General features: G+C 44.5%; 2 protein-coding genes across 2 annotated transcripts; both read left to right on the forward strand.

The window, feature by feature from the left end:
- Positions 1 to 31395: 31395 nt before the first annotated feature.
- Positions 31396 to 33071, forward strand: LOC124653743 (flavone O-methyltransferase 1-like). The gene is made up of 2 exons (XM_047192804.1): positions 31396 to 31810; positions 32293 to 33071. The coding sequence occupies exons 1-2, from the start codon at positions 31401 to 31403 to the stop codon at positions 32963 to 32965; spliced, it is 1083 nt and encodes a 360-aa protein (XP_047048760.1). The 5' UTR covers positions 31396 to 31400; the 3' UTR covers positions 32966 to 33071.
- A 790-nt stretch (positions 33072 to 33861) lies between these two features.
- Positions 33862 to 49579, forward strand: LOC124655785 (receptor kinase-like protein Xa21). The gene is made up of 3 exons (XM_047194630.1): positions 33862 to 33867; positions 48525 to 49110; positions 49215 to 49579. The coding sequence occupies exons 1-3, from the start codon at positions 33862 to 33864 to the stop codon at positions 49577 to 49579; spliced, it is 957 nt and encodes a 318-aa protein (XP_047050586.1).
- The last annotated feature ends 22510 nt before the right edge of the window (positions 49580 to 72089 follow it).

The following is a 72089-nucleotide window of genomic DNA, read 5'->3' on the forward strand; positions in this document are numbered from 1 at the left end:
TTCTCTTTCTTCTGTCGTAGCCGGTCCTTGAGTCTTACTCAAGAACTTGCCTGGTAACATAGGTAAGAACCCTTTCTTACTTGCATCCATTCTAAACTTCGTTAGAATCTTGTCCAGATATGTACTCTGTGATAGCCCTATTAGGCGTCTTGATCTATCTCTATAAATCTTGATGCCTAATATATACGATGCTTCACCAAGGTCTTTCATTGAAAAACTATTATTCAAATAACCTTTTACACTCGCTTAATAGTTCTATATCATTCTCGATCAATAATATGTCATCTACATATAATATCGGGAATGCTACAGAGCTCCCACTCACTTTCTTGTAAATACAGGCCTCTCCATGACACTGTATAAACCCGAAGTCTTTGATCACTTTATCAAAGCGTCGGTTCCAACTTCTTGATGCTTGCTTCAGTCCATAGATTGAACGCTGAAGTTTGCATACTTTGTCAGCATTTTTAGGATCGACAAAACCTTTGGGTTGTACCATATACAACTCTTCCTCAATGTCTCCATTAAGGAACGCCGTTTTGACATCCATCCGCCAAATCTCATAATCGAAAAATGCAGCTATTGCTAACAAAATCCTCACAGATTTTAGCTTCGCTACAGGTGAGAAAGTCTCATCGTAGTCAACTCCTTGAATTTGTCGGAAACCCTTTGCGACAAGTCGAGCTTTATAGACAGTAATATTACCATCAGCATCTGTTTTTCTCTTGAAAATCCATTTATTCTCGACAGCCTTTCGGCTATCAGGTAAGTCTACCAAAGTCCATACTTTGTTATCATACATGGATCCCATTTCGGATTTCATGGCTTCTTGCCATTTGTTGGAATCTGGGCTCATCATCGCTTCTTCATACGTCGCAGGGTCCTCATCATTGTTATCCACAATCATGACATTTAGACAAGGATCATACCAATCGGGAGTGGCACGCTCCCTTGTCGATCTGCGAGGTTCGATAGTTTCCTCGTTCGAAGTTTCATGATCATTATCATTAGCTTCCTCTGTTGCCGGTGTAGGCGGTACAGGTACAACTTCCGGTACTCGCGCTACTCGATCAACGAGTATAGATTCATCAATCTCATCGAGTTCTACTTTTCTTCCGAGTCACTTCTTTAGTGAGAAATTCTTTCTCAAGAAAGGTTCCGTTCTTAGCAACAAAGATTTTGCCTTCGGATATGTGATAGAAAGTGTACCCTATAGTTTCCTTAGGGTATCCTATGAAGACGCATTTCTCCACTTTGGGTTCTAGCTTGTCCGGTTGTAACTTCTTTACATAGGCTTCGCAACCCCAAACTTTCAGGAACGACAGCTTAAACCATAATTCATACGGTGTCGTTTCTACGGATTTTGATGGTGCTATATTTAAAGTGAATGCGGCTGTCTCTAATGCATAACTCCAAAATGATAACGGCAAATCAGTAAGAGACATCATAGAACAAACCATATCTAAGAGAGTTCGATTACGACGTTCGGACACACCGTTTCGTTGAGGTGTTCCCGGCGGTGTCAATTGTGAAAGTATTCCGCATTTCTTTAAATGTATGCCAAACTCATAACTCAGATATTCACCTCCATGATCAGATCGTAGAAATTTAATCTTCTTGTTACGTTGATTTTCTACTTCACTTTGGAATTCCTTAAACTTCTCGAAAGTTTCGGATTTATTTTTCATGAAATAGATATACCCATATCTACTCAGATCATCTGTGAAGGTTAGAACGTAACGATAACCACCGCGCGATGCTACGCTCATTGGTCCGCATACATCGGTATGTATGATTTCCAATAAGTCAGTTGCTCGCTCCATGATACCAGAAAATGGAGTCTTAGTCATTTTACCCATTAGACATGCTTCGCATCTATCAAGTGACTCAAAGTCAAGTGATTCAAGTAATCCATCGGTATGGAGTTTCTTCATGCGTTTCACTCCAATATGACCAAGACGACAGTGCCACATATAAGTAGAATTATCATTCAATTTAATTCGCTTAGCATCAATGTTATGTATATGCGTATCACTACTATCGAGATCTAACAGAAATAAGCCATTCTTTTAAGGTGCTCGACCATAAAAGATATTATTCATAAAAATAGAACAACCATTATTCTCGGACTTGAATGAATAACCGTCTTGCATTAAACAAGATCCAGATATAATGTTCATGCTCAACGCGGGTACAAAATAACAATTATTTAGGCTTCAAACTAATCCCGAAGGTAGATGTAGAGGAAGTGTGCCGACAGCCGATCACATCGACTTTGGATCCGTTTCCAACGCGCATCGTCACTTCATCTTTCAGTAGTCTTCGTTTATTCTTTAGTTCCTGTTTCGAGTTACAAATATGAGCAACCGAACCAGTATCAAATACCCAGGTACTAGAACGAGAACCAGTGAGATAAACATCTATAACATGTATATCGGATATACCTTCTTTCTTCTTCTTGACAAGGCCGCTCTTCGGATCAGCCGGATACTTGGAGCAATTACGCTTCCGAGTGTCCCTTCTCCTTGGAGTAATAGCACTCAGCATCAGGCTTAGGGCCGTTCTTAGGTTTCATAGGAGGCGTGGCAGCTTTCTTGCCACCCTTCTTGAATTTTCCCTTAGACTTGCCCTGTTTCTTGAAACTGGTGGTCTTGTTGACCATCAACACTTGATGCTCTTTCTTGATCTCAATCTCAGCAGCTTTTAGCATGCCAAAGAGTTCAGGTAACTCCTTGTTCATGTTCTGCATATTGTAGTTCATCACAAAGTTCTTGTAACTTGGTGGCAGTGATTGAAGGACACGATTAATCCCCAATCTGTTAGGAATCACTATTCCCAAGTCACTGAGTTTCTTCGCATGCCCGGTCATGGCGAGCATGTGCTCACTAACGGAGCTGCCTTCTTCCATCATACAGCTGAAGAAATATTTCGATGCTTCATAGCACTCCACGGCCGCACGAGTCTCAAAAATAGCTTTCAGCTCTTTCATCAACTCATGAGGATCGTGGTGCTCAAAACGTTTTTGAAGATCGGATTCCAGACTGCACAGGATGGCACACTGAACTTGAGAGTACCGAGTTTTCCGAGTCTCGTAAACAACTTTTACTTCATCGGTTTCAGTTTCTGCAGGAGGGTCACCTAGCGGTGCATCAAGCACATATTGCAGATTTCCGCCGGAGAGGAAGATCCTCACATGACGGAACCGATCGGTGAAGTTGCTACCGTTGCTCTTAAGTTTTTCTTTCTCTAGGAACTGGTTAAAATTGATTGGGGACGCCATCTCTACAACATATATTTGCAAAAGTTTAGACTAAGTTTATGACAAATTGAGTTCAAATTTTAATTCAACATAATTAACAATCTAGGTGAACTCCCACTCAAAACAATATCCCTCGCATCGTCTTAGTGATCACACGAACCAAATCCACCGCACCTAAGTCCGATCATCACGAGACAAGGTGTGATTTCAATGGCGAACACTCAAAGTGTTCATCATATCAACCATATGATGCATGCTCTACCTTTCGGTATCACGTGTTCCGAGACCATGTCTGTACATGCTAGGCTCGTCAAGGCCACCTTAGTATCCGCATGTGCAAAACTGTCTTGCACCCATTGTATGCACTTGTTGATTCTATCACACCCGATCATCACGAGATGCTTCGAAACGACAAGTCTTGGCAACGGTGCTACTAAGGATGAACACTTTATTATCTTGAGATTTTAGTGAGGGCTCATCTTATAATGCTACCGTCGCGATCTAAGCAAAATAAGATGCATAAAAGGATTAACATCACATGCAGTTCATATGTGATATGATATGGCCCTTTTGTCTTTGCGCCTTTGATCTTCATCTCCAAAGCACGGACATGATCTCCATCATCGTCGGCGTAGCGTCAAGGTCAATGGCGCCGTCTTCATGATTGTCCTCCATGTAGCAACTATTACAACTACTTTGAAATACTACTCAACATGAAATTTAAAGACAACCATAAGGCTCCTGCCGGTTGCCACAATACAATAATGATCATCTCATACATATTCATCATCACATTATGGCCATATCACATCACCAAACCCTGCAAAAACAAGTTAGACGTCTCTAATTTGGTTTGCATATTTTAAGTGGTTTAGGGTTTTCGAGAGAGATCTAATCTACCTACGAACATGAACCACAACGTTGATACTAATGTTTTCAATAGAAGAGTAAATTGAATCTTCACTATAGTAGGAGAGACGAGACACCCGCAAAGCCTCTTATGCAATACAAGTTGCATGTCGAACGAGGAGCAAGTCTCATGAACGCGGTCATGTAAAGTTAGTCCGAGCCGCTTCATCCCACTATGCCACAAAGATGCAAAGTACTCAAACTAAAGATAACAAGAGCATCAACGCCCACAAAACCATTGTGTTCTACTCGTGCAACCATCTATGCATAGACACGGCTCTGATACCACTGTAGGATAAAGTTGCATAGAATACAAAAAAATTCCTACCGCGAACACGCAATCCAAGCCAAGATGCAATCTAGAAGACGGTAGCAACGAGGGGTTTATCGAGTCTCACCCTTGAAGAGATTCCAAAGCCTACAAGATGAGGCTCTTGTTGCTGCGGTAGACGTTCACTTGCCGCTTGCAAAAGCGCGTAGAAGATCTTGATCACCGGCGCCACGAACGGGCAACACCTCCGTACTCGGTCACACGTTCGGTTGTTGATGAAGACGACGTCCACCTCCCGTTCCAGCGGGCAGCAGAAGTAGTAGCTCCTCTTGAATCCGACAGCACGACGGAGTGGTGTCGGTGGCGGTGGAGAACTCCGGCGGAGCTTCGCTAAGCGTGCGGGAGCTTATGGAGGAGAGGGGGGCTGCTAGGGTTTGGGAGGGGGTGGCCGGCCACTCAAGGGGGGCGGCCAGGTTGTGGTCTTGGGGTGGCCGGCCCCCTCCCCTTGGCCCCTCATTATATAGGTGGAAGCCCCAAGTGTTGGACTACAAGTCTCCGAATAAGACCCGAACCCAAAACCTTCCATGTGATAGGGAAACCTACCCAAGGTGGGAATCCCACTTTGGGTGGGATTCCCCCCTTCCATGTGGGAGGGTGGCCGGCCCCCATAGGGGGAGTCCACTTGGGACTCCTCCCCCTCTAGGGTTGGCCGGCCATGGAGGTGGAGTCCCTCCGAGACTCCACCTTCATTGGTGGTTTCTTCCGGACTTTTCTAGAACCTTCTAGAACCTTCCATAGAACCTTCCGGATCATTTTAAATCACATAAAATGACATCCTATATATGAATCTTATTCTCCGGACCATTCCAGAACTCCTCGTGATGTCCGGGATCTCATCCGGGGCTCCGAACAAATATTCGAACTCCATTCCATATTCAAGTTCTACCATTTCAACATCCAACTTTAAGTGTGTCACCCTACGGTTCGTGAACTATGCGGACATGGTTGAGTACTCACTCCGACCAATAACCAATAGCGGGATCTGGAGATCCATAATGGCTCCCACATATTCAATGATGACTTTAGTGATCGAATGAACCATTCACATACGATACCAATTCCCTTTGTCACGCGATATTTTACTTGTCCGAGGTTTGATCTTCGGTATCACTCTATACCTTGTTCAACCTCGTCTCCTGACAAGTACTCTTTACTCGTACTGTGGTATGTGGTCTCTTATGAACTTATTCATATGCTTGCAAGACATTAGACGACATTCCACCGAGAGGGCCCAGAGTATATCTATCCGTCATCGGGATGGACAAATCCCACTGTTGATCCATATGCCTCAACTCATACTTTCCGGATACTTAATCCCACCTTTATAACCACCCATTTACGCAAGTGGCGTTTGGTGTAATCAAAGTACCTTTCCGGTATAAGTGATTTACATGATCTCATGGTCATAAGGACTAGGTAACTATGTATCGAAAGCTTATAGCAAATAACTTAATGACGAGATCTTATGCTACGCTTAATTGGGTGTGTCCATTACATCATTCATACAATGATATAACCTTGTTATTAATAACATCCAATGTTCATGATTATGAAACTAATCATCCATTAATCAACAAGCTAGTTTAAGAGGCATACTAGGGACTCTTTGTTTGTCTACATATCACACATGTACTAATGTTTCGGTTAATACAATTATAGCATGATATATAAACATTTATCATAAACATAAAGATATAAATAATAACCACTTTATTATTGCCTCTAGGGCATATCTCCTCCAGAAAACTCAAGACAACGCTGCATGGGTAGAGAGGCAGGACGATGTTGATAGGCAAAGCAAGCAGGCCTTTGTGGTGCATTGGTGCAACGTTTCAAATGAATTTGGAGAGAGAGAGAGAGAGACTGGTTCGGGGACACAAGGGTTTCAATTTTTTATTAAGTTATTGGGTTCGACATCTCAACTAGCTTGGGCTTGGTCTAGTTCAAAAACAATTTGGTTGGTTGATTATTTCTTCTTTCCATGTCAGCGATTATATCAATCGAACCAAAAAAGGATGAAAAGTGAACTATTCAGAGAGTTCAAGGTCCATTCTAAACTAAAAATAAATTTTAGGATGAAAAGTGAAATTCCTCAAAAGTTCAAGGACGAGAAGTGAACCACGTTGCACAATGCAGAGGTCTAAAATAGAGGCACCACGTTAATCTACATCATAGGAATTATTTGGAAAATAAAACCCTAAACTCCTTGGGCCTCTCTTCCCCGGCCAGGCCTTGCTTTCTCTTTCTGGCCACTCCCTCCCGCGTGGGCCAGCCCACCTCTCTCCTCCCTCTTTCCCAGCCCAGCCGCAGCTCCTCCTCCTCTATCCGGCCCAGCCCAAACCAGGCCGTACCCCTTCGGCCTCTTTCCTCCTCCTATCTAGCCCGATACCGTTTCACCTTTGGACGCGGTCTTCCTTTCTTTTTCGTTCTCGTCACGCAGCAGAGCACGACAGCTACTCCCGTCCTTCCCCGTGTGGTCCTCCTCTCTCACCTGCTGGTTAAAGCCGCTCCACACGCGCCTCGCGTGAACCCTATCTTCCTCACGCCAACCACCACGCCTCGGCGCCACCACTTTCCCCCTTCCTTTTTCTTCTCCTCCAAGTTGAAGCAACACAGGGGAGAAACCCCACAGTACACCTCCTCCCCGCCATGGCGCCGCCGCTACGGGTTGCCCCTCGTCGATCTACGACCACCGGTGGCTCCGCCTTGTTCTCCTCTTCCACCTCGTCCAAGGAATCGAACGCGGACGCCCCAAATCGCCTCCGCCGTCCTCGTTTCTTCCCCAGCCCCGGCGGCCTTTTTGTTCAATTCCGACGACCTCGACCTTTCCCCGCCGCTACTGAGCACGCTGATGTCTACGCCCCCTCCTTTTCCTGTAGACAGTGTTGGGTCTCCAAGAGCAGAGGTTTGTAGAACAGCAGCTAGTTTTCCCTTAAGTGGATCACCCAAGGTTTATCGAACTCAGGGAGGAAGAGGTCAAAGATATCCCTCTCATGCAACCCTGCAACCACAAAGCAAGAAGTCTCTTGTGTCCCCAACACACCTAATAGGTGTACTAGTTCGGCGAAGAGATAGTGAAATACAGGTGGTATGAATAAGTATGAGCAATGAGCAACGGTGCCAGAAAATAGCTTGCTGGCGTGTAGTTGATGGTGGTAGTATTGCAGCAGTAGTAACACAGTAAAATAGTAAACAAGCAGCGATAGCAGTATTTAGGAACAAGGCCTAGGGATTACACTTTCACTTGTGGACACTCTCAACATTGATCGCATAATAAATAACTCTTTCTCATATGTGCTACATACACTCTTTTGTTGGATGATGAACACATTGCGTAGGATTACACGAACCCTCAATGCCGGAGTTAACAAGCTCCACAATAATGTTCATATTTAAATAACCTTAGAGCATAATAGATCATTGCAAAATAAACCAAGAACTAACATAGTGCACACACTGCCCACATTACACTATGAAGGAGGAATAGATCACATCAATACTATCATAATGATAATTAACTCCACAATCTACAAGAGATCATGATCATAGCCTACGACAAGAACCACATGGTGCACACACTAGTCACCTTTACACCATGCAGGAGGAATAGATTACTTTAATAACATCACATGAGTAGCACACAACTAGTAGCGATACAAAGCTCATCATATGGATCTCAATCATGTAAAGCAGCTCATGAGATCATTGTATTGAAGTACATAGGAGAGAGATTAACCACATAGCTACCGGTACAGCCCCGAGCCTCGATGGAGAACTACTCCCTCCTCATGGGAGCAGCAGCGGTGATGAAGATGGCGGTGGAGATGGCAGCGGTGTCGATGGAGAAGCCTTCCGGGGCACTTCCCCGTTCCGGCGGCGTGCCGGAACAGAGACTCCTGTCCCCCAGATCTTGGCTTCGCGATGGCGGCGGCTCTGGAAGGTTTCTGTGGGTTTTGTCGAACGTATCAGGGTTTTCGCGACGGAGGCTTTAAATAGGCGGAAGGGCAGCCTCGGAAGGTCGAAGGGGCGCCGACACTATAGGGCGGTGTGGCCAGGGCCTGGGCCGCGCCGCCCTATGGTCTGGGCCCCCTGTGGGTCCACTCTGGCGACTCTCGGGTGTTCTGGATGCTTCCGGGCAAAATAGGAACCTGGGCGTTGATTTCGTCCAATTCCGAGAATATTTCGTTACTAGGATTTCTGAAACCAAAAACAGTAGAAAACAGGAACTGGCACTTCGGCATCTTGTTAATAGGTTAGTTCCAGAAAATGCACGAATATGACATAAAGTGTGCATAAAACATGTAGATATCATCAATAATGAGGCATGGAACATAAGAAATTATCGATACGTTGGAGACGTATCACACGCCAAGGCGTTCACGGTGAAGTCCTCGTTCTCCTGAGCCTCTTCCCGCTCTTCCTCCCTCTCTGGAACATCGCCCCCTTGGTGACCGTCGTTGTTTCGCCGCAGGTGTCGACGCCGGTGAGCTCTCCGGCGGCCCCCGTCAACGGATCCGCCTCCTCCTGACCCGCGCCGGCAAGGCCCAACCGGCGCACACCCGCACGCCTCCGGGGAGGCCCTGCAACGCCACTTCCTTCGTCACCGAGCCGCGGTGACCATGCCTCCTCGGAACGCGCACGGCAAACCGGTGTCGAGCACCTTGCGTTCGTGCGCACGGAAGGTTTGCCACGTCATCGTCCACGTCTACACGCTGGGTCCCACCCGTCATCGACCGTGGCTGGATGTTCTCCCGGTGAGAAATCACTCTCCCAGATCCAGATCTGATCTTTTTGCGCTTTGGCCCCTGCGTCTTTTCCAGTACCAACCCGCGGTCCTTGCCGCTGTCGTTTTTTAAAAAAAACCCCTGCACCTTTTCTAAATCAACCCGGGGTCCCTCCCCTGGTCAAACTTTATTTTCGGGTCCTTCCCAATTAAAATAAAATCTGTTTATCTATTTTAAATACTAAAAACTAATCTGTTAATAACTTTTAATTGGTAACTCGAAATAAAAAGTGTTCTATATGGATTTTGATCAGAAAAATGTGAAGAACATGAATATGCCATCCATTCATCTGTTTGCATCTCGCATCATGACGCGCGTTGATAGTTGTGCATGTCCACCCCACACATATATGCGGAGTATTTTGGATTTCCAATTATGGTTTTCCCCGCTCCGTTTAACTTTGAAGTAGCGCACCCCTGCCATGTCTTGCCATGCTAATCAACACTTAAACTCGTCGGTAGAAATGCAACTCCAACCTAATTTGATTGTCCGGGGTTCCGACTTCGCCTAAATTGGATAAGTTGCATCGCATCATAATTGCCATGCCATGCATACCATCTTCATCATGCCGGTTCTTTATCCGTAGTAGTAAGACTTGCATACGTTGTTTGTTCCAGCATTTGCTTCTTCCCGCATAGGATCGCGAAGTGGTGTGGTGAGATACGACAAGTTCTTCGGATGTTCCTCGACAACCTTTAACAGGCAAGCATTTCCCCTATACTCATGCCCCTGCAGAAGTCGCTCACCTATTTTATTTTGCCTTCTCCCTCATGCTATCCTTAAGTTGCGTTCTTGTCACGTGTCCTTTCCACTTGTTATCTCAAGCAGCCCATATTGCCACCACCACCTCCTACGGCTATTGTTTGGTTATTGAGTTTGCCCTTGCGAGTCGTAGTGCATGCTAGTGCTTGTTTTATCTCGTTACCGTTATTTTTATCTTACCGGGTTATATGTTGGGAAGAATCATGGTTACTTTAGTTGTTGATAATTGTTCAGCGTGAGGCATCGGTGGGTCAGCTGATCGTTTTATGACGGCTCACTTGTGTTTCCTTAATAATTTAGGTCCCGAGTTCTTGTTATCCGTTCCGAGATCGAGCGCTCTAACCACACGTGGGTATGCTTACCGGGTCTCCCTCGACCACCTGCCGGAATCTACATCTTTGTCCAGTGGCCACAACTAGTTTGGATGTTTGTTTTGTTTCTCCCGGGCGTGCAAGCATGTTCCTTTGTGGTCAGATGATATGATGTAACTTTTGGGGAAGCCATGTTGCCTTGTAACCCCGTTGTCTCTTGCACGTCCGTAGGTGCGGCACGTATTGTTAAGAGGTCATCCTCTAGTGGGCTCTGATCCTCTTAGCCGTTCTCGCAACAGCTAGGTCCGGGTCGGAGTTTCGATCGGGCTCTGAAACGGGTTAACTTAGTTAGGTGGCTTCCTAGACATTGTTGTAGTGAAGGAGAGTGCGTGTCGTGATATCCACCTGTCGTAAGTGGGTTGATCATGCGTGTGGGCACATTTGGGCACCCCTGCAGGGTTACAATCTTATCGATAAGCCGCGTCCGCGGTTATGGACGACTTGGAGCTGTATGACTCGACCATAGACAACTTACACCTGTTGTTTCAATACTAATAACTTGCATAGTAAGTTAGCACAACCTAAATAATAACTGGTTAAAACTTGATAACCGTGTGAGTGCCTTTGTAAGTACCTCTTTGCGAAGGGGGAAAGCATCGGCTGTGTTATGTTTGCAGAGTATATAACTGTTAGCTTATGCGCTCTCTCATCTCCTCGATTAGACGACCGTTGTAGAGTGTCTCTATAGGTTTTTAGTGCTTGCGCTGCCGCTTAACTCCACCATATTGCCTATGACGTTCCTCTTGCGTCCTCTAAGTTCCCTGCGTGCCTCAAGTACAAAGGACGACCGAGTTGACGAATGCTTATACATCTTGAAGTCTTGTTAAGTACGAACCCGTACTTATTGCTGCTTCTACGGGATATAACCGGGCAGGTATGAAGATATGTTCGATGAAGACGACGTTAGCAAGGTTACCCTTCCGGCTTGGCCTGGGCAGGGTTATGGACGCCACTGGTTATCTTCAGGACTCTTAGTCCAATTTGTATCTTGTCCGTACTCAGACATATTCGATCTTCTGTATGATTTGGATCTTTGTATTGTATATTTATATCTTGACTCATTGGAGTCGTTGTTGTATAATATACGTATCTTGTGGGCTCTATTGTAATCCTATTGTAATGTTACCGCTCGTGTTAATTCCTCTGGCATCACGTGTGCTTTGTCGCGCACGTCGTGTCGGAGGGCGTGTCGGAATCGATATCGTGTGGATTTCGGCGGTTTCGCTGGGATCCTCAGGATACCGGTTCCGGGGCGTCACACCGATGTTGAACCCGTCGATCACGGAGATATCATAAGAATCAAACTCGCCGCCGAGGGTGAACTCTGCCAGCGTCAGCGGAGGCTGTCCAGACAGGGTGCAGAACAACGCGCCGGCACAGTCGGCGGTTGCGCAGCGGCCGGAGTTTCCGTTGAAGCTGCAGCCCGCACTAGTAGGAAAAGCCTCATCAGTGGCGCACCAAAAATGGATTCTGTGGCGCATGGGAGGTGCGCCACAGAAACTTCGCCACAAAATAAGGTTTACGTGGCGCACCGGCCCATGCGCCACGTAATTAACGTATCCGTGGCGCACGTGCTCTTAGGTGCGCCACAGAAAAGCGTGCGCCACGGAATTGGTTTTCGGTGCGCCACGGAATTTGCTTGTATTATACACGATTTTGTGATGCCCGCTATACACATGCAGTTTATAGACAGCAATATACGGATATACGGTGTTATATACAGCAACATTTAGATATAATATAAATATCATGTACATTGCACAGATATAACATAGATATCATCATCACATTACTTAGATCCCGATCGAGATACATATATAGTGGCAAGTGTCAAGTGTTTTGCATACAACTCTTAATTCATACAAAATTCACAATTTCGAGATACAAAGTAGTCTTCATCCTACAAAGTAGTCTTCATCCGGTTCCTCCTTTGCTCCCTCATCTCTACCCACCAGGCTCGCTTGCATTGGGGTCCTTCATCCAGCTTCCTACTATGATGAAAATGGAAGAAAGTGAGACCAACAAGTCCGATGCACAAGAGAAATGGAATAAATGCCTCATACATTGTTGGTCAACACAAATATTAACATTCAGGGACGGTGTAAGTGAGACCAAGTCCGATGCTCAAGAGATTGATATTTGTGCTATCTTACCAGGCTCACTTACGCCGCCCCCGAGTGTACGGTGACCAAACATTTTAATCATCGGCATTTTGAAAATCTCAAAGCAAATGGAATGACAAAATAGAATAAGTACCTCATACATTGTTGGTCAACACAAATATTAACATTCAGGGATGGCGTAAGTGAGACCAAGTCCGATGCACGAGAGATTGATATTTGTGCTATCTTACCAGGCTCACTTACGCCACCCCCAAGTGTACGGTGACCAAACATTTTAATCATCGGCATTTTGAAAATACCAAAGCAAATGGAATGACAAAATGGAATAAGTGCCTCATACATTGTTGGTCAACACAAATACTATGGTCAGAAACCATAGTTGCAGTATACACCGCAGTATACTTTGCAGAAGGGCCCCCTTTGCCCGGCCACCGTTCCGTGAACGGGTCCTTGATGACACAACAACGCCGATCTGCCTCTCCGGCGCAGAACCACGGCAGTCCCAGCCGCCTCCCTTGCGGCCACAAGGGAGGTGGCTTGGACTGGCGTGGTTCGGCACCGGAGAGACAGGTCGGCGTTGTTGTCTCGTCAAGGACTCGTTCACGGAACGACGGCCGGGGAAAGGGGGGCCCGTCTACAAAGTATATAGCGGCGTATAGGTGACCAAACATTCTAATCATCGGCACTAAAATGGAAGAAAGAGCCAAGTGGTATCTCAACTAGATATCATATGCCTCATACTTTGTTGGTCGAAAGAAATATTAACATACCGGGATGGGGTCAGTGAGGCTAGGTAGGATGCACAAGAGATTGATATTTGTGCCATCGCACCACGCTCACTGGCCCCACCCCAGAGTGTACAAGTGACCAAATAATTTAATCATCGGCACTAAAATGGAAGAAAGGCCAATGCAATTAAGAAGTAGCTAGTATGAACTAAATGGAATGCCTCATACTTTGTTGGTCGAAACAAATATTAACATCCAGGGATGGAGTAAGTGAGGCCAGGTAGGATGCACAAGATATTGATATTTGTGCCATCACACCAAGCCTCACTTGCTCCACCCCCGAGTGTACGAGTGATCTACCAACCATCTAATCATCGGCAAGTACAAAAACACCAACAAACCAGCAACCATGGTGACATAAGTCAAGATGCTCAAACACACATAGCATACATGGAGCAGATGCTCCAAAGGGATTATTCATCACTTGGTATATAGACCAAGTGATGCTGGCAAAAGAGAGGCTACCAAGAACCAAGTAAATCCAGTAAGTGATAGATATGCCTAAACAAGCAACAACACATAGCATATCCCAAGCTAACCGGATGAGACAAGTCTTGGTAGCCAACTCGAATCACCTAGCACCACCTAGCCTTTTAAAACCATCGAAACAGTCCTTTTTCTTCAAAGGATACCACGGTGGCATTCATTTACATGATCCCCTACTCGTGGATATCTCTATTTTCATCAAAGCCAACAAGAAATAGAATTTATCATTACTCAGCTTGAGTTCAAAACAAAGTCTGGGGTACCATAAGGGATTATTCATCACTTGGTAGTAACCAAGTGATGCTGGCAAGAGAGAGGCCAAGCCTGAGCTAGTCAATCCAGTAGAGATGGATATGCATAAGTAAGCAAGAACACATAGCCTATCCAAGTTAACCAGATAACACTACTAGGGAAAGGCCCATTGCCGGCGCACCTAAAACGCCCATTGCCGGCGCCCCACGAGCCCGCCGGTGCGAACGCGCCGGTGATAAATGGATACTGCCGGCGCACCAGGTAGTGCGCCGGCGATATGTCAGCTACTGCCGGCGCACCACCCAAGCTTCGCCGGCAAAGATATAATCCACCGGCGCACAATCAGGTGCGCCGGCAGTAGTGCTTCCAAGACTCGGCGCATGCCACGTGCGCCGGCAATGTGTCATTTAGGTGCGCCGGCAATTAATTCGAAAATTCTTTTTTCCAGCTTTTTTCCAGCATATTACAATACATATTTGACAGCAGTATATATTTACAATGCAGTTCATATTTATACAATATTACATGCAATATGAGAAGCACATAGAGAGCCAAGTTTCATTTCGGTATCAGTACACAAATACGCAAGTCTTGTTTCGGAATGTGTTGATTCATACAACACATGTGCATATGCAACACCGAACGACGAAGTTTCACAAAGTTAGAAGTCTTGGTACATAGTCGTCACAAGTATCGTCATACACCTCACAATGTAGGTCCTAACCTAAACTAGAATCACATAGAACATGACCAACATGGTCATGACCATCATCACGAAGGCCATGGTCTTCATCCGGTTCCTTCTCATGTCCCTCATCTCTCCCGCTAGATAACGGGCGTATCTTCCTTCCTCCTCCACCCTAGTGGGGTATCCCTTGTAGCTGTTGCCGCTGAAACGGTGCACCTGTCTCCGACAGTCCTCCCGGCCGTCGTAGACTCCAGGAACCCTCCCCTTGTACACGACATATGTCGTCGGCATCTCCATTCACAAGACAAGTAAAACGTTAGTACCAATGCAATGAACAAGTGCCAACTCAAATAAGAGACAAGTAGTATGAACTAAATAGCATGTGCCTCATACTTTGTTGGTCGAAATAAATAATAACATACAGGGATGGGGTCAGTGAGGCTAGGTAGGATGCACAATAGATTGATATTTGTGGCCATCACACCAAGCCTCACCGGCCCCACCCCGGAGTGTACAAGTGACCGAACATTTTAATCATCGGCCAATGCAATTAAGAAGTGCGAACTCAAATAGAAGACAAGTAGTACGAATTAAATAGCGTGCCTCATACTTTGTCGGTCGAAACAAATATTAACATCCGGGGATGGAGTCAGTGAGGCTAGGTAGGATGCACAATAGATTGATACTTGTGGCCGTCGCACCAAGGCTCACTGGCTCCACCCCCGAGTGTACGATTGTCCGAACATTCTAATCATCGGCGAACTCCAAATACGAGGCAAGTAGTGGTCGAGTAAATGCAAATAATTATTAAGCTATGTACGCCATAATCTTGAAATATATAGCAAAGTAAATGAAACTACGGACACATGTTCACATGCACATTCATACAACTAAATAAAAGCAACTAGTCGATTCTATGGGAATATATAGCAATTATTACAAGTACGGAAGTTCAAGGACATATCGTTCAAGCTTTAGCAAGTGTTCCCGTCGTAGGATCAGGTTGTACGCCTAGGGGGAATGGACGGCAGCCCTCAAGCGAGTTGAACGGCCTCTCATCACGCGACATCTCCAAGCGGAGGTCTATCTCGTCATTAGGTGGTAGACCATAGCCGTAGAAGAACTCGCCAGACCTATTGTTGACATCATGCAGGATTATCGTGCAAATGAACTGCTGGATGCGACCCCAGTTCTTTCTAATCTCTCTATCAGGGACATCCGCCATGTTTGCAAACCTGTTTCTGAGATTATCTGGCAGCAACATGTCATCTACGTACTTTATGTACTCCTGCATCTGAAGGATGGCGTACCACGCGTCCATCCTATTGTCGGGCGTCGACTGCCTGAGGCAGGGGAAGTTGGTTGTGCGGGTTAAGACGAAGCCTCCTCGGGATTTCCTCTCTACTTTGAGGGGCTCGCCTTGTTGGCGAAGCCGGTGAGAGCATCATTGAGAAGGGCCCTGATGTGGGAGTAGTCTTTCTTGCGGTCCCTACCCGAGTCGAGATAGACCGCATGCGAGTGTTGCGGGTGCACGACGATGAGGGTGCGTAACTTGTCTCTGCGGAAAACACACGGATTAACCTTTGGAAATGCAAATGGAGATATAGGATAGAATGGTGATGGGGGACTAGCGAGTGATTACTTACTCGGGGAAGTAAGGGATGAGAATGGCGCCCTTCTTAATGTTCGCCAGCATGAAATCCTCGACCTACTGGGTGGCAATCGCGCGATCCCCAGGGTTGCAGATGATGCTCTCCCGCATATAGAAGGGGTCCATGATCGCGATGGTTGGCGTCCCCTCCTTAACAATCTGGGAAGACATGCTAAGAGCAACTAGGCGAACCACACTAAAGTGGAGCGCTTGCATGCGATAGATGCTGAAGATGTCGTTGAACCGGATGAAGCACAAGTCCGCGGGGTACTTCTCGACGAAGTTCATGCCGCTTGGCACCTTCGCCACGAAGAGAGGGTAACCAGGATCTTTTGATTTGAGAAGAAGGTTCTCCACATGCAAGACAGTCTCATGCAAGCTCCTCATATCCGGGGTGAGTTTCTTCACGACATGCTCCGGCAGCATCGGCTGACCCAAGTGATGCAGAGGTCGCCAATTGTTTGGCAACTTGTCAAGGAGTGGGACCTTGTCCTTGGATTTGGCCGCCGCCTTGTCTTGGGCGTCCTTCTTATTTGCCCTCTTCCTCTTCTTGGGTTGTAGTGCTGGACCATCCATCGCCGTAGTGGCCGTAGCACGGAGTGTGTTTGGGCTCAACATATTTTTGACGGCGGCGGTGGCGACCTCCTCAGGATTTTCCTCCTCATCGACCGTTTCTTGAGAATCGAACAGCCTTCTTGGAGCACACATATTTCAAGCCCGGCGCATCCTCATGGACAACTTGTGAAGACGTAGGAATATCCCATTGGAAGTTGTCACGTTCATATTCCTCGGCCTCCGGCGCAGCTCGGCTCGTTGTGGTGGGGCGCCGACCTCCGGCGCAGCTGGCCGTTCGGTGGGGCGATGACCACGGGCGCCGCCGGGCTGTCGTGGAGGGACGCCGACATGTGGCGCCGCAAGGTGCTTGTCTTTGCTTGCCGTCGACCCCGAGTAGGTGTTGATTCGAATTAGGGTCTTCGGCCATAGCAGTACCCAACCCTTCAGTGAGGCCAGATTCAACGGGCTATCGTCATCGGCACCATGCGGTTGATTAGGAGGAAACAAATCCTCATAGCCCGGTAACGCCCGATCCACTTCAACCCGGTAAACGTCATCCGCCATATCTCGTGTGTGCCACTTCTTATCCAGGGGCCGAATGATGGACCCCTCGCGACGTCTTTGAGTTCGTCGTTTACTCTCATCAAAAAGGTGCATGGCGTCGAGAGCGCCTGCGAGAACATGTGTATGGCGTTAGAGAGAGGGCAGGGATGACGAAACTAATATATTAACTTGATGTACACATTAGTTAATTACCGTGAGGGCGTTGAGCTCGGCTAATGTCGACGGGCCAGCACATGCGGCGGCGGGCGTGCAAGTGATGGAGGGGCTGCTACCCGGCATGGACGGTGAATCCCTAGCACCAGCGACATTGCCGGCGGCCGGAGGAGTCTCCATTATAACATTGTCATTGCCGGCGGACGGCGGCACCATCGAGTTGCTGCCGTTGAAGCTAACCACTTGCATTTTCGTGGGGGCCTTGTTTGCCACCCTCATACCACGCTTGTAGAGCGTTGAAATCTGCTTGGACTCCAAGCGGCGACTTCAGCTTTGACTTCAGTGTACGAGTGTAGCTTTGAGTTGCGGTACCGGTTGCGGTACCAAACCAGCTTGGACCTGGGCTAGGATTGACTCCCTCATTTCCTCCGCCTCCCGCTGCTTCCTCTCATTACGCGCATTTTTATCGGCCGCGTACGACAAGCCATAGTGACCATGCTTGTAGCCCGTACCGGCGCCAGCCACACGGCCTCTATGCGGCCTTCTCGTCGGTGAATGCTCATTAACGATGTTTAGCGCCCGTACGAGAGGCTTGTCCCGTGCTACCCAGCCCGTCGACGCCCGGGACGAGGAGCCTTCGTCACCTTGGGAGGCTTGAGAAAGTCTTTGTCTTTCTTCTTCCTGCGGAAGAAACGCGAACCATTTAGAAATGTTGCTACTATTATATGAACGATACTTGATCTAATAAAACCGGTAAATTGCTTACCAGTTTTTTCTCCAACGCCAGGACCTTCCGGTCGTTCGTGAACCAAATTATGTCGGTTACGACCTTCGGGTCCGTGACAAGTTCCCCGGTTAGTTTCTTCTTATGGTACCGGGACCTGATGAATCTTCTTTCAAGCGGGTCCTTGTACTTGAGCCAGGGGTTCTCAATGCCGGCATTTACATACGCCTCGTCCTCCTTCGCCCAATAGGGCTCCTTTCCCTCGTACCCACGGCTCCCAAGGTTGTGGTTGCCGATGTTAAGCTCCCGCATTTCCTTCCCCCACAACTTGCGATTCTTGGTTGCTTCTAGCTCTTCATTGGCCACAAAAGCATCAAAGTCCGCCTGGGTGACATGCGGAAAGGCGGAGTGGACCTCTTCGAAACCTTTGCCCTCAGCAATCAGCTTCCGCATCATGTACTTATAGCTGCTGAGGTGTTTGGTGAACTTCAGGAGGGCTTGTGAGTTCACAATGTTGTTGGTTTGATGACCGGAGGCGTAGTCGCCTAGGAACTTGTATCGTGCGTGCAACCTCGCAATGAGCTGGGCTCGCAAAGGCGCTTTGCTCTCAGCTCGGAGGTCCGTCTCGTTGAGATTGACGACCTCTCGGAGGATACATGCCGCTTGGTTGCCGTACCCCTTGGCAACATCCTTAGGCTCCACCAAGCAAACCACCGGCGGGGTCCACCTCTGTGATCGTGTCTCCGCCGGTGCCGACCGTGTTTTGGCGCCTTGCCTTCCGCGGCCTCTTGGCTCCACTTGTCCCGGTGCCACTACTCCCGGCGGCGCCGCTAGGATCGTCGCCGCTTGTCTCGCCGCCACCCCGGCGGCGCCGGTTGCCTCATCGCCGCTAGGCTCGTAGGTACTACCCCCGGCGGCGGCGCTTGCCTCGTTGCCGCTCGGCTCGTCGGCACTACCCCCAGCGGCATCCTCCATCTCATGGTCCTCGTCGCCGCCAACACCAGCGGCCTCGGCATCCTCCTCCGTCCTAAAGAAGTGCCTATTGTAGTGCTCCTCTAACTCTTCTTGAGACGACATGGTGGCTTGCACTAATAGAAGATGAAAAAGAGTTAGAATTCACGGAAAAATTCGGCATGACCTTTGCTAAAAATTGGTCATGCCGAGTGCTAGAATTGCCGGAACGGAAATGAATCGACATTCCGGCACTCAATAGCAACTCAATCCCCGCAAATGTACGTAAATGCAAAAAGAAGACCATATACTTTAGCACCATTTCATTCTTGATCATTTAGTGTGGAGAGCAAGCACCATTGCATCAGCATGCACAGCACCATATACATCAGCATACACAAGCACCATATACATCAACATGCACTTAATCATTTCATATACATCATCATGCACTTAACATCGACAGGCACCATGCCAGTAGCATGCATTTCATTTTCAAACCAGAGAACAAATTCAGTAGCATGCATTTAACCAGAGACACAAAATCATTTTATATGCATACTGAATTCCTGACACAAAATCATTTCATAGCACTTACAGTAGCATAAAATAGCACTTGTTCTTACAGTAGCACCAGCTATGTTTAACAAGGTGTACATCGCTTGACGAAGCATCCATTTAAAACCAGAGAATGAACATAGCACTTGTTCTTTTTAAATGAACCAGAGAATGAACATATCACTTGTTCTTTTTAAATAAAGTAAACCTACTACTAGTGAATAAATGTGAGGTATGCCTAACCCTAACACTTGCTACTGGTAGCATTTGATGCTTAATTAGTTTTTATTTATTCAAAAAATAAGAAGCAAATACCAATGAATTTTCTTGCTACTGCTAGCATTCTTGGCAAGTAGGCATTTAAATGAAGAACCACTACTCGCTAGCATTCTTGGCTAACCCTAACACTTGGCTAACCCTAACCCTAGCATTCTTGGCTAACCCTAACCCTAACATTTAAATGTATGCCTAACCCTAACACTTGCTACTGCTAGCATTCTTGGCAGTAGGCATTTAAATGAAGAACCACTATCGCATATATAGCAGCAGTGAGTAACCGCCGCTATAAGTGGAATTAAAGTGGAATTAAAGTGACATTCCTTCACCTTGTACATGCACTGGCCAATTAACTAAACAAAATCAATTTTCATTTTAGCTACTGCAAGTAAAATCAATTTTGAGCCAAACCTCTATTTCATTTTCTTTTTTTGGCAGTAGGTAATGATGCATTTTCATTTTGAACCAAATTAATTTACAACCAGTGAGCATGCATGAGCATTTTGAACTAAACAATTGAGCATTTTTAACCAGTAGCAATTTATGGCAGCATTTTTGCATTTCATTCTTGTTAGGAGCATGAGCATGAGCAAGCAATTTTGCATTTCATTCATATTATTAGCATGAGCATGCAACACCTACAGTGGTAGCAATTCATTTTGTATATCAGCATTTCATTCTTGTTATTAGCATGAACCAGAGAATGCATTTCATTAGGCATTTAAATGAACCAGAGAATGCATTCTTGCTATATATGAACCCTAAAAATTTAATAAACATGAATCAAGAATGGCTAAACCAGTAGTAGCATTTGCTACTGCCAACTAGTGTTCATTTCATTTAAATGAACCATGTACTGCTAGCAAATTTTATTAACTAAACCTACTAAATTATTTTAACTAGAGAACCATCATATTATTATGAACATACCTAAGAAACATGAACCTAGCTAGCTGCATTTCATCTAACCAGAGAGGCAAAAGAAAAGAAAAACATGAAAAGAAGCACTGAAAATCCCCATTTTTTGCTACTGCATTTCATCAATTAATTTCAAACCAGAGAATGAATTCATTGTAGTGCTCTCTCAAAATTTCAAACCATAGAATGAATATGAGTGCATTTCATCATTTGCTACTGCATTTCATCATTTGCTACTGCATTTCATCATTTAATTTCAAACCAGAAAATTTCAAATTCATGATTTTAGTGCTATTGGTCAGTATGATGGTTGGTATTGGAAAAGCCTGGTTGCTGTTTGTTCATTCTGTATGAACCCTAACATTGAAAAAGCAATGGGGGCAGAGGGGGATTGGGGGCAGAGGGGGATTGGGGGCACAGGGGGTGGACCTACCTGACTACCAGCAGGGGTCGACGGCGGCGGCTAGCGGCAGGTACGGGTCTCTCCTGCTCCTGCTCCTCCTCTCTGTGGCGGCTGGCGAGCGGCGGATCCGACGGCGGCGGTGGATCCGACAGCGGCGGCGGCTCCTCCTCGACCTGATCCGACAGCGGCGGCGGCGGCTCCTCCTCGACAGCGGAGGCAGGTGGTGGGGGGCTGGTGGAGGTGGATGGTGGTGGACAGAGGCTGGTGCAGAACGGCGGGTGGCGGCGCTGGCGGGTGGTCGTCGTCGTCGGTACGGGGAAGAATGATGTGAGGAAGAGAGGAAGAGAGAGATAGCACGCGCAGCGGTTAAGTCCCAGGTATAGCTGGGCTCACCTTATTGCCGGCGCACCACATGTTTGGTTCGCCGGGGACAACTATACCCCCGGCGAACCAAACACGTGGTGCGCCGGCAATAAGGTGAGCCCAGCTATACCTGGGACTTGTCCCCCAGCCTGGCTGGCCATTTCTTTTTATTCTTTTCTTTATTTCTTTTCACTTTCTTTTTTTTTATTCTTTTCTTTATTTCTTTTCACTTTCTTTTATGTTTCTTTTCTTTTCCCACAAATCCTATACTATTTTATTTCCTTCTCTTTTCAAGATAATAACCAAGCAATATGAGTTTATGCATTACAAAAAATATGAGTTATATACATGCATGCATAAAATATTGACCAACACAATATTAATTAGTCATACATAAAATATTGGCCATGACAATATGAGTAGTTATGAATTACACAAAATATGAGTTATACATTGCAAATAAAGTTTTACATCATCGATTGAGAAGAGTGTTTCGCTTTCTTCTTGCTTTTCTTGCTCGTCGTTGAATAATTTAGCCCCGTGTCGTGACTTCTTCTTTTGAAGGGTCGACCCGACCTCGGTAGCGTGGTCCTGCTTCTTCTTGTGGTGTATGTTGTGTCTTCGTCCTCGGATTCTTCCATCATTGGGTCTCCGACTTGTCCTTCGAAGTCTTCCTCGTTGGCGACTCCATCCATTCCGACGATGGTCCTCTTGCCTCTCCTCACGATAACACGGCTAGGCCTGGATGGGTCGGTTATGAAGAAGCATTGGTGCACGTGTTCCGCCGCACCCATGGCTCATTCTCGCGCGGTGGCGTTCGTGGACTTTGATTTGTTGGCTTCGGGTAGAAACATGGTGGTGAAATACCGGTCTTCTTTCTCGACGCTCTTAGCCCATCTGATACGGAACATCGGCACTTTCTCCCCAGCGTAGCTAAGCTCCCAGATTTCCTCGATTCTTCCGTAGTATCTAGTCTTTACGTCACCCGTCCAGGAATCCATCGTTACCCCTGAGTTCTGGTAAACACTGTTCTTATCTTTTTCTTCCGTGTAGAATGTGTACCCGTTGATATCGTACGCTTGGTAAGTCATGATGTTGGGCGCGGGGCCATGTGACAAGGCCAATACTAGTTTATCCTTGTCAGAATCCATTGGTGGGGGATTAGCATCAATGTGGTCTTTGAACCAGCGCGCGAAAGAGGAGTTGTGCTCTCTCGTATATTTCTGCTTCCGTCATCATCGGCTTGCCACCGTTCTCTATCATGGTTTTGTGCTCTTTCAACCAAGGATCGATCAAGTCAATGTGTTGTAGCGCTACTAAGTTGGCCCCGTCAAAGTCGGAACTCCGACCGGACATGTGCACGTGCAGTTCCTTCCTTCCATTTTTGTGGCCTACTCCCTCGAACTCCGCAGAGGTGCTTGTTTTGAGGCAAACCAACAGGGTCCTCGATGTCTAGATAATTCGTGCGTAAAGAGATGCACTCTTCGGTGAGCCAGCCCCGTACGATGCTTCCATCCGGATGTGACCTGTTACGAACGTATCCTTTAATGACCCCATTCATTCTTTCAAACGGCATCATGTTGTGTAAGAATGCCGGCCCTAGATCGACGATATCATCCATGATATGGACCAACAGATGGACCATCACGTCAAAGAATGTAGGCGGGAAGTACATCTCCATCTCACATAGGATCACCACGATCTCTTCCTGGAGCCTTGCGAGTTTCTTCACGCTTATCGACTTCCGAGTTATGACGTCGAAGAAGTTACGGAGCCCGATCAGCGTTGCATGGACATGGTCATCCATTATACCTCGGATTGCAACCGGAAGAATCTGCGTCATCATCACGTGACAGTCATGAGACTTCATGCCGCTGAAGTTTCGTTTCTTGGGGTCCATGTATCCGCTTATTAGCCCGGAGTAACCGAAGGGCACTCGACTCCTACAAGGCAATTGAAAAATTGATCGACCTCGGCCGGACTAAAAGTGAAGCAGAGGGGGGACAAGAATAGTCCGGCTGCTTAATCCTTTTGCACTTCTGACCGCCGTCCGCCTCCTCCTCCGATCGTCCCTCTTGGGCCGGCGGGATCTGAAGCTCTTCCCTGATGCCCAAAACTTTCAGGTCCTGTCTTGCTTTCGGCCCATCTTTGGTCCGGTCCGGCATGTTGAGAAGAGTGCCAAGCAAGCTCTCGCACACGTTCTTTGTAATATGCATGATATCAAGGCAGTGAGGTGTATCGAGAATTTTCCAGTACGGCAAGTCCCAAAACACGGACCTCCTTTTCCATACACCAATGAGCGGCGTCGTTTCCTTTTTCTTCTTCTTCTCTCCAGGCTTTTGACGAATCTTTCCCGGCGCAGGGCACTCCTTCCAACCTTTCAGCAATGTATCGATCTCTTCGCCGCTCTTCTTACGTGGAGGTCCTCGGGTTCATTTGTACCATCGAACGGATCTCCACGCTTTCTCCACGGGTCAGTTTTCCGTAGCCACCTTCGATGCCCCATGTAAACTCGTTTTCGAAGAGCCATCCTTACCAAGCTGCAAAAACATCGTCTCTTCCATGCACCCGACACATGCCTTGTGTCCATGGCACACCCGGCACGAAATGTAACCGTATCCGAGGTAGTCCTGCACCGTCGTGATCAACGCGGCTCTCAAAGGGAAATATTCTTCCGCGACGGCGTCCCATGTATCTACCCCTTCCTCCGCCCACAACGTTTCAAGCTCCTCCTTTAATAGTTCGAGATACATGTTGATATCGTTTCCTGGCTGTGTCGGCCCTTGAATTAGCATACTCATCCGTATGTACTTCCTCTTCATGCACAGCCTGGGCGGGAGGTTGTAGATCCATACAAACACGGGCCATGTGCTATGTGTGCTGCTCTGGTTTCCGAACGGATTGAATCCGTCCGTGCTCGCACCCAACCTCGATGTTTCGGGATCTGCCCCAAAACTTCCGAATTCATTGTCTAATGCTTTCCACCGGCTTGCATCCGAAGGGTGCGTCAGCACCGGGTGCTCAATCCGCTCTTTATCATTCAACACCGCCCCTTTCTTTCTGCGTGCCGCCGCATGAGCTTTGCTTCCTTGCGGTCCGCGTAGAACCGTTGAAGCCGGGGGCGAGCGGGAAGTACCACACAACTTTCCGAGGAGCTTTCTTCTTCCCTTTCTTGTACCGTTCAGCTTCACACACAGGACATTTGGTCTTGTCCATGTGCTCCTTGCGATACATGATACGGTCGTTGATGCAGGCGTGATACTTTTCGTGGGGTAAGTCGAGAGGGCACGTGATTCTCTTGGCCTCGGCTAGACTACCAGGACACGTGTTCCCGGCAGGAAGGAGATCTTTCACGTATTCCAGGATGTCGTCGACGCTTGTGTCCGTCCATCCGTGTTTCGCCTTCATCTCGCAGCACATCGAGAGCTACTCTCAAGCGAGACTCCCCCAACCCGCGACCTGAGTCGTACAACGGAGTATTCGAGTCTATCTCGAGTTGCTCAAGCTTTGATTTCCGCTTGGCGCCTTTCGTCTTTTCGAGAAGCAGCATCTTGAAGATGAGGGTCCCGCACGACCGAAGCTAGCGGCACCTCTTCGTCGTCGTCAAGGTTATTGTCGTCGTCAAGGTTATTGTCGTCGTCAAGGTTATCGTCATGTGCGACAAACTCTTCATCGTCATCAGTATCATGATGCCCTCCTTCTTGCCGGCCATTTTTACCACCTGCCGCCGTCGCCCCATTGACCTCCGCGCCATCATCACTCATCCATTGAGTGTGTCCATGCATGAAACCATTAGTGAGCAGGTGCCCCTGCAATTTGCCTGAATACGGGTCAAACCATTTCCCTCGTTTGCATCTCCGGCACGGACACAATACCTCCGTGCGGTTATTTTCATACATGTCGATGATCGCGTGTTTCAGATATCTCATCACGATGCTTTCACTCATCTCGATAACCATTATCGCTCGCATGGTAAGATTACATAATTCATTAGAACCATGCATCCATCGGTAGTTTTCACGGAAAATTTCGGCATGACCTTCCTACACGGTAGGACATAGGAGCGCCGTAAATGTGCCGAAACGGAAACTTGAAGAATCAACATTTCGGCGCAACGTTGGCAACTCATTTTCAACGCCAACACACACACAAGCACAAGCACAACATATATATATGCCACATACGAGAGCTTTTCTTCAAATGTCCAACATACACCGATTTCATTCCTTAATTTGTTCATTAATCACCTATTTGTTTGATATATTCGTCGATAAGATCGAGACGACGCGCCGCGACAATGGCGTATGGAAGCCGACTTTCTAGATCTAGATCTAGATTGAGCGGTCAATGCGGGATAGTAGATCTAGATCTACATAGGGGGATGTGGGAGATGCATGTAGGAAGGGAAGATTTGCTCAAAAAATATGATTTTGTTTGGTCAAATTGGTGAAATTGGGGATAGAAATGGGCAAAAATGAGCTGGGTTGGGAGAAGGCTCGGGTTTGTGTGGAGGAGTGGAGTGGTAGTAGTGGGGGAGTGGTTGTTGAGCTGAAATAAGTGCCCAGGTTACCGCCGGCGCACCCCGTGCTAGTGCGCCGGCAGCACATACCCTTTCGGCTATATCACCCCGGGCCGGGCCCAAGAATCATTGCCGGCGCACCGGCCCAGGGGTGCGCCGGCAATAGCAAATTTTCCACCGGCGCACCACTGGGCCGGTGCGCCGGCAATGATTCTTGGGCCTGGCCCGAATCGGCCGGGGCCATGCCAGGAAATAGCGCCGGCGAGTCTTTCCCCGAGGTGCGCCGGCAGTAGTGCTTCATCGCCGGCGCGGCTGAAAAGTGGTGCGCCGGCAATCCTTTCCACCGGCGCATGTCCAAGGTGGTGCGCCGGCACCACTTGCCTCCACCTATAGGCTTTTCCCTAGTAGTGTAAAACCAACCTTGACAGCCAACTTAATAACCTAGCATCACCTAGTCTTTTAAACCATCAGAAACTTCCCATTTTCTTCAAAGGATACCACAGTGGCATTCATTTACATGATCCCCTACTGTGGATATCTCTATTTTCATCAAAGCCAACAAGAAATAGAAATTTATCATTACTCAGTTGAGTTCAAAACAAAGCCGGGGTACCATAAGGGATTATTCATCACTTGGTAGTAACCAAGTGATGTCGGCAAGAGAGAGGCCAAGCCCGAGCTAGTCAATCCAATGAGAGATGGATATGCATAAGTAAGCAAGAACACATAGCCTATCCAAGTTAACCAGATAAAACCAACCTTGACAGCCAACTTAATAACCTAGCATCACCTAGTCTTTGAAACCATCAGAAACTTCCCATTTTCTTCAAAGGATACCACAGTGGCATTCATTTACATGATTCCCTAATGTGAATATCTCTATTTTAGTATCTCGTTCTTATCCAAGTTTTTGCCTCAGCCTTTGCATCATTGGCTGAGCCAAGACATCAAGCATCCGGCCAGGGAGCATTCTTTCTTTTTAGGGAACTATATGAACTATATGCACATGATCCAATAAGCATCCCCACTAATCGTAGCATTATAAGCATAGTAGCATACCATAAGCTCACAACAATCCACCAAGTAAATCTTCACAAGGATACCACAAGTAGCATAGTAGCATACCATAAGCTCACAAGAATCCATCATTTTCTTCACAAGGATACCACAAGTAGCATACCATAGTAGCATTTAATGCATTTAAATGAACCAAGTAGCATCAAAACCAACCAAATGTCCAACTAGCAAGCAATACCAAGTGAGCAAGTCTTCATTACCTTGTACAAAGTTCGGACATGGATTTATTTCCAACAAAGGATGGAAATCAAATTAACATCATTGAATTAAATTGAATCATTACCATCACATGGTTCATCAATAACAATTAGGGGCAATGCATCCAGAGCAACAGCAGCAATGCATCCAGAGCAACAGCAGCAATGCATCCAGAACCACTACTGAGGTACATCAACCATGAGCAATGAGCCAGTAAGTAAATCACTAGCACATGATGATCATTTGACCATTTAGAGCATGGACACAAAAGCAATAGCAACAGTATAGTTCACCAGGAATGGTGAGAAGCTGCAAGAGCATGCATCTAGCTGCAGCAACAATGACAACAAGCTAGGATAGATAGAGCAACAGCAACAGCAGCCAGTACATCAACAGCAACAGCAGCACAACCAGAGCATGCATCTAGCTGTAGCAACAATGACATCCAGTAGCACATCAACAGCAACAACAGCTAGCACAGCAACAGCAACAGCAGCACAACCAGAGCAACACAAGCATTTCGTCGAGCACTTTGTGCTCGCGCGGGAGAGGAAGAGGGAGGGGAGGGGAGGGGAGGGGAGGGAGAGAGTTCACCGACGACAGGGGTGGAGGAGGAGGTTGACGACGACGGCAGCGGTGGAGGAGGAGGAGGACGTGGCGGCTCCTCCACCTTCACGTGATGGCGGCCCCTCCTCGCGGCGGCCCCTCCTCACTGTAGCGGCAGCTTGTGCTGCAGGTGGCGGGGATGGGAGGACCGTGGCGGCATGCGGCCATCGCGGAGGAAGGCGGCGGCGACGGCGATGGCGACGACCATGGCGACGCGCGGCGGATCGGAGGAGAGGGGAGAGGGGAGGAGAGAGGGGAGAGGGGAGAGGTGAACAGGCGGGGGAGGGCACGGGCGAGATGATATAAGTTACCTTAATTCTGTGGCGCACCCGAGCAGGTGTGCCACAGAATCAACTACTTCTGTGGCGCACCGAAGCACGTGCGCCACAGAAAGAGTTATTTCTGTGGCGCAGCACGCCATGTGCGCCACAGAATTACCTACACTAGTAATTGGTGGTGGCAGGATGTGGGCCCCACATAATTTCTGTGGCGCATGGTTCAGTAGTGCGCCACAAAATTAAGCTATTTCTGTGGCGCACCCAGCATGGTGCGCCACAAAATAATATTCTGTGGCGCATTTTGAGTGGTGCGCCACAGAACTTAGCTCCGCCTATAAGGGTTTTCCTACTAGTGCCGTGCGGCCCCGCATGGTGGCCGTGCGGTGCCCGCCGGGATGTCAAGGTTCCACATCTCGCCGCTGTTGAGCTTCCTACCGCCGCCCACCGGCCTCGCCACCGGCCACACGGTGAAGCTTGGTATATATGCCCACTTTTGAAGATTGTCTTGGAGAAAAAGTTACCGAGAAAGGGTGGCTCATGTGATAATGGCTAGCTGCGGGTATGCCGGAGGCTACCATGTGCCAAAGGGGTCCCAAGCTTGGTTTTTCATGTGTATATGTTCTAAACAAACCTAAAACAATGAAAAAGTACATTGGTGGAACCTCGCACGGAGAAATCTAGGGGGTTAGACCCGCCGGGGCACACATACCGCTGTTTTGGGGGGGGGGGGGAGAATGACCGCCGGAGCACCGGAATCCCACCAAATCTTGCATGTGGACCTATGATATGTGTGAAAGTGTGGTGGAAGGTTTAATGGTGTAAAAATATCTCCCCGGTGTGACCTTCCTCGCATTTGGGCGATAACACTTAGTAGTTTTTCCGAAGCGCGGATTGCTCCGAAACCCTGATATATGTGGGGGGGTGAAGATGGAGAGTACTTTTGTATTGCAAATAATATGGGTATATACACATTGTCTTAAGTAGCACTAATAAATACTCATCAAAAAGTAAAGCTAATTAAAAATTAAATATAAGTATTAGATGAAATAAAACAGAAAGAAAAACAAAGGAAATGTCATATGGCGCACGGCAAAGGAAAAACGCACGGCAAAGGCTGCGTTGCCGTGCATCCCAGCTGGGTGCACGGCAAAGGGTGAGGCACGGCAATGCCCAACGCCTTTGCCGTGCACCGAATCTTTGCCTTGCGGGGTGTTGGGCCATTGCCGTGGTGATTTCTTTGCCCTGCGCTATCTTCAGACTTTGCCGTTAACGGTCTCTTTGCCGTGCGCTCCCTTCAGATGTTGTCGTGCACCTTTTCTTTGCCGTGAGTTATGCTCGGTGCGCACGGCAAAGAAATTTTTGCCGTGTGTGGCTCACGGCAATGATTTGCTGCACGGCAGCCCCTGTTTTTCCCGTGGTGACTGGTTGGTGATGCTGAAGGACGTCGTGCTGGCGCCGGCGGCGAATGACACAGCCAGCAGGAGAATGAGCGCCGACGAGGAGGTAGCCATGGTTTGTTATACGTGTACTTGTTTTGCTTGCTGTACTGGCCGAACTTTCAACGTAGTACAGAGAAAAGTCGGACGATCTACTTTTCAACGTAGATACCCAGCTAGCCGAGTCACCAACGCGAGCTGCGAAAAATTGGCAGCAAATACGTATACGTAGATTCGCTCAGTCGACAGGCTGCACCTGGCTCGATCTCGACTTCACAATCTCCATGGCCGTGAACTTTCTGTCATCCTTACATTGGTTGGAAGAAAATCGAAACGGTTGTAGTCACCTTGTGCTGGAAAATACTTTGAGTTTCACAGAGACAACATGATATTTTTTTGGAAAAGGGGAAGCCCCAGATTCTACATCAAAATGGTATGTATGCGTCCTTTTATTACATTATTGGAATTTGTTTAACAACTCTTATAAGTCTTGGATCGCATAATGTTAATACATGAATTAGCAAACGAAAAATATGAAATAACATGCAGGGCCTTTGTATCAACATGTTAATGTTCTCGAACCGACAACCGCACCGGTTGTATATATCCCATGCAACCGTTGCCATGAGGCTGAACTCAAAATGCATGGCAATAATGCATAGAGATTGGACCACCATGAGTTTTTTCATTTTTTAGAGATGAAATCATTTTTCACATGTCATATAACCCAAAGTAAAGCATACCCTTTTAACCGGTTCCAAAATATATTCTAAATAATAGTAGTTTGAAAATAATGAAAGCCATATGCATGATTCTCCACAAAATCTTTGCAAATGAACATGAAATAGGAATTGTCAATTGCCTTATCTTGATAGTCTAATTGGACTCCAGTATTTTATGGGACATGCAATGCAAAGCCGATGTTATAGTTTGAAGAGAAAAGTAGTGATCGTATTGTTTGCGTTCAAGTCATAGTAGTGTGTCAAGATAAAACTCATATTTTAAATAAAAATAAAAAACTTATCTCCAAAAGAACCTAGCCGCTACCGTTGAAAAAGGAAACCGTTGAAAAAGGAAGTCACCGTTGAACAAGAAAACACGTGGTGTGTGTGTGTGTGTGGACTTCTGAATCATAGATAAAACTCATATTTTAAATAAAAATAAAAAACTTATCTCCAAAAGAACCTAACCGCCACCGTTGAAAAAGGAAACCGTTGAAAAAGGAAGTCACCGTTGAACAAGAAAACACGTGGTGTGTGTGTGTGTGTGGACTTCTGAATCATAGAAAAAATAGACTAAAATTCCTGCCAAGGTTGGTGAAGCGAGAAAGCCCCATGCATATAAGCCCTGCTCACCCTCCCAGCAAAGCACACCCGCTCGCTCACACCAAAATCACCCACCAGCATCGTAGAGATCGATGGGCTCCACCGCCGCCGACATGGCCGCGTCCGCCGACGAGGAGGCGTGCATGTTCGCCCTCCAGCTCGCCTCCTCGTCGATCCTCCCGATGACGGTGAAGAACGCCATCGAGCTTGGCCTCCTGGAGATCCTGGTGGCCGCCGGCGGCAAGTCGCTGACCCCGACCGAGGTCGCCGCCAAGCTCCCGTCCGCGGCGAACCCGGAAGCGCCGGACATGGTAGACCGCATGCTCCGGCTGCTGGCGTCGTACAACGTCGTTACGTGCCTGGTGGAGGAGGGCAAGGACGGCCGCCTCTCCCGGAGCTACGGCGCCGCGCCCGTGTGCAAGTTCCTCACCCCCAACGAGGACGGCGGCTCCATGGCGGCGCTCGCGCTCATAAACCAGGACAAGGTCCTCATGGATAGCTGGTGAGTCTCTCAGTGGAGTTAGTTTCTGTAGATCGTTCCTCCTTCTTACCTTGCCCATTTCCTGTCGCTGGCGTGTGGGTCCATGCGTACATCATAACTGACTTTCTTCTTTGCCAAATTGAGCTTCACTAACAGGATAGTAGTTCTAAATCAGTGATAGTAGGAGCTAGAGGACCTCAGCGTTATTCCGCGTCAGTTAGCTAAAAATATTTCTGGACACTGCTTTGCCGTGTGCACCGTAGACAGAGTAGAAACTGAGGTTACCTCTAACTGACAATTGCATCTACTTGCCTGTCGCGGAACACAAGTGGCAACAAGAGCACATGCTGAAATATTGCCTGCTAGTACTGGTTGCACACCAACTCCCATTACTTGGATGAAGTATAGTTAGCAAGATAATGTTTTCATGCCAATCGTAATTCACACGATGGTATATACAGTAGTTCTTGTGAATGAAATGTGTTCTCCGAATCAATCCTCAGGTACTACATCAAGGACGCGGTGCTTGACGGCGGCATCCCGTTCAATAAGGTGTACGGCATGTCGGCGTTCGAGTACAATGGCACGGACCCGCGCTTCAACCGCGTCTGCAACGAAGGGATGAAGAACCACTCCATCATCATCACCAAGAAGCTCCTCGAGCTCTACCACGGCTTCCAGGGCCTCGGCACCCTCGTCGACGTCGGCGGCGGCGTCGGCGCCACTGTGGCCGCCATCGCCGCCCACTACCCCGCCATCAAGGGGGTCAACTTCGACCTCCCCCACGTAATCTCCGAGGCGCCGCCGTTCCCGGGCGTCACCCACGTCGACGGCGACATGTTCAAGGAGGTTCCCTCGGGCGACGCCATCCTCATGAAGTGGATCCTCCACGACTGGAGTGACCAGCACTGCGCCACGCTGCTCAAGAACTGCTACGACGGGCTGCCGGCGCACGGCAAGGTCGTGCTCGTCGAGTGCATCCTGCCGGTCAACCCGGAGGCCAAGCCCAGCTCCCAGGAGGTGCTCCAGCTCGACATGATCATGCTCGCGATCAGCCCCAGAGGCAGGGAGAGGTACGAGAGGGAGTTCGAGGCCCTCGCCAGGGGAGCTGGATTCGCCGGCGTCAAGTCCACATACATCTATGCCAACGCGTGGGCCATCGAGTTCACCAAGTAGATGAGATCCGTCCCTCCATCGAGGCAACGTCCCATCGATATGAGAATGATCGTCGTCAATCTTGCTGGCTGCTGCCGCTGCTCCTGCATCGATCTGCATACGTACCCTTTGCTTGTTTTTTCCTCTGTTTTCCCTAATTTTCTCATGCTCTGAATCCATTCCGAATTCTATCAGTGTCAACAATTTCAAAGCATCAATTTCATAATAGAGTTTGATGTTAATACATATCAGTGTCAACAATACAAGATTCAACATAATATTCTAACATGGATGGAAAATAAGCTAAGTTGGATCTTTATCATTTCGACCAGATAAAAGTGAGAGTATATAGTCTATGATCCCCAAATGTTCTCTGAATTCATTTAATAATGAGAAAATGGTATTCATATTTAAATTGGGTACATAACCTTTCTAGAACTCTCAAAAAGTCAGAGCATGAATATATACCATGGATCAACAATTAAAATTCCATGTACAACAATTATAAACAACCTAAAGTGCTCTTGTCAATTCAATATGAGCAAGATGCATTTTGTACCAACCAGGGCATGATGAAACAGAATCAAAAACATAAAACTGATCATGTACTGAATCATGCGCAACTTCCTAAACATAGCTCAGCTTTGAGTTTCATCATAATCACCAAATTTAATAAATCCATCCCCTCCATCGATTATTTCTTCACCTTTTTTGGACAATTATACCTTGTAAGAAAGACGATCCAAGAATAAAAATCATTTATTAATTACTTGATGTGCCCGGTTACAATTTCATTGTAAAAGTAGCAAAAATCGGTACGAAAAATGTAAATAGAAGTGAACGAGGTAAACCCTAGGTTCAACTGTTTTAGTGTGGCGTAGTAAGCACACGTGTAACCCCACTTCCACGATAGCATAATGCAGGTTGGTTCCGTAAGAAATTGAATACACTAACACATCAATAGAAAACCTAGAAAATCCCAACCAAATAAAGTGCAGAAACTCGCCGGATCGGCCGCCGTTTGCCTGCTGTTTCGCAGCGGCTCACCGGACCGTCGCTAGGTCCGGAGGCCCAAAGGAACAACGACGGCACAATCAGCCTCGGCGGGGTGGCCGCCAGAGTGAGGACACCTCTGAGGTTCTTCCCAATCCCGGACCACCCATCGATCTTGAGCGAGCGGCGCTGCCTTCCTCATCCTGTCCGAAGGGAGGAACACGGAGCAGTCTGTCACAAATCCCCCACCCCGAGCGGGAGACAGGGGGACCTGGTCCTCCCCGAGCTCTCCTAGCAGGCTGCCGTTCAAGGTTGTCCTTAATCCTTATTATGCATGGGGTGTGCGGTCCGGTTACTAGCTTGGATTGCTGGGCGTCCTGGCGAATTACTTCAAGGAAAGGCTAGCTACTCGATTTGCTTCTCATTGAGCACTTGAATGTTACTGGAGTATGACCCCAATCGGTCCAGAGGCTAGCTAGCTGACGCCTTCCGTATTGCCTCTGTTTGAAGCCAGGCCCAGTCAGCTAGATGCCCCCCCTTACTTTAACCTTTACAGCAGATTGAGATTCAGGTATTCATTGATGCCATCCTTTATTTGGTTGCTGATTGCCTCAACTTAAATTTGCATCATGGGCACTGGACTGCGGAGTTTTAGCAACACAAGGATATATATGAGTTTCTTTGAAGCAGAGAAATTGACTGACACTTCTCGTGACACACTTTGTCCTTCAAACAATTTTTTTCAAACTACAGACTAACAGTACAGACCTGGCTGTCGCGGTTCTCAAACATTATTAAAGCATTAGTCTCTGGTGTTATAACTTATAAGTGCACGATCCATGGACCGAGAGTTTCATTAGAATCACAAGAAATCAACTTATGAGAAGTACTTCAGCTTTCTATATTAGGCTTGATGTTGGTTCCGTCATAAATCATAGTTGGTGACCTGTTATGATGGGATGCTCACCAAGTGATGATCTACACTCTTCACTCTGAAAAGAAGATTATGTGCTCCCTTTCAATACTCTAAACCTTTTTTTTGTGAAAATTCAATACTCTAAACCATGCACATTATTCGTGGATTCGCTTGAAGAATTTAAAAGGGCCTTCTCTCAACATTGGAAGAAAATGATTGGCTGGAAGACGCTCATGATTATACTATTATGATGGTCGGACATCACTTCCAGGTTCAAATTTGTGCAATGTTTAATCTGCTATTTGTATTCTATTTGTTTTTCATTCACACAAAACTTTGTGGATATTTTGAGTTCCTTGTACTTCCTGCACTTACGGCTTATATTAGATGCTACACATATGTGTTGCCGTTAGTAGCTGTTGTTTTCATGTTAGTATATTTCTAGATCAAAATCTGCATCACTGCATGGATCATGACACTGACATACATTCAATCAAATTGATTGAGATATATTCAAATTATGGATTCCTTTGTTTCATGCAACTTGCGCCGGTTGATATGGAATTTTGTTTTTTTTCACTTCGGTTGTGGATCTCTTACCAAATTGGTATGCTTTGCAGGTATCATTCTTCATAACCCACATCTGCATGCTATAAATTCAGAAATAAATTTGACAGTTTAGACTTCAGACAGCCCCAAATTATTATGTTATTCTTAATCTCTATAAGAAAAGTACACTCGTATTTGATTACCCGGTGTGACCAGTTTCTTTATTTCTCTCGTTATTCTTTTGTCGATGCTCCTTGGTCTGATTATACAAGTTAGAAACAACTTATTCCTTTTGGTTGCAGTCTATGCTGTGGTCATATTTCTTGGTTCCTAGGAGTGATAGGGTTACAGAAAAGATGAAGACTGAGGCAACACTTCTACATGTCAGCAGATTATATTTTTATCAAAAAAAAGTGATTGGGAAATGTTATGCGAGTTCATCTACACTACTCAAGCGCAGAAAGAAAGCAAGGGATCATGGTTTACTTTGTACAATGGAGTTTTGAGAATTATATACGGTTTGTTTGAATATTTAGTTATTCCAGTGGTTGATTGGTAAGGTTGATCTTCTCCTGTATGTTCAGTAAGAGATGGATTGAGATGAATCTCTGTAGTTTGTTGCAGGCCAAATGTTTGATTTTTTATCTTTTGGCAATGGGTGCCTAGGTATGACGAGTAATATACAAGAGGTTGACATATGGTGGAGGTTGACATAAATGTTCAGTTGGACGGCAAAAAAACTGTGTCAAGGTCAAGCTGCACCCGTAAAAACGCATGCATTCCTCCGCGACCATCGCTCGAGCTACATACCTCCATCCACATCCCTGCCTTTTGTCAATGGTCGTCGGTCCAGAGTGGATACTTGCTCCGTAGCAAAGCACGGGCTTTGTCCTAGTCTAATCTCAAGAATCAAGATACATATTTGTGTCGTGGAGGATTGCCAATAAGTGGCAGAGTGCATGAAGATGATTTCACCATCGTCCAATTGAATTTGTGCCCAGTGAATACAACATGGAGCTATTTGTGGCTATTTCACCTCAACCAGCCCTTTGTATTTACTATTTACCAATACCTATCGTAATGGTCGGGCCAGCTGACTAAAATTATTCATACTAATACCATTAAAATGTTAAACAACAACTAAGAAGCGAGTTGATGCATCTGCGACAGCAAACAGGTTTCAAAAAAAAATCAGCAAACTGATCATTGGATTCACGTCAAACTGAATTAAGGCGAAGAGCATAAATCTTTTCCCTGATAAAAAGTTGCAAATTTTTGTTAGTGGTAGGACCAAATACCCCAGATCATGTTCAAATTCACTCCAACGGTAACGAGTAAAATAATATCTAGCCTATCAAACCAGATTAAAGTAAGAGATCATCCGGAACTCACTTGACAGTTTGATGGACTACTGAGATGGTGTTGTCACGGTACAAGGCCACAAGCATGTCTACTTGGCGGTTCTTCATGCGTTCTTTTGTATGGAGTTTCTTCGTGCGTTCTTTTCTAACATGACCTTAATGGCGGTTCCACAAATAAGTGGAATTCAAATCATTTGCCTTATGGTATTTTAGCGTCAGTGTTATGCATGTGTGTTTCACCATTAAGATTTATAATAACTTATCCATCGTACATGGAGTATGTTCATAATTTGAACAACTCATTGCTTTTATTTGACAAGAGCAAAATAACAATTATTAAGTTATTTATAATAAATCTCAAGATCTAGGTAGAATGCCTACGAATAATAATTTATTTTGTTCCAGGCGTGCATTGTTACCACATTCCTTGTCAGTCACTTAGGACATTGTATTCTTGTATTACGTTGTGTTGTATGACATTTCATACCAACCAATATGGTACAAATACCCAAGAATTCCATTGTGTGACCAATCAAAAAATAAATTCATAACATGTATATCATCTATATACACTTGAGCTAGACTATCTAGTCTTTTCTTTCTTTCTGCAAAAAAACTTTTTTAGTTTTCTTTCGACTTTCCTCATATTTCAGAAAAGACTTCAACATCAAAAACTTCTAGGCTTGTTGGTGAAATAACAATAACCTTGAGTTTCGTACTTTGAAGTTGATCATCATATGACAAGTGTTCCGGATTTAACTATTAGTAACTTTTTAATGTGATGAACAATTTTACTCATAATTTTATCCATCAAATCATGACAACTTCATGATGAAGCTACTATGGCTCATATGGATATACAAATAAGTTAGTGCCCAACTAGTTGGAGGATCGGGACACCTAGCGTCTTCAACCTTCGTACATTCCCATAAAACTTATGAGTTTATGTAGTCTCACTAAATTATGTTGTATAATCTTGTAAGAAGGTCTTAGATATCACATATATATATCTCACACCTTGCTTATTTCTGAAAATAGACTTTTCAGCTCATTACTTTATCAAACTGATTTGAACATCAAGTTATCACAGAGATAAGATAATTTCAGATACTAATTGAAATCATTGCTCTTTGAAATAGGAGTTAATTATTTCTTGATTCTTTAACAATACGGTACCAGTCCGTAAAGTTACTTGTCAGATTTAACAGTGTTTCTATCTCAATTTCAAGCCTAGCGTAAAGTAGAAAACGGATGCCAATTCTACAAAATTTAATTCAAATACAATTTAGACTAAGTTCATGATAAATTGAGTTTACTATTAATTCTTAAATTAACTAGCTGAACTCCCACTCAAAACAACATCCCTTACGTTGCATTAGTGATTACACGAACCAAATCAACTACACCAAGTCCGATCATCACGAGAGATGATGTAGCTTCGATGGCGAACAATCAACATGTTCATCATATCAATCATATGACTCATGCTCTACCTTTCGGTATTCCGTGTTTCGAGGTCATGTATGTACATGCTAAGCTCGTCAAGTCAACCTTAGTTTCTGCATGTGCAAATTTGGCTTGCACCTGTTGTATGTACACGTTGAATCTATCACACCTGATCATCACGAGATGCTTCGAAATAACGAGTCTTAGCAACAGTGCTAACTAAGGATGAACACTTTTAATCTTGAGTTTTTAGTGAGAGGGATCATCTTATAATGCTACCGTCGTGAACTAAGCAATACAAGATGCATAAAAGGATTAACATCACATGCAGTTTATAATGTGATATGATATGGCCCTTTTATCTTGCGCCTTTGATCTTTATCTCCAAAGCACGTGCATGATCTCCATCATCTTCTGGCATGATCTCCATCATCGTCGGCGAGGTGTCAAGGTCCATGGCGCCGTCTTCATGATTGTCCACCACTTGTAGCAACTATTACAACTACTACAACATGATGTGTCGAATCGAAATTTAAAGACCACCCGAAGGCTCCTGCCGGTTGCCACTTCACAATAAGGATCATATCATACATCAAATATAATCATAATCACATCATGACCATATCACATCACCAACCCCTGCAAAAACAAGTTAGACCCAATTTTTGTTTGCATATTTTACGTGGCTTGGGGTTTCGAGTAAGATCCGATCTACCTACAAACAAGAACCACAACGTTGATACAGTTGTTGTCAAGCCACTAATGTAAATTTAATCTTAACTATGGTGAGAGAGACAGACACCCGCAAAGCCACTTGTGCAATACGAGTTGCACGTCAAGCGTGGAGCAAATCTCATGAACGCGGTCATGTAAAGTTAGCCCGAGCCGCTTCATCCCACCATGCCGCAAGATGCAAAGTACACAAGAGGCAATAACAAAAGAATCAATGCCCACAAAACCATTGTGTTATACTCGCACAACCAATCTATACATAGACACGGCTCTGATACCACTGTAGGGATTCGTAGCATAGAAAAAAAAAATTCCTACCGCAAGAACGAATCACAAGCCAAGATCTAATCTAGTAGATGGTAGCAACGAGGTGAAGATCAACATACCCTTGAAGATCGCTAAGCGTTAACGAGATAGATCTCGTGGTTTATGTAGTCGATCACTTGCCGCTTACAAAAGCGCGTAGAAGATCTTGACGGTGCTACAGTCGGGCAGCACCTCCGCACTCGGTCACACGTTCGGTGTTGATGAAGACATCCTTCTCCCCGTTCCAGCGGGCAGCGGAAGTAGTAGATCCTCCTCGGAATCCCGTCAGCACGACGGCGTGGTGACGGTGGTGGTGGAGATCTCCGGCAGCGCTTCGCCGTAAGCACCACGGGAGAAGATGGAGGAAGCGGAGGCTAGGGTTTGGGAGAGGGGGGCACTTGGGGCGCCGGCCTTGGGTGCCCTTGGGTGGTGTGGCTGCTATTGTGTATCCATCCCCCTCCCTCTCCCCTTCAATATATAGGTGGAATCCCTAAGGGTTCCCCAAAACCACTTGGGAGTCCAACTCCAAAACTTACCATAAAGGAAAACCTAGGTCAAGTGGGATTGCTCCCTTTCCTTGATGCTTGGCCATCCAAGGAGGTGGAGTCCTGATACGTCTCCAACGTATCTATAATTTCTGATGTTCCATGCTTGTTTTATGACAATACCTACATGTTTTGTTCACACTTTATATCGTTTTGATGCATTTTCCGGAACTAACCTATTGACAATATGCCGAAGTGCCAGTTCATGTTTTCTGCTGTTTTTGGTTTCAGAAATCTTACACAGGAAATATTCTCGGAATTGGATGAAATCATCGCCCAACATCTTATTTTTCCCGGAAGCTTCCAGAGCACCGAATAGGGGCCATAGAGGAGCCAGGGGGGCCCACACGCCAGGGCGGCACGACCAAGGGGTGGGGCGTGCCCCCCTATGGTGTGGCCCCACCAGGGCCCCTCCGAGGCTGCCCTTCCGCCTACTTAAGGTCTCCGTCGCGAAAACCCTAAAGGAATAAGCCACGGTACGAGAAACCTTCCAGAGCCGCCGCCATCGCGAAGCCAAGATTCGGGGGACAGAAGTCTCTGTTCCGGCACGCCGCCGGGACGGGGAATTGCCCCCGGAAGGCATCTCCATCGACACCACCGCCATCTTCATCGCCGCCGCTGTCTCCCATGATGAGGAGGGAGTAGTTCTCCCCCGGGGCTGAGGGCTCTACCGTAGCTATGTGGTTCATCTCTCTCTTTGTGATCTAGTTGAATATCATCTATGTGCTACTCTAGTGATGTTATTAAAGTAGTCTATTCCTCCTCCATGTTGTAATGTTGATAGTGTGTGCATCATGTAGTACTTGGTATAAGCTATGATTTTGATCTCTTGTAGATTATGAAGTTAACTATTACTATGATAGTATTGATGTGATCTATTCCCCCTTCATTGTCTGTCTGGTGACGGTGTGCATGCTATGTTAGTACTCGGTATAATTGCGTTGGTCTATCATGCACTCTAAGGTTACTTAAATATGAACATCGAATGTTGTGGAGCTTGTTAACTCCGGCATTGAGGTGCTCTTGTATCCCTACACAATTAATGGTGTTTGTCATCCAACAAGAGAGTGTAGAGTAGTTTCAGTTATGTGATCAATGTTGAGAGTGTCCACTAGTGAAAGTATGATCCCTAGGCCTTGTTTCCGAACATCGAATCTCCGTTTATTTATTGTTCCACTGCATGTTTACTCGCTGCCATCTTTATTTCAGATTGCTATTACCACTCATATACATCCATATCACTTGTATTTCACTATCTCTTCGCCGAACTAGTGCACCTATACATCTGATAAGTGTATTAGGTGTGTTGGGGACACAAGAGACTTCTTGTATCGTGATTGCAGGGTTGCTTGAGAGGGATATCTTTGACCTCTTCCTCCCTGAGTTCGATAAACCTTGGGTGATTCACTTAATGGAAACTTGCCGCTGTTCTACAAACCTCTCGCTCTTGGACGCCCAACACCGTCTACAGGAAAAGAAGTGTGAGTAGACATCAAGCTATTTTCCGGCGCCGTTGCCGGGAGGTAAGGTAAAAGGTATTCACATCCTCCGACTACTAAGCTATTTCCTAGCATTGTTGCCGGTGTGTGAGTGCTCGAAGCTATTTCCTTTAGATCCCGCAATTGCATCTTTTTGTTTCTTGTTTTTCACTAGTTAGGCATAATGGAAAATAACAGTGAGCTTTTTAATCTATTTCCCGAGTTAAGATATGGATTGTTTGATGCGAAAATTAAAAACCTATGGAACCTTATTTGCATGCTAGTAGTAATGATATTAGTATGAACGCTTTGAACACCATTGTTGCTAATACTATGGAAAATTGTAAGCTTGGGGAAGCTGGTTTTGATGAGCATGATATTTTTAGTCCCCCAAGCATTGAGGAGAAAATTTTCTTTGATGATACTTTGCCTCCTATTTATGATGATTATAATGATAGTGGTATTTTGGTGCCGCCTACTATGGAGGATAAATTTTATTATGATTATACTATGCCTCCTACACTTGATGAGAATAATAATGATAGCTACTTTGTCGAATTTGCTCCCACTACAATTAATAAGAATGACTATGCTTCGTTGGGAGTAGTAATAGTTTTATGCATGAATCTCATGATAAGAATGTTTCATTTGATAGTTATATTGTTGAGTTTGTTCATAATGCTACTGAAAATCTTTATGAGAGAGGAAAATATGGTTGTAGAAATTTTCATGTTACTAAAACACCTCTCTATATGCTGAAATTTTTGAAGTTACACTTGTTTTATCTTTCTATGCTTGTCACTTTGCTCCTCATGAATTTATTTGTGTACAAGATTCCTTTTCATAGGAAGTGGGTTAGACTTAAATGTGTTTTGAATTTGCTTTTTGATGCTCTCTTTTGCTTCAACTACTAGTTCTTGGGAGTGCATCATTAAAATTACTGAGCCCATCTTAATGGCTATAAAGAAAGCACTTCTTGGGAGATAACCCGTGTTTTTATTTTACTATAGTACTTTTGTTTTATATTTGAGTCTTGGAAGTTGTTACTACTGTAGCAACCTCTCCTTATCTTTATTTTATTGCATTTTTGTGCCAAGTAAAGTCTTTGATAGTAGGGTTGATACTAGATTTGGATTACTGCGCAGAAACAGATTTCTGTCTGTCACGAATTTGGGCAGGGTTCTCTGTAGGTAACTCAGAAAAATCTGCCAATTTACGTGCGTGATCCTCGGATATGTACGCAACTTTCATTCAATTTGAGCATTTTCATCTGAGCAAGTTAAGTGCCCCAGAAAAATTCGTCTTTACGGACTGTTCTGTTTTGATAGATTCTGCCTTTCATTTCGCATTGCCTCTTTTGCTGTGTTGGATGGATTTCTTTGTTCCATTAACTTTCAGTAGCCTTGGGCAATGTACAAAAGTGTTAAGAATGATTGTGTCACCTCTGAACATGTGAATTTTTGATTATGCACTAACCATCTAATGAGTTTATATTGAGTTTGGTGTGAAGGAAGTTTTCAAGGGTCAAGAGAGGAGGATGATATATGATCAAGAAGAGTGAAAAGTCTAAGCTTGGGGATGCCCCCGTGGTTCATCCCTGCATATTTCAAGAAGACTCAAGCATCTAAGCTTGGGGATGCCCAAGGCATCCCCTTCTTCATCGACAACTTATCAGGTCACCTCTAGTGAAACTATATTTTTATTCCGTCACATCTTATGTGATTTACTTGGAGCGTCTGTGAGCTTTTTTTTTTTTGTTATTTTCATTCTCTAAATAAAATCATGCTTGTGTGGGAGAGAGACACGCTCCGCTTGTTCACATGAACACTGGTGTTCTTAGCTTTACTTTTAATGTTCATGGCGAATGTTGAAAACTGCTTCGTTCATTGTTATTTGGTTGGAAATAGAAAATGTTGCATGTGGTAATTGGTATAATGTCTTAAATAATCTGATACTTGGCAATTGTTTTGCTCAATAGATCATGTTTAAGCTCTTGCATCATGTACTTTTCACCTATTAATGAAGAACTACATAGAGCTTGTTAAAATTTGGTTTGCATGATTGGTCTCTCTAGAGTCTAAATATTTTCTGGTGAGGTGTTTGAACAACAAGGAAGACAATGTAGAGTCTTATAATGATTGCAATATGTTCTTATGTAAGTTTTGCTATACCGGTTTATACTTGTGTTTGCTTCAAACAACCTTGCTAGCCTAAGCCTTGTATTGACAGGGATACTTCTCGTGCATCCAAATCCTTGAGCCAAAAACTATGCCATTTGTGTCCACCATACCTACCTACCACATGGTATTTCTCTCGCCATTCCAAAGTAAATTGCTTGAGTGCTACATTTAAAATTCCAATCTTTGTCTTTGCAATATATAGCTCATGGGAAAAATAGCTTAAAAACTATTGTGTTATTGAATATGTACTTATGTATCTTATTTCTTAATAAGTTGCTTGTTGAGCGATAACCACGTTCCTGGGCACGCCATCAACTATTTAACTTTGTTGAATATCATGTGAGTTGCTATGCATATTCGTCTTGTCTGAAGTAAGGGTGATTTATCATGAGTTGAACGGTTTGAGTATGCATATTGTTAGAGAAGAACATTGGGTCGCTAACTAAAGCCATGATCCATGGTGGAAGTTTCAGTTTGGACAACAATCCTCAATCTCTTATGAGAATATTATCTGTTGTTGAATGCTTATGCATTAAATAGGAGTACATTATCTGTTGTCTATGTTGTCCCGGTATGGATGTCTAAGTTGAGAATAATCAAAAGCGAGTAATCCAATGCGAGCTTTCTCCTTAGACCTTTGTACAGGCGGCATAGAGGTACCCCTTTGTGATACTGTTATCACCAGAATTTGACCGAATTAGAGGTGGGCCGCGATCAAGATGGGCTTGAAGAATATACATGGAAGAATATACGTGAATCGGCCTTATATGCAAAGTTTGGGCTAGTTGGCCCGTGTATCTGTAATATAGTAGGATACGTATCGATTAGATAGAGTTTGGCTCGTGCACGGTTGGGATTATTCCCACGTTAGAAAGTCTACGGACTATAAATATGTATCTAGGGTTTATGAAATAAACAACAATCACGTTCACCACAAACCAATCTAGGCGCATCGCCAACTCCCTTGTCTCGAGGGTTTCTTCCGGGTAAGCATCATGCTGCCTAGATCGCATCTTGCGATCTAGGCAGTACAAGTTTATTCGCTGTTCATGCGTTGCTCGTACTGAAGCCTTTTTGATGGCGAGCAACGTAGTTATCTTAGACGTGTTAGGGTTAGCATTGTTCTTCGTATCATATGCTGTCGTAGTGCAACCCTGAGACGTCTAGCCGCCCTTACACCTATCTTAGGTGTAGGAGCGGCACCCCGCTTGATCATTATTTGGTAGATCCGATCCGTTATGGTTGCTCCTTGTTCTTCAAGGATTAGTTTAATATCTGCATAGTTAGGCCTTACAAAGGGTTGAAGGATCCAGCGGCGCGTAGGGTGTAGTTTGCTAGCCCTAGACAGGATGTTCCGGGGATCAACCTCGTGTTGGTTTTTAGGCCTTGTCTAGGATCGGCTTACGAACACCGTGCGTGGCCGCGAGGCTCAATCACGAGTAGGACGTTCCGATTATGCGGTGAAAACCCTAAATCGTAGTAGATCGCTTTAGCTTTATTCTGATCAAGCAGGACCACCATATATTCGTACACCTCGTGCGAATCATGGGTGGATCGGCTCTTTGAGCCGATTCACAGGACAACCTGAGAGCCGATCGAGGCTCGTATTTAATGTTTACGTGTATGCCATGCAGGAAACTAAGAGAGGCATCTCCATCACCTTCCTGACCAGGTATAGGTCAGGTGGCACGCCCTTGCACCAGCATCGGACGTGCGTGCCGGAGTCTTTGCGGGCCGTCGCTCGGAGGGACTAGGGCCAGCCGCAGTCCTGGGAGCCTCCCGGCTCTCCTGTGTTGCCCGTCGCTGCTCGCCGGTGGGTTTCTGACCGCAACAGATACTTGGTTAAAACATATGTTATGCAATGATAATCCATGTAAATCCAAGCTAATTAGGACAAGGTGCGGGCACTATTGGTAATCTATGCATGAGGCTTGCAACTTATAGGATATCTTATACATAACACATATGCTTTATTACTACCGTTGACAAAATTGTTTCTATGTTTTCAAAATAAAAGCTCTAGCACAAATATAGCAATCCATGCTTCCCTTTGCGAAGGGCCATTCTTTTACTCTTATGTTGAGTCAGTTTACCCACTTCTTTCTATCTTAGAAGCAAACACTTGTGTTAACTGTGCATTGATTCTTACATACTTGCTTATTTGTATTCATCATATTACTTTATGTTGACAATTATCCATGAGATATGTATGTTGAAAGTTGAAAGCAACTGCTGAAACTTAAATGTTCCTTTGTGTTGCTTCAATGGCTCTACTTTGAATTTATTGCTTTATGAGTTAACTCTTATGCAAGACTTATTGATGCTTGTCTTGAAAGTACTATTCATGAAAAGTCTTTGCTATATGGTTCAGTTGTTTACTCATTGTCTTTACCATTGCTTCGAATCGCTGCATTCATCTCATATGCTTTACAAAAGTATGATCAAGATTATGTAAGTAGCATGTCACTTCAGAAATTATCCTTGTTATCGTTTACCTACTCGAGGGCGAGTAGGAACTAATCTTGGGGATGCTGATACGTCTCCAACGTATCTATAATTTATGATGTTCCATGCTTGTTTTATGACAATACCTACATGTTTTGTTCACACTTTATATCGTTTTGATGCATTTTCCGGAACTAACCTATTGACAATATGCCGAAGTGCCAGTTCTCGTTTTCCGCTGTTTTTGGTTTCGTAAATCTTACACAGGAAATATTCTCGGAATTGGACGAAATCAACGCCCAACATCTTATTTTTCTCGGAAGCTTCCAGAGCACCGAAGAGGGGCCAGAAAGGAGCCAGGGGGCCCACATGCTAGGGCAGCGCGACCAAGGGGTGGGGCGCGCCCCCCTATGGTGTGGCCCCACCAGGGCCCCTCCGAGGCTACCCTTCCGCCTACTTAAAGTCTCCGTCGCGAAAACCCTAAAGGAATAAGCCACGGTACGAGAAACCTTCCAGAGCCGCTGCCATCGTGAAGCCAAGATTCGGGGGACAGAAGTCTCTGTTCCGGCACGCCGCCGCGACGGGGAATTGCCCCCGGAAGGCATCTCCATCGACACCACCGCCATCTTCATCGCCGCCGCTGTCTCCCATGATGAGGAGGGAGTAGTTCTCCCCGGGGCTGAGGGCTCTACCGTAGCTATGTGGTTCATCTATCTCTTTGTGATCTAGTTGAATATCATCTTTATGCTACTCTAGTGATGTTATTAAAGTAGTCTATTCCTCCTCCATGATGTAATGTTGATAGTGTGTGCATCATGTTGTACTTGGTATAAGCTATGATTGTGATCTCTTGTAGATTATGAAGTTAACTATTACTATGATAGTATTGATGTGATCTATTCCCCCTTTCATAGTCTGTCGGTGACGGTGTGCATGCTATGTTAGTACTCGGTATAATTGCGTTGGTCTATCATGCACTCTAAGGTTACTTAAATATGAACATCGAATGTTGTGGAGCTTGTTAACTCCGTGAGGTGCTCTTGTAGCCCTACACAATTAATGGTGTTTGTCATCCAACAAGAGAGTGTAGAGTAGTTTCAGTTATGTGATCAATGTTGAGAGTGTCCACTAGTGAAAGTATGATCCCTAGGCCTTGTTTCCGAACATCGAATCTTCGTTTATTTACTGTTCCACTGCATGTTTACTCGCTGCCATCTTTATTTCAGATTGCTATTATCACTCATATACATCCATATCATTTGTATTTCACTATCTCTTCACCGAACTAGTGCACCTATACATCTGACAAGTGTATTAGGCGTGTTGGGGACACAAGAGACTTCTTGTATCGTGATTGCAGGGTTGCTTGAGAGGGATATGTTTGACCTCTTCCTCCCTGAGTTTGATAAACCTTGGGTGATTCACTTAAGGGAAACTTGCTGCTGTTCTACAAACCTCTGCTCTTGGAGGCCCAACACTGTCTACAGGAAAAGAAGTGTGAGTAGACATCAAGTCCACCATGGACTCCACCTCCCCTCTTGGTTGGCTGGCTAGGGTTGGTGGAGTCCCTCCGGGACTCCTCCTTCCGTAGTGATTTATTCCGGATGTTTCTAGAACCTTCTAGTGCCTTCCATAAATGCACCGGACCATTCCCAAACTTGGAATGTGACTTCGTATATATGAATCTTATTCTTCGGACCATTCCGGAACTCCTCGTGATGTCCTGGATCTCATCCGAGACTCTGAACAACATTTGAACTCCATTCCATATTCCATATCTACTTAAAACAACATCAAAACCTTAAGTGCGTCACCCTACGTTCGCGAACTATGCGGACATGATCGAGACACTTCTACGATCAATAACTAATAGCGGGACCTGGAGATCCATAATAGCTCCCACATATTCAACGATGACTTCTTGATCGAAAGAACCATTCACATAAAATAACGATTCCCTTTGTCGCGCGATACTTTACTTATCCGAGGTTTTGATCGTCGGTATCTCTATACCTAGTTCAACCTCGTCTCCGATAAGTACTCTTTACTCGTACCGTGATATGACATCCCTTGTGACCTAGTCACATGCTTGCAAGCTAATTGGATGGCATTCCACCGAGAGGGTCCAGAGTATATCTATCCGTCATTTTGATGGACAAATCCCACTATTGATCCACGTGCTTCAACCTATACTTTCCGAATACTTAATGCCACTTTTATAACTACCCATTTATGAAGTAGTGTTTGATGTCATTAAAGCATCCATCCGGTGTAGGTGATTAACATGATCTCATGGTCGAAGGATTAGGTTACTATGTATCTTAAAGCTTGAAGCAAAACAAACTTAATGACTTGATCATATGCTAAGCTTACTATGGGTGTATGTCCATCACATCATTCACCTAATGATATGATCTTGTTATTAATAACATCCAATGTTCATGATCATGAAACTATGATCATCTATTAATCAACAAGCTAGTTTAACAAGAGGCTTACTAGGGACTCTTTTATGTTTACAAAACACACAAGTATTAATGTTTCCGGTTAATACAATTATAGCATGGGATGCAAACATTTATCATAAAAACAAAGATATAATAATAACCATTTTATTATTGTATCTTAGGCATATGTCCAACAAGTAGACCATCAATTAATTTCTCATCTTGAGCTTGTTCGCGCCACCGATAATTTTAATGAAGACAACATGCTCGGTTCAGGAGGATTTGGAAAAGTGTTCAGGGGCCAACTAAGCAACGGCTTGGTAGTTGCAGTGAAGGTTCTCGACATGCGATCCGAGCACACCACTAGAAGCTTTGACGCCGAGTGTCGTGTGCTTCGCATGGCGCGACACCGTAACCTCATACAGATAATCAACGCATGCTCTAACATGGACTTCAGAGCATTGGTGTTACAGTACATGCCAAATGGAAGCTTAGACACGCTGCTGCACCACTCCCACTTGAGAGAAAGGCAAATTGGGTTCCATGAGAGGGTAGGTGTTATGCTCGATGTGTCAATGGCCTTGGAGTATCTGCACCATGGATATCATGAAGTGGTTTTGCATTGCGATCTGAAGCCAAGCAATGTTTTATTTGACGAGGACATGATCGCACATGTGGCGGACTTTGGCATTGCAAGGCTACTACAAGGAAATGATAGCTCAACGACCGCGTCAAACATGCCCGTTTCCATTGGGTACATGTCACCAGGTACCTAATTAATTAACACTAGTTATGGTCGTTAAATATACCCAATTCTTTTTTTGGACTGATCAATCATGTTTTGACTTATATTTGTTTTTTTCCTTGTGTAGAGTATGGATCATACGGAAAAGCATCAAGAAAGAGTGACGTGTTCAGCTACGGTATAATGCTCCTTGAAGTTTTCACCGGAAGGAAGCCTGAAGATGCTATGTTTGTCGGAGACTTGACCCTTAGGCGATGGGTTCAACAGTTATTTCCTGCAGAGCTTATCCATGCCGTGGATACCCGGCTACTACACAGATCCTCTTCATGGTATGAGCTGCACGATAACTTTCTGGCGCCCATAATAGAAATTGGTTTGCTCTGCACCAAGGACTCGCCTAAAGACAGGATAAAGATAAGTGATGTGGTCCTGAGGCTAACCAAGATTCAAATCGCGTACACCAAATGGACAACAAGGCATAATGATTTATGAGTATATAGGTTTTACCTATGATTTTTCTTGTTAGCAATACGCCAAATCACATATTCTGTTACCCGTGTAGGCACTATATGTTGATGCATATATTCCAAGTATATTTGAAAGGGGTGTAAATTGTTATTATCTTTAGTTAAGCCTGTCGCTGGGTTTGGTTAGTGTAGTGTTATCTGAATTTAGTTTTGAGTTAGGAAGTGCTTGTACGTGACTTGGTCTAGTCTTTGTCCGTTGCATAGGATGCGGTTTGTGGGAAAGCACACGAATCTAGCGACTGTGACAGTGCTTAGTGGCTAAGATTGAGGGGATGTAGGTATGGGCAAGGAAGATACACGAGGTGATCGTCAACCTTAACAACCATCTAGGGTTTCATCTCTCTCACCGGCGATGCTGCCGGTTTGCTCTGCCTTCAGTGGCCTTGGGGCCATGGAGGCGTGGCGGACCGTGGCCTCTCGCTAACGGGAAGGTTTCCGTTCTTCGTTTAGTTTATTTTTAGTGTCTTCTTTGGGATGGTGAGACGGTGGCTACATCCTAGAATTAGAATAAGGTCCTCCTTGTCCTATACTCGCTCCGGTGGTGCGTTTAGCGTCGGCGGAGGGCGCATGGATTCATGTGTTCGGCGGATCTCCTGGAATCTGGTTGGTTTTCTTGTTCGATGGTATAGTTTTAGGTCAGTCTCTTCCGATCTATGGTGTTATCGTTGGCGATGGTTGCTGCTCTGGTCCGTACGACAAGCTTTGTTGGGTTCCAGTGATGGAGGGGCGAGGATGGCGCCGCGTCTTCGGCTCACGCTAGTATTTATAGTCGTTGCTAGGTGGTCCAATGATCTATTTGTAATTTTTGTTATGTTTGGATCTCTTTGTACTGATGTTGATGATTATCAATAAATTGATGGAATTTAGAAAGTCCACGGTTTTAGGATTCAGTTGTAACCAGTTAACCACGATGTAAATAATAAAGAAAGAGGAGAAAAGCTACAGCGATGGAACGCAGCAGAAAACTACGTGTCATTGTCCGGTTCTTGAGCGACCTCAGCACAAGGGGCTGAATGCCTGAATCTAGTACAACTCATGGTGCTGGCCTGGAAAACGCACAGCCGGAGACTGGCTATGGCTTCTGGCCATCGACATCTTAACTGCGTGCTTTAGTGGACCAGTTTTGCTTGCAGCCGGAGACTTCTCTACCTGACAAGATGATGTTTGGGCCCATGAGATGGAGGCCAACATGTCAATATATTTACTTTTGGTCCTAGAACTTTTGTTTGGTTTAAAACGACCCTTAAACTCTAAGAATGGTTCACTTTTAGTCCATATTCCAATTGAGCTAGGCAATTATACTGCCACGGGTGGCAGAAAATGTAGGATAACGTTGCATAGAAAACAAAAATTTTCCTACCGCGAACACGCAATCCAAGCCAAGATGCAATCTAGAAGACGGTAGCAACGAGGGGTTTATCGAGTCTCACCCTTGAAGAGATTCCAAAGCCTACAAGATGAGGCTCTTGTTGCTGCGGTAGACGTTCACTTGCCGCTTGCAAAAGCGCGTAGAAGTGTAGGATAACGTTGCATAGAAAACAAAAATTTTCCTACCGCGAACACGCAATCCAAGCCAAGATGCAATCTAGAAGACGGTAGCAACGAGGGGGTATCGAGTCTCACCCTTGAAGAGATTCCAAAGCCTACAAGATGAGGCTCTTGTTGCTGCGGTAGACGATCACTTGCCGCTTGCAAAAGCGCGTAGAAGATCTTGATCACGATCGGTTCCGGCGCCACGAACGGGCAGCACCTCCGTACTCGGTCACACGTTCGGTTGTTGATGAAGACGACGTCCACCTCCCCGTTCCAGCGGGCAGCGGAAGTAGTAGCTCCTCTTGAATCCGACGAGCACGACGGCGTGGTGTCGGTGGCGGTGTAGAAGTCCGGCGGAGCTTCGCTAAGCAAACCGGACAATATGAAGTGGAGGAGCAAAGCTAGGGTTTGGGAGGGGTGGCCGGCCACTCAAGGGGGCGGCCAAGCTATGGTCTTGGGGTGGCCGGCCCCCTCCCTTGGCCCCTCATTATATAGGTGGATCCCAAGTGTTGGTGTCCAAGTCTTCGAATAAGACCCGAAACCAAAACCTTCCATAGGAGGGGCAAACCTAGCCCAACTAGGACTCCCACCCAAAGGTGGGATTCCCACCTCCCATGTGGGGGGTGGCCGGCCCCCTATGGTGGAGTCCACTTGGGACTCCACCCCCACTAGGGCTGGCCGGCCATGGAGGTGGAGTCCCTTGTGGACTCCACCTTCCTTGGTGGTTTCTTCCGGACTTTTCTAGAACCTTCTAGAACCTTCCATAGAACCTTCCGCGACATTTTATTTCACATAAAATGACATCCTATATATGAATCTTATTCTCCGGACCATTCCGGAACTCCTCGTGATGTCCGGGATCTCATCCGGGACTCCGAACAAATATTCGAACTTCATTCCATAATTCAAGAACTACCATTTCAACATCCAACTTTAAGTGTGTCACCCTACGGTTCGAGAACTATGCGGACATGGTTGAGTACTCACTCCGACCAATAACCAATAGCGGGATCCGGAGATCCATAATGGCTCCCACATATTCAACGATGACTTTAGTGATCGAATGAACCATACACATATATTACCAATTCCCTTTGTCTCGCGATATTTTACTTGTCCGAGGTTTGATCTTCGGTATCACTCTATACCTTGTTCAACCTCGTCTCCTGACAAGTACTCTTTACTCGTACCGTGGTATGTGGTCTCTTATGAACTCATTCATATGCTTGCAAGACATTTAGACGACATTCCACCGAGAGGGCCCAAAGTATATCTATCCGTCATCGGGATGGACAAATCCCATCGTTGATCCATATGCCTCAACTCATACTTTCCGGATACTTAATCCCACCTTTATAGCCACCCATTTACGCAGTGGTGTTTGGTGTAATCAAAGTACCTTTCCGGTATAAGTGATTTACATGATCTCATGGTCATAAGGACTAGGTAACTATGTATCGAAAGCTTATAGCAAATAACTTAATGACGAGATCTTATGCTACGCTTAATTGGGTGTGTCCATTACATCATTCACACAATGACATAACCTTGTTATTAATAACATCCAATGTTCATGATTATGAAACTAATCATCCATTAATCAACAAGCTAGTTTAAGAGGCATACTAGGGACTTCTTGTTTGTCTACATATCACACATGTACTAATGTTTCGGTTAATACAATTCTAGCATGATATATAAACATTTATCATAAACATAAAGATATAAATAATAACCACTTTATTATTGCCTCTAGGGCATATCTCCTTCGAGTCTCCCACTTGCACTAGAGTCAATAATCTAGATTACATTGTAATATACCTAACACCCATGGCATTCTGGTGTTGGTCATGCTTTGCCCTAGGGAGAGCTTTAGTCAACGGATCTGCTACATTCAGATCCGTGTGTACTTTGCAAATCTTTACTTCTCCATCTTCGATGTACTCGCGAATCGAGTGGTAACGCAGCTTGATATGCTTCGAGCCTCTTGTGTGACCTTGGCTCTTGTGCATTGGCGATGGCACCCATGTTATCACGAGTAAATGATTAATGGGTCCAATGCACTCGGAACCACACCGAGCTCTACAATGAACCTCTTCATCCATACCGCTTCGATGAAGCCTCCGAAGCCGCTATGTACTCGATTCCGTTGAAGACTTCGCCACCGTGCACTCGCTTTGAGCTTGCCCGGCTTGTCGCGAGCACCATTCAATATAAACACGTACCCGGATTGTGACTTAGAGTCATCGGGATCGGTGTTCCAACTTGCATCGGTGTAACCGTTTACAACGAGCTCTTGGTCACCTCCATAACAAAGAAACATATCCTTAGTTCTTTTCAAGTACTTCAGGATATTCTTGACCGCTGTCCAGGTGTTCCATTCTCGGATCACTTTGATATCTGCTAGTCAAACTAACGGCATGTGCTATATCCGGTCTAGTACATAGCATGGCATACATGATAGATCCTACTGCCGAGGCATAGGGGATGTTACACATCCTTTCTCTTTCTTCTCGTCGTAGCCGGTCCTTGAGTTTTACTCAATACCTTGCCTGGTAACATAGGTAAGAACCCTTTCTTACTTTCGTCCATTCTAAACTTCTTTAGAATCTTGTCCAGATATGTACTCTGTGATAGCCCTATTAGACGTCTTGATCTATCTCTATAAATCTTGATGCCTAATATATACGATGCTTCACCAAGGTCTTTCATTGAAAAACTATTATTCAAATAACCCTTAACACTGCTTAAAAGTTCTATATCATTCCCGATCAATAATATGTCATCTACATATAATATCAGGAATGCTACAGAGCTCCCACTCACTTTCTTGTAAATACAGGCCTCTCCATGACACTGTATAAACCCGAAGTCTTTGATCACCTTATCAAAGCGTCGGTTCCAACTTCTCGATGCTTGCTTCAGTCCATAGATTGAACGCTGAAGTTTGCATACTTTGTCGGCATTTTTAGGATCGACAAAACCTTTGGGTTGTACCATATACAACTCTTCCTCAATGTCTCCATTAAGGAACGCCGTTTTGACATCCATCCGCCAAATCTCATAATCGAAAAATGCAGCTATTGCTAACAAAATCCTCACAGATTTCAGCTTCGCTACGAGTGAGAAAGTCTCATCGTAGTCAACTCCTTGAATTTGTCGGAAACCCTTTGCGACAAGTCGAGCTTTATAGACGAGTAATATTACCATCAGCATCTGTTTTTCTCTTGAAGATCCATTTATTTTCGACAGCCTTTCGGCTATCAGGTAAGTCTACCAAAGTCCATACTTTGTTATCATACATGGATCCCATTTCGGATTTCATGGCTTCTTGCCATTTGTTGGAATACGGGCTCATCATCGCTTCTTCATACGTCGCGAGGTCCTCATCATTGTTATCCACAATCATGACATTTAGACAAGGATCATACCAATCAGGAGTGGCACGTTCCCTTGTCGATCCGCGAGGTTCGGTAGTTTCCTCGTTCGAAGTTTCATGATCATTATCATTAGCTTCCTCTGTTGCCGGTGTAGGCGGTACAGGTACAACTTCCGTATCTGCGCTACTCGATCAACGAGTATAGATTCATCAATCTCATCGAGTTCTACTTTTCTTCCGAGTCACTTCTTTAGTGAGAAATTCTTTCTCAAGAAAGGTTCCGTTCTTAGCAACAAAGATTTTGCCTTCGGATCCGTGATAGAAAGTGTATCCTATAGTTTCCTTAGGATAACCTATGAAGACGCATTTCTCCGCTTTGGGTTCTAGCTTGTCCGGTTGTAACTTCTTTACATAGGCTTCGCAACCCCAAACTTTCAGGAACGACGACTTAGGTTTCTTATTAAACCATAATTCATACGGTGTCGTTTCTACGGATTTTGATGGTGCTCTATTTAAAGTGAATGCGGCTGTCTCTAATGCATAACTCCAAAATGATAACGGCAAATCAGTAAGAGACATCATACTACGAACCATATCTAAGAGAGTTCGATTACGACGTTCGGACACACCGTTTCGTTGAGGTGTTCCCGGCGGTGTCAATTGTGAAAGTATTCCGCATTTCTTTAAATGCATGCCAAACTCATAACTCAGATATTCACCTCCACGATCGGATCGTAGAAATTTGATCTTCTTGTTACGTTGATTTTCTACTTCACTTTGAAATTCCTTAAACTTCTCGAAAGTTTCGGATTTATGTTTCATGAAATAGATATACCCATATCTACTCGGATCATCTGTGAAGGTTAGAACATAACGATAACCACCGCGCGATGCTACGCTCATTGGTCCACATACATCGGTATGTATGATTTCCAATAAGTCAGTAGCTCGCTCCATCATACCAGAGAATGGAGTCTTTGTCATTTTTCCCATTAGACATGCTTCGCATCTATCAAGTGACTCAAAGTCAAGTGATTCAAGTAATCCATCGAGTATGGAGTTTCTTCATGCGTTTCACTCCAATATGACCAAGACGACGATGCCACATATAAGTAGAATTATCATTTAGTTTAATTCGCTTAGCATCAATGTTATGTATATGTGTATCACTACTATCGAGATCTAACGGAAATAAGCCATTCTTTTGTGGTGCTCGACCATAAAAGATATTATTCATAAAAATAGAACAACCATTATTCTCAGACTTGAATGAATAACCGTCTTGCATTAAACAAGATCCAGATATAATGTTCATGCTCAACGCGAGTACATAATAACAATTATTTAGGCTTAAAACTAATCCCGAAGGTAGATGTAGAGGAAGTGTCCCGACTGCGATCACATTGACCTTGGATCCGTTTCCAACGCGCATCGTCACTTCATCTTTCAGCGAGTTGTCGTTTATTCTTTAGTTCCTGTTTCGAGTTACAAATATGAGCAACCGAACCGAGTATCAAATACCCAGGTACTAGAACGAGAACTAGTGAGATAAACATCTATAACATGTATATCGGATATACCTTCTTTCTTCTTCTTGACAAGGCCGCTCTTTAGATCAGCCGGATACTTGGAGCAATTACGCTTCCGGTGTCCCTTCTCCTTGCGGTAATAGCACTCAGCATCGGGCTTAGGGCCGTTCTTAGGTTTCATAGGAGGCGTGGCAGCTTTCTTGCCACCCTTCTTGAATTTTCCCTTAGACTTGCCCTGTTTCTTGAAACTGGTGGTCTTGTTGACCATCAACACTTGGTGCTCTTTCTTGATCTCAATCTCAGCAGCTTTTAGCATGCCAAAGAGTTCGAGTAACTCCTTGTTCATGTTACTGCATATTGTAGTTCATCACAAAGTTCTTGTAACTTGGTGGCGGTGATTGAAGGACACGATTAATCCCCGGTCTGTTAGGAATCACTATTCCCAAGTCATCGAGTTTCTTCGCATGCCCGGTCATGGCGAGCATGTGCTCACTAACGGAGCTGCCTTCTTCCATCATACAGTCTGAAGAAATGTTTCGATGCTTCATAGCATTCCACCGCCGCATGAGTCTCGAATATAGCTTTCAGCTCATTCATCAACTCATGAGGATCATGGTGCTCAAAACGTTTTTGAAGATCGGATTCCGGACGCACGGGATGGCACACCTGAACTTGAGAGTACCGAGTTTTCCGAGTTGCGTAAACAGACTTTTACTTCATCGGATTCATCTTCTGCGAGGAGGGTCACCTAGCGGTGCATCAAGCACAAATTGCAGATTTCCGCCGGAGAGGAAGATCCTCACATGACGGAACCGGTCGGTGAAGTTGCTACCGTTGCTCTTAAGTTTCTCTTTCTCTAGGAGCTGATTAAAATTGATTGAGGACGCCATCTCTACAACATATATTTGCAATAGTTTAGACTAAGTTTATGACAAATTGAGTTCAAATTTTAATTCAACATAATTAAAACCCTAGGTGAACTCCCACTCAAAACAATATCCCTCGCATTGTCTTAGTGATCACACGAACCAAATCCACCGCACCTAAACCCGATCATCACGAGAAAAGGTGTGATTTCAATGGCGAACACTCATAGTGTTCATCATATCAACCATATGATTCATGCTCTACCTTTCGGTATCACGTGTTCCGAGACCATGTCTGTACATGCTAGGCTCGTCAAGGCCACCTTAGTATCCGCATGTGCAAAGCTGTCTTGCACCCGTTGTATGTACTTATCGAATCTATCACACCCGATCATCACGAGATGCTTCGAAACGATAAGACTTAATAACGGTGCTACTAAGGATGAACACTTTATTATCTTGAGATTTTAGTGAGGGATCATCTTATAATGCTACCGTCGCGATCTAAGCAAAATAAGATGCATAAAAAGGATTAACATCACATGCGGTTCATATGTGATATGATATGGCCCTTTTGTTCTTGTGCCTTTGATCTTCATCTCCAAAGCACGGATATGATCTCCATCATCTTCGGGCATGATCTCCATCATCGTCGGCGTAGCACCAAGGTCAATGGCACCGTCTTCATGTTTGTCCTCCATGTAGCAACTATTACAACTACTTTGAAATACTACTCAACATGAAATTTAAAGACAACCATAAGGCTCCTGCCGGTTGCCACAATACAATAATGATCATCTCATACATATTCATCATCATATCATGGCCATATCACATCACCAAACCCTGCAAAAACAAGTTAGACGTCTCTAATTTGGTTTGCATATTTTACGTGGTTTAGGGTTTTCGAGAGAGATCTAATCTACCTACGAACATGAACCACAACGTTGATACTAATGTTTTCAATAGAAGAGTAAATTGAATCTTTACTATAGTAGGAGAGACGAGACACCCGCAAAGCCTCTTATGCAATACAAGTTGCATGTCGAACGAGGAACAAGTCTCATGAACGCGGTCATGTAAAGTTAGTCCGAGCCGCTTCATCCCACTATGCCATAAAGATGCAAAGTACTCAAACTAAAGATAACAAGAGCATCAACGCCCACAAACCATTGTGTTCTACTCGTGCAACCATCTATGCATAGACACGGCTCGATACCACTCGTAGGATAACGTTGCATAGAAAACAAAAATTTTCCTACCGCGAACACGCAATCCAAGCCAAGATGCAATCTAGAAGACGGTAGCAACGAGGGGGTATCGAGTCTCACCCTTGAAGAGATTCCAAAGCCTACAAGATGAGGCTCTTGTTGCTGCGGTAGACGATCACTTGCCGCTTGCAAAAGCGCGTAGAAGATCTTGATCACGATCGGTTCCGGCGCCACGAACGGGCAGCACCTCCGTACTCGGTCACACGTTCGGTTGTTGATGAAGACGACGTCCACCTCCCCGTTCCAGCGGGCAGCGGAAGTAGTAGCTCCTCTTGAATCCGACCGCACGACGGCGTGGTGTCGGTGGCGGTGTAGAAGTCCGGCGGAGCTTCGCTAAGCAAGCCGGACAATATGAAGTGGAGGAGCAAAGCTAGGGTTTGGGAGGGGTGGCCGGCCACTCAGAGGGCGGCCAAGCTATGGTCTTGGGGTGGCCGGCCCCCTCCCTTGGCCCCTCATTATATAGGTGGATCCCAAGTGTTGGTGTCCAAGTCTTCGAATAAGACCCGAAACCAAAACCTTCCATAGGAGGGGGCAAACCTAGCCCAACTAGGACTCCCACCCAAAGGTGGGATTCCCACCTCCCATGTGGGGGGTGGCCGGCCCCCTATGGTGGAGTCCACTTGGGACTCCACCCCCACTAGGGCTGGCCGGCCATGGAGGTGGAGTCCCTTGTGGACTCCACCTTCCTTGGTGGTTTCTTCCGGACTTTTCTAGAACCTTCTAGAACCTTCCATAGAACCTTCCGCGACATTTTATTTCACATAAAATGACATCCTATATATGAATCTTATTCTCCGGACCATTCCGGAACTCCTCGTGATGTCCGGGATCTCATCCAGGACTCCGAACAAATATTCGAACTTCATTCCATAATTCAAGAACTACCATTTCAACATCCAACTTTAAGTGTGTCACCCTACGGTTCGAGAACTATGCGGACATGGTTGAGTACTCACTCCGACCAATAACCAATAGCGGGATCTGGAGATCCATAATGGCTCCCACATATTCAACGATGACTTTAGTGATCGAATGAACCATACACATATATTACCAATTCCCTTTGTCTCGCGATATTTTACTTGTCCGAGGTTTGATCTTCGGTATCACTCTATACCTTGTTCAACCTCGTCTCCTGACAAGTACTCTTTACTCGTACCGTGGTATGTGGTCTCTTATGAACTCATTCATATGCTTGCAAGACATTTAGACGACATTCCACCGAGAGGGCCCAGAGTATATCTATCCGTCATCGGGATGGACAAATCCCACTTGTTGATCCATATGCCTCAACTCATACTTTCCGGATACTTAATCCCACCTTTATAGCCACCCATTTACGCAGTGGTGTTTGGTGTAATCAAAGTACCTTTCCGGTATAAGTGATTTACATGATCTCATGGTCATAAGGACTAGGTAACTATGTATCGAAAGCTTATAGCAAATAACTTAATGACGAGATCTTATGCTACGCTTAATTGGGTGTGTCCATTACATCATTCACACAATGACATAACCTTGTTATTAATAACATCCAATGTTCATGATTATGAAACTAATCATCCATTAATCAACAAGCTAGTTTAAGAGGCATACTAGGGACTTCTTGTTTGTCTACATATCACACATGTACTAATGTTTCGGTTAATACAATTCTAGCATGATATATAAACATTTATCATAAACATAAAGATATAAATAATAACCACTTTATTATTGCCTCTAGGGCATATCTCCTTCAAGAAGATCTTGATCACCGGCGCCACGAACGGGCAGCACCTCCGTACTCGGTCACACGTTCGGTTGTTGATGAAGACGACGTCCACCTCCCGTTCCAGCGGGCAGCGGAAGTAGTAGTTCCTTTTGAATCCGGCAGCACGACGGCGTGGTGTCGGTGGCGGTGGAGAACTCCGGCGGAGCTTCGCTAAGCGTGCGGGAGCTTATGGAGGAGAGGGGGCGGCTAGGGTTTGGGAGGGGGTGGCCGGCCACTCAAGGGGGGCGGCCAGGTTGTGGTCTTGGGGTGGCCGGCCCCCTCCCCTTGGCCCCTTATTATATAGGTGGAAGCCCCAAGTGTTGGACTACAAGTCTCCGAATAAGACCCGAACCCAAAACCTTCCATGTGATAGGGAAACCTACCCAAGGTGGGAATCCCACTTGGGGTGGGATTACCCCCTTCCATGTGGGAGGGTGGCCGGCCCCCATAGGGGGAGTCCACTTGGGACTCCTCCCCCTCTAGGGTTGGCCGGCCATGGAGGTGGAGTCCCTCCGGGACTCCACCTTCCTTGGTGGTTTCTTCCGGACTTTTCTAGAACCTTCTAGAACCTTCCATAGAACCTTCCGGATCATTTTAAATCACATAAAATGACATCCTATATATGAATCTTATTCTCCGGACCATTCCGGAACTCCTCGTGATGTCCGGGATCTCATCCGGGACTCCGAACAAATATTCGAACTCCATTCCATATTCAAGTTCTACCATTTCAACATCCAACTTTAAGTGTGTCACCCTACGGTTCGTGAACTATGCGGACATGGTTGAGTACTCACTCCGACCAATAACCAATAGCGGGATACTGGAGATCCATAATGGCTCCCACATATTCAACGATGACTTTAGTGATCGAATGAACCATTCACATACGATACCAATTCCCTTTGTCACGCGATATTTTACTTGTCCGAGGTTTGATCTTCGGTATCACTCTATACCTTGTTCAACCTCGTCTCTCGACAAGTACTCTTTACTCGTACCGTGGTATGTGGTCTCTTATGAACTTATTCATATGCTTGCAAGATATTAGACGACATTCCACCGAGAGGGCCCAGAGTATATCTATCCGTCATCGGGATGGACAAATCCCACTGTTGATCCATATGCCTCAACAAATACTTTCCGGATACTTAATCCCACCTTTATAACCACCCATTTACGCAGTGGCGTTTGGTGTAATCAAAGTACCTTTCCGGTATAAGTGATTTACATGATCTCATGGTCATAAGGACTAGGTAACTATGTATCGAAAGCTTATAGCAAATAACTTAATGACGAGATCTTATGCTACGCTTAATTGGGTGTGTCCATTACATCATTCATACAATGATATAACCTTGTTATTAATAACATCCAATGTTCATGATTATGAAACTAATCATCCATTAATCAACAAGCTAGTTTAAGAGGCATACTAGGGACTTTTTGTTTGTCTACATATCACACATGTACTAATGTTTCGGTTAATACAATTATAGCATGATATATAAACATTTATCATAAACATAAAGATATAAATAATAACCACTTTTTTATTGCCTCTAGGGCATATCGCCTTCAGTCTCCCACTTGCACTAGAGTCAATAATCTAGATTACATTGTAATATACCTAACACCCATGGCATTCTGGTGTTGGTCATGCTTTGCCCTAGGGAGAGCTTTAGTCAACGGATCTGCTACATTCGGATCGGTGTGTACTTTCCAAATCTTTACTTCTCCATCTTCGATGTACTCGCGAATCGAGTGGTAACGCAGCTTGATATGCTTCAGCCTCTTGTGTGACCTTGGCTCTTGTGCATTGGCGATGGCACCCATGTTATCACGAGTAGATGATTAATGGGTCCAATGCACTAGGAACCACACCGAGCTCTACAATGAACCTCTTCATCCATACCGCTTCGATGAAGCCTGCGAAGCCGCTATGTACTCGATTCCGTTGAAGACTTCGCCACCGTGCACTGCTTCGAGCTTGCCCAGCTTACTGCAGCACCATTCAATATAAACACATACCCAGATTGTGACTTATAGTCATCAGGATCAGTGTTCCAACTTGCATCGGTGTAACCACTTACAACGAGCTCTTGGTCACCTCCATAACAAAGAAACATATCCTTAGTTCTTTTCAAGTACTTCAGGATATTCTTGACCGCTGTCCGAGTGTTCCATTCCTGGATCACTTTGATATCTCGCTAGTCAAACTAACGAGCATGTGCTATATCCGGTATAGTACATAGCATGGCATACATGATAGATCCTACTGCCGAGGCATAGGGGATATTACTCATCATTTCTCTTTCTTCTGCCGTAGCCGGTCCTTGAGTCTTACTCAAGACCTTGCCTGGTAACATAGGTAAGAACCCTTTCTTACTTGCATCCATTCTAAACTTCTTTAGAATCTTGTCCAGATATGTACTCTGTGATAGCCCTATTAGGCGTCTTGAGCTATCTCTATAAATCTTGATGCCTAATATATACGATGCTTCACCAAGGTCTTTCATTGAAAAACTATTATTCAAATAACCTTTTACACTTTGCTTAATAGTTCTATATCATTCCCGATCAATAATATGTCATCTACATATAATATCGGGAATGCTACGGAGCTCCCACTCACTTTCTTGTAAATACGAGGCCTCTCCATGACACTTGTATAAACCCGAAGTCTTTGATCACTTTATCAAAGCGTCGGTTCCAACTTCTTGATGCTTGCTTCGGTCCATAGATTGAACAGCTGAAGTTTGCATACTTTGTCAGCATTTTTAGGATCGACAAAACCTTTGGGTTATACCATATATAACTCTTCCTCAATGTCTCCATTAAGGAACGCCGTTTTGACATCCATCTGCCAAATCTCATAATCGAAAAATGCAGCTATTGCTAACAAAATCCTCATAGATTTTAGCTTCGCTACAGGTGAGAAAGTCTCATCGTAGTCAACTCCTTGAATTTGTCGGAAACCCTTTGCGACAAGTCGAGCTTTATAGACGAGTAATATTACCATCGGCATCTGTTTTTCTCTTGAAAATCCATTTATTCTCGACAGCCTTTCGGCTATCGGGTAAGTCTACCAAAGTCCATACTTTGTTATCATACATGGATCCCATTTCGGATTTCATGGCTTCTTGCCATTTGTTGGAATCCGGGCTCATCATCGCTTCTTCATACGTCGCGGGGTCCTCATCATTGTTATCCACAATCATGACATTTAGACAAGGATCATACCAATCGGGAGTGGCACGCTCCCTTGTCGATCCGCGAGGTTCGAGTAGTTTCCTCGTTCGAAGTTTCATGATCATTATCATTAGCTTCCTCTGTTGCGGTGTAGGCGGTACAGGTACAACTTTCGATCTTGCGCTACTACGATCAACGAGTATAGATTCATCAATCTCATCGAGTTCTACTTTTCTTCCGAGTCACTTCTTTAGTGAGAAATTCTTTCTCAAGAAAGGTTCCGTTCTTAGCAACAAAGATTTTGCCTTCGGATATGTGATAGAAAGTGTACCCTATAGTTTCCTTAGGGTATCCTATGAAGACGCATTTCTCCGCTTTGGGTTCTAGCTTGTCCGGTTGTAACTTCTTTACATAGGCTTCGCAACCCCAAACTTTCAGGAACGACAGCTTAAACCATAATTCATACGGTGTCGTTTCTACGGATTTTGATGGTGCTCTATTTAAAGTGAATGCGGCATGTCTCTAATGCATAACTCCAAAATGATAACGGCAAATCGGTAAGAGACATCATAGAACGAACCATATCTAAGAGAGTTCGATTACGACGTTCGGACACACCGTTTCGTTGAGGTGTTCCCGGCGGTGTCAATTGTGAAAGTATTCCGCATTTCTTTAAATGTATGCCAAACTCATAACTCAGATATTCACCTCCACGATCAGATCGTAGAAATTTAATCTTCTTGTTACGTTGATTTTCTACTTCACTTTGGAATTCCTTAAACTTCTCGAAAGTTTCGGATTTATGTTTCATGAAATAGATATACCCATATCTACTCGGATCATCCGTGAAGGTTAGAACATAACGATAACCACCGCGCGATGCTACGCTCATTGGTCCGCATACATCGGTATGTATGATTTCCAATAAGTCGGTAGCTCGCTCCATGATACCGAGAAAATGGAGTCTTAGTCATTTTACCCATTAGACATGCTTCGCATCTATCAAGTGACTCAAAGTCAATTGATTCAAGTAATCCATCGGTATGGAGTTTCTTCATGCGTTTCACTCCAATATGACCAAGACGACGAGTGCCACATATAAGTAGAATTATCATTCAATTTAATTCGCTTAGCATCAATGTTATGTATATGCGTATCACTACTATCGAGATCTAACAGAAATAAGCCATTCTTTTACGGTGCTCGACCATAAAAGATATTATTCATAAAAATAGAACAACCATTATTCTCAGACTTGAATGAATAACCGTCTTGCATTAAACAAGATCCAGATATAATGTTCATGCTCAACGCGGGTACAAAATAACAATTATTTAGGCTTAAAACTAATCCCGAAGGTAGATGTAGAGGAAGTGTGCCGACAGCGATCACATCGACTTTGGATCCGTTTCCAACGCGCATCGTCACTTCATCTTTCGGTAGTCTTCGTTTATTCTTTAGTTCCTGTTTCGAGTTACAAATATGAGCAACCGAACCGGTATCAAATACCCGAGTACTAGAACGAGAACCGAGTGAGATAAACATCTATAACATGTATATCGGATATACCTTCTTTCTTCTTCTTGACAAGGCCGCTCTTCGGATCAGCCGGATACTTGGAGCAATTACGCTTCCGGTGTCCCTTCTCCTTGCGGTAATAGCACTCAGCATCGGGCTTAGGGCCGTTCTTAGGTTTCATAGGAGGCGTGGCAGCTTTCTTGCCACCCTTCTTGAATTTTCCCTTAGACTTGCCCTGTTTCTTGAAACTGGTGGTCTTGTTGACCATCAACACTTGGTGCTCTTTCTTGATCTCAATCTCAGCAGCTTTTAGCATGCCAAAGAGTTTAGGTAACTCCTTGTTCATGTTCTGCATATTGTAGTTCATCACAAAGTTCTTGTAACTTGGTGGCAGTGATTGAAGGACACGATTAATCCCCAGTCCGTTAGGAATCACTATTCCCAAGTCAACGAGTTTCTTCGCATGCCGGTCATGGCGAGCATGTGCTCACTAACGGAGCTGCCTTCTTCCATCATACGAGCTGAAGAAATATTTCAATGCTTCATAGCACTCCACGGCCGCACGAGTCTCAAAAATAGCTTTCGGCTCTTTCATCAACTCATGAGGATCGTGGTGCTCAAAACGTTTTTGAAGATCGGATTCCGGATCGCACGGGATGGCACACCGAACTTGAGAGTACCGAGTTTTCCGAGTCTCGTAAACAACTTTTACTTCATCGGTTTCAGTTTCGCGGGAGGGTCACCTAGCGGTGCATCAAGCACATATTGCAGATTTCCGCCAGAGAGGAAGATCCTCACATGACGGAACCAGTCGGTGAAGTTGCTACCGTTGCTCTTAAGTTTTTCTTTCTCTAGGAACTGGTTAAAATTGATTGGGGACGCCATCTCTACAACATATATTTGCAAAAGTTTAGACTAAGTTTATGACAAATTGAGTTCAAATTTTAATTCAACATAATTAACAATCTAGGTGAACTCCCACTCAAAACAATATCCCTCGCATTGTCTTAGTGATCACACGAACCAAATCCACCGCACCTAAGTCCGATCATCACGAGACAAGGTGTGATTTCAATGGCGAACACTCAAAGTGTTCATCATATCAACCATATGATGCATGCTCTACCTTTCGGTATCACGTGTTCCGAGACCATGTCTGTACATGCTAGGCTCATCAAGGCCACCTTAGTATCCGCATGTGCAAAACTGTCTTGCACCCATTGTATGCACTTGTTGATTCTATCACACCCGATCATCACGAGACGCTTCGAAACGACAAGTCTTGGCAACGGTGCTACTAAGGATGAACACTTTATTATCTTGAGATTTTAGTGAGGGATCATCTTATAATGCTACCGTCGCGATCTAAGCAAAATAAGATGCATAAAAGGATTAACATCACATGCAGTTCATATGTGATATGATATGGCCCTTTTGTCTTTGCGCCTTTGATCTTCATCTCCAAAGCACGGACATGATCTCCATCATCGTCGGCGTAGCGTCAAGGTCAATGGCGCCGTCTTCATGATTGTCCTCCATGTAGCAACTATTACAACTACTTTGAAATACTACTCAACATGAAATTTAAAGACAACCATAAGGCTCTGCCGGTTGCCACAATACAATAATGATCATCTCATACATATTCATCATCACATTATGGCCATATCACATCACCAAACCCTGCAAAAACAAGTTAGACGTCTCTAATTTGGTTTGCATATTTTAAGTGGTTTAGGATTTTCGAGAGAGATCTAATCTACCTACGAACATGAACCACAACGTTGATACTAATGTTTTCAATAGAAGATTAAATTGAATCTTCACTATAGTAGGAGAGACAGACACCCGCAAAGCCTCTTATGCAATACAAGTTGCATGTCGAACGAGGAACAAGTCTCATGAACGCGGTCATGTAAAGTTAGTCCGAGCCGCTTCATCCCACTATGCCACAAAGATGCAAAGTACTCAAACTAAGGGATAACAAGAGCATCAACGCCCACAAAACCATTGTGTTCTACTCGTGCAACCATCTATGCATAGACACGGCTCTGATACCACTGTAGGATAACGTTGCATAGAATACAAAAAAATTCCTACCGCGAACACGCAATCCAAGCCAAGATGCAATCTAGAAGACGGTAGCAACGAGGGGTTTATCGAGTCTCACCCTTAAAGAGATTCCAAAGCCTACAAGATGAGGCTCTTGTTGCTGTGGTAGACGTTCACTTGCCGCTTGCAAAAGCGCGTAGAAGATCTTGATCACCGGCGCCACGAACGGGCAGCACCTCCGTACTCGGTCACACGTTCGGTTGTTGATGAAGACGACGTCCACCTCCCGTTCCAGCGGGCAGCAGAAGTAGTAGCTCCTCTTGAATCCGATAGCACGACGGAGTGGTGTCGGTGGCGGTGGAGAACTCCGGCGGAGCTTCGCTAAGCGTGCGGGAGCTTATGGAGGAGAGGGGGGGGCGGCTAGGGTTTGGGAGGGGGTAGCCGGCCACTCAAGGGGGGCGGCCAGGTTGGGTCTTGGGGTGGCCGGCCCCCTCCCCTTGGCCCCTCATTATATAGGTGGAAGCCCCAAGTGTTGGACTACAAGTCTCCGAATAAGACCCGAACCCAAAACCTTCCATGTGATAGGGAAACCTACCCAAGGTGGGAATCCCACTTGGGGTGGGATTCCCCCCTTCCATGTGGGAGGGTGGCCGGCCCCCATAGGGGGAGTCCACTTGGGACTCCTCCCCCTCTAGGGTTGGCTGGCCATGGAGGTGGAGTCCCTCCGGGACTCCACCTTCCTTGGTGGTTTTTTCCGGACTTTTCTAGAACCTTCTAGAACCTTCCATAGAACCTTCCGGATCATTTTAAATCACATAAAATGACATCCTATATATGAATCTTATTCTCCGGACCATTCCAGAACTCCTCGTGATGTCCGGGATCTCATCCGGGACTCCGAACAAATATTCGAACTCCATTCCATATTCAAGTTCTACTATTTCAACATCCAACTTTAAGTGTGTCACCCTACGGTTCGTGAACTATGCGGACATGGTTGAGTACTCACTCCGACCAATAACCAATAGCGGGATCTGGAGATCCATAATGGCTCCCACATATTCAACGATGACTTTAGTGATCAAATGAACCATTCACATACGATACCAATTCCCTTTGTCACGCGATATTTTACTTGTCCGAGGTTTGATCTTCGGTATCACTCTGTACCTTGTTCAACCTCGTCTCTCGACAAGTACTCTTTACTCGTATCGTGGTATGTGGTCTCTTATGAACTTATTCATATGCTTGCAAGACATTAGACGACATTCCACCGAGAGGGCCCGGAGTATATCTATCCGTCATCGGGATGGACAAATCCCACTTGTTGATCCATATGCCTCAACTCATACTTTCCGGATACTTAATCCCACCTTTATAACCACCCATTTACGCAGTGGCGTTTGGTGTAATCAAAGTACCTTTCCGGTATAAGTGATTTACATGATCTCATGGTCATAAGGACTAGGTAACTATGTATCGAAAGCTTATAGCAAATAACTTAATGACGAGATCTTATGCTACGCTTAATTGGGTGTGTCCATTACATCATTCATACAATGATATAACCTTGTTATTAATAACATCCAATGTTCATGATTATGAAACTAATCATCCATTAATCAACAAGCTAGTTTAAGAGGCATACTAGGGACTCTTTGTTTGTCTACATATCACACATGTACTAATGTTTCGGTTAATACAATTATAGCATGATATATAAACATTTATCATAAACATAAAGATATAAATAATAACCACTTTATTATTGCCTCTAGGGCATATCTCCTCCAGAAAACTCAAGGCAACACTGCATGGGTAGAGAGGCAGGACGATGTTGATAGGCAAAGCAAGCAGGCCTTTGTGGTGCATTGGTGCAACGTTTCAAATGAATTTGGAGAGAGAGAGAGAGAGAGAGAGAGAGAGAGAGAGAGAGAGAGAGAGAGAGAGAGAGAGAGAGAGAGAGACTGGTTCGGGGACACAAGGGTTTCAATTTTTTATTAAGTTATTGGGTTCGACATCTCAACTAGCTTGGGCTTGGTCTAGTTCAAAAACAATTTGGTTGGTTGATTATTTCTTCTTTCCATATCAGCGATTATATCAATTGAACCAAAAAAGGATGAAAAGTGAACTATTCAGAGAGTTCAAGGTCCATTCTAAACTAAAAATAAATTTTAGGATGAAAAGTGAAATTCCTCAAAAGTTCAAGGACGAGAAGTGAACCACGTTGCACAATGCAGAGGTCTAAAATAGAGGCACCACGTTAATCTACATCATAGGAATTATTTTAACTGTTAGATCTATAACTTAAGGATAGGATTTAACAACGTAACTGTGTAACTATGTTTGACACGTTTAATAATAAGCATATGCGTCAAATATGGAAGGAAATCGCGTGCAAAAAAAAGGAGTCCTAAGAAGAAGAAAAAAGATGAGCTTGGATAGAGGTATATCTCTAAGACTCTGCTTTCCAATATAAAAATCTGCATTTATTAAATGATAATTATTTTATTTAATAGTTGGATCTAAAGTCTTACATCTATTTATCTATTATATATTAAACGCAATATACACTTCTTTTTGAGACACCATATTAATCCATATATACTGAAATTATTTGATCTTTTGACCTTAATTTTAACGGTTAAGATTTAAAACCTAAAAATGTTACACGAACTATAATAATATATAGCATGTCATGTAGGTAACCATCAACAAATATACTAAAATTATTGTTACCTAGGTGAGCATTCAAGATGGACACGTAACAAAACTTTTTTCAAAAAAATTGGCTACGCCCGAAGCACTTGGAATTAGCGATCCGTAAAGACAAACCCGCATGATAGAGTAATCCTCCGAATTGGCAATTGGTGAAAAAAACCTAGCGTGATAGGGTAGTCCATGTAAAACACGACTTCAAAAAAGTTCACGCAGGACGTTGGCCAACTACCAATTTGAATTGTTTGGACTAGATCACAGAATTTAGGAAAATCACATACTCCTACACCTTGAACTAGGACGTGTGTTGGGATGAAATAATCTACTACCTCTGTTAATAAATAGATATTTTAGGTTTGTCAAAATTTAGATGTACATAGGCACTATTTAGTGTATTGATATATCCAAATCTAGACAAACATTTTGATCTATATATGGACGGCGGAAGTACAAGCTAGGACATGGTACGAATAATGAATACTTGCATCGTAGGTTATTATAAGCGGCGGTATTTGTGTACATGCACCGGTACATAAAAATAAAATATATAACTAAATATTGCTAATGAAAGTACAGATTGGAAAATATGGATACACGGGTTCTAAAAGAATAAACTAAAGGTTTCGATTCAAGAGTGCATCTGCACTCTAGAAAAAGAAAAATTGAATATAAGAAAAAAATCTTTACAAATTTGAATGTTAATATATCAAACGAGGGACTAATATCCTATTTTCTGTCCTAGGTGAATTGAACATTTGGTCTATATCATCAACGAATGATTACAAAATTACAATATATGGCCATAAAAGAAACATTTATTACAATAGGCGACCACTAGGGATCGAGCAACAATACTATATTAAAATGCAGTGCCATTGATTTTTTTGTTGATATAATACGCCTTATTAATAGAATTAGATCCTTATAAAAGTCTATAGATTACACACAACTTGAAATGATAAAATACTCAGTTTCTTAAATGGGTCATCTATTAACATTGAATAGAAAATTTTAAAATTGAAATATAATATCATATAAAAACTAAACCTATCACAATAAGTATCATTTTTTTAAATAACACAATGATTATTTGCATGAAAAAAAATATGATTAGAGATGTTATATGCAATTCTCATATTTTATTCACAATTTATTCGGTGGTTACAGAACTGTATCATATATTAATACATTGTGACACAGTATGAATATATAAGATTATATATATAATCAAAGAACAAATAGACTAAATAATTGATGAGTATAGATCCCTCGGATTTCCGAGGGCCGCCTTGCTAGTTATATACTAAAAGCACAATACATGGATCTAAAATAGAGACACACGTTAATCCACATCATCAGAATTATTTTAACTGTTAAATCTATAATTTACGGCTATGATTTAACAAAAAACTAATATTCACGTAACTACGTTTGACACGTTCAATAACAAGCATTTCTACCAAATATGGAAGTTAAATCACGTCAGACGGAAAAGAAAAAGGAGTCCTAAATTAAAACGACAAGTCTGTCTAGACGTGCATCTCTAGGACTCTCTAGATTTGCCTTGCCGTATGTGAGTCCTTTCGCACAAATCAAACATTAACAACTCGCAGCAGAACATGGCGATGGGATCACCCCAGCATGAAAACTGAGGACAAATGAGCTTGGAGACATTATGCTAAGTGCACATATGCAACGGAAAACCATGTGATTTCAGATATTAATTATTGACCCTAATATACTAAAAGAAATATACATATATTTATAGAACCACCACGATTAAACCACGTCATCTAAATTACTTTAGCAGTTAGATATGATTTACTCCGTAATAAAAAATTATTAATTACCTAACTTTATAAGTCCGTTTGACACGGTTTATACGTAGAAGAGACGTGCCCATAGTTTTGTTTTAAACCATGTGGACTCTCCAAATTATTTAAACGTGCTAAGCACTTTTTTTTTACCAGATTTAATTGGAAATATTTCCAAAGAAGAGTGCATGCTCCAAACAAAAGGTAGCTTTAATCGGATAGATTGCTCACCGCACGATTGATAAACTTTGACGCCCACATCACTTTAGGTTTCATGTTCTAATCGAGCTTCCGTGTGCCCAAGACTCGGTGGGACGACACGACAATGCATGTGAAACTGGTTGGATCAATCCATTCATTTTTCATGCATTGATGGATCGTAGGTATAAGAAAATTACATTATTGAACGGGCTAGGTTAGCCAAGCCAACAGAAGTACAATTCGGAAGGCTGAATGGTCGCTGTTATTTACACCACCAAGAGACCGAGACTCCGGCTGGTCTACAAGCTAGACAAATCATAGCAGGGGTTGTCAGACTGGCTAGCCATCTCTACAGACGCTGCTGAGAGACCGAGACTCCGACCAGACGGCGCTGGTGATGCAGGTTTGCCCCAAGAGATTAAAGTTCTGAGTTTCACTTGATATTATTTCCAAAACCAATGGTAATCAGTTTGTGTTACCCCATGCAAGCTTTTCATAAACATCAACATTTCTCATCCACGCATACCTTCGGTGTTAAACTACCTTAAATTGTTTTAAAATATTTTTAACAATGAGGTAAATTTGAAACTTGGTTGTCAGCAGGGATCTTGGTGTGTATCAACGCAAGAACGATGTCTCTGGGTATACA

This window comes from Lolium rigidum, chromosome 5 (genome assembly GCF_022539505.1).
Source record: "Lolium rigidum isolate FL_2022 chromosome 5, APGP_CSIRO_Lrig_0.1, whole genome shotgun sequence".
In the NCBI taxonomy this organism is placed as follows: domain Eukaryota; kingdom Viridiplantae; phylum Streptophyta; class Magnoliopsida; order Poales; family Poaceae; genus Lolium; species Lolium rigidum.

Coding starts and splice junctions, on each gene's coding strand:
- LOC124653743 (XM_047192804.1), top strand. CDS start 31,401: ATGGGCTCCACCGCCGCCGACATGGCCGCGTCCGCCGACGAGGAGGCG. Junction 31,811..32,292: donor AAGGTCCTCATGGATAGCTG/GTGAGTCTCTCA, acceptor ATCAATCCTCAG/GTACTACATCAAGGACGCGG.
- LOC124655785 (XM_047194630.1), top strand. Junction 49,111..49,214: donor CATTGGGTACATGTCACCAG/GTACCTAATTAA, acceptor TTCCTTGTGTAG/AGTATGGATCATACGGAAAA.